Below are 72,089 nucleotides of genomic sequence, written 5' to 3'. Positions count from 1 at the left end.
TTGGAATTCAAATTAAAAGCGAGAAGAGGCTTCAAGTTATGCAAGGTTAAAGTAATTTCCCTGATGACAGAAGGTAAGTTCATGAGATATGAAGGTATAAAGAAAAAAATAGTATTTTAGAAAAACTTAAAATGCGAAGGCAGGTAGAATCAAATTTTTGTTAGGAGCAACATGTTATGTTCTTCTGATTCCCCAGAATTTGAATATATGAACTGTAGAAGATCCATCATGTAGGGGGCCGGTTTAGCTCGTGCTGGTTTGCAGCGCCCTCCGTCCGTGAAACAAGGGTTCGAATCCAGGCTGCTCCCTATTCCCTTCTCTGCTGCTGTGCCGGTCCCAAGCCCGGTTGGATGGAGAGGGTTGCATCAGGAAGGGCATCCGGCGTAAAAACATTGCCAAGTTAACCATGCGACTCATCCTCGAGGGAGGGTTGACCCCTGATGGGAGAAGCTGAAATGGAAAGAATAAGAAGATCTATCATGTGTATTGTGATTAGGGACAGCTTCTCTTCAATGCATTCTGTCAGGATATAGTAGGGAGGATTTACATGGAATGATGAGCAGTAACCCTTGAAGGCTAACACAAAAGTACATGCTGCAAAGAGGAAAAAGACACAAAGAAAGATGTTTGTTTGGGAATTAAAGTGCACACTGACAGCTGGTTGAAAATTACTGGTCAGTTGGACGAAACTACATACTGGCACAAGAGTAGACCCAAGAGCCTAATTTATAACTTTTCAGAATATGGCCTGCACAAACTTAAAGACCCACTCCATAGAAAATTGTGAATCAGGAGGAGATGAAAAAAAAACGCTTTGTAAAAAGATAGCAGATCACAGCTGATTGCCTCTTGTATTGGACAGATTTTATTGTTACAATTGGGGTTTATGGATCTTCAGCCAGACTGAGTGTTTATTTGTATAAACTCCTTTTGTATTTGAGGCTAAGCTTTATTTATGAAAATTATATTTGTATGCATTTCTTGTTGGACCAGACAGAAAAGAGAAATAAAAGAGGGAAGAAAGAAACAATTCAATTCAATTCAATTTTATTTGTATAGCCCAAAATCACAACAACAGTCGTCTCGATGGGCTTCGAAGTAAAACATGAAATCAAAAGGATCACAAATACAAAGAGTTCAATAGAAAAATACTAAAATGAACTAACAAACTGACTAAGCTATACTGGCATCCCTGCCCTTAGACCCCCCTTCGCGGTAAGGAAAAACTCCCAAAAAAAACGGATTCCGGAAAAAACGAAGAAACCTCAGGGGTGCCCACATGAAGGAGGGATCCTCCCCCAGGACGGACAGGCGATTTACCAGAAATCTTAGAGAAGAATTAAGTTATCTAAATCTACAACTACATATATAAAAGTCCAGCAGACGAGCTTCATCCAGCCGTGGTTGTGGGGACAGTCAAATGCGCGAGTCGAGCCGGAGACAGGAACCACAGCCAGGTGTAGGAGCAGGAGCAGAGGCGAGGTACTCGGTCAGGTACAGAGCAGAGACGAGCCAGAGATGAGCCAGAGGCAGAACAGAAGTGGGATGTGAGAGATGGGAGATAAGGGATTAAAGTGGGGGGTAGTCGATATTACAAAATTAAAACATAAAGGTGTCGTAAGTAAAGTAGATTACACAGCAACAAAAAAAATAAAAATAGAGTCTGCTCACAACTTTTTACCGGTTAGAAGTGTAATCATGAAGTAATCATTATTGATTTTTCTCCCAAGATTTCTGCACATAGACAGGTACACACAATATTCACATTACCGGGTGTAGTTTTCCTTGGCTGAGCTGGCATCTGGTTCAAAACTGTACGGCTGGATAGCTTCAATATTTTTCTGAACTATTCCACCCACAACTCAGAGGCCAATTTGAATGAACTACAGCTGCTCTGCTAGATTTTGGCTTAAAATGTCCAAATCATATTTAATAGACAACTGGGATCACTTTTGCAATAGAACAAAAGATAATTGGAGTGGGACTATGTGATCTGAGTCACAACAAAGTGTAAATCTTAGAGCACACAATTGTTTGGAAGAATTCTAATAAAGCCCTATGCAAGAAAAAAAAAATACACATACTTTGCTGCAGAAGTAGAGGATTTTGGATAGAGAGCTTTAAGTCCATCCACTGGAAGGGAGTTTATGGCAGTTTGTTGAAAATGGCATCATAACTGAGAACACAAATTTCTGGAATCTTTGCTGTTCTCTCAATTACATTGGTATTGGTATTCCCAACATTTTGACCATGTAAACTGATAATTGCTCTGGTGTTCTTGTCTTTACAAATGTTTTCAGTGGAGGTACAATAAAAGAAAACTTTTTTTTTTCTCTTTCTGGTTCTCTTGACCTGTCTGTGAAAACTGGAGAGATGAATAATGAGCGGTTCCTAATCTATTTTCTTTGATCTTGTCCCAGTTTCCTCTCTCTCAGCTATCTTCCATTCTGTCATGCATGTAGAAATCAATGCACACTGTTTGGAACAGCCAGAATGCAACGCTTCAGTACAGGTATCTCTTTAACAAGACACTTTATTTTGGATTTTAAGCTTACTATACTTTCCATACACAACCATCCCCTTCTTTTTTTTCTTTTTACATTTCACTAACATGAATTAAAAGCTTTTTTTTAATTTTTCAGTTTGATCTTCATCTTTGCATTGACTACGCATGTACCTATTTGTTTAAAACATTTTCGAAAACTCTCTCACATTTTGACTTGGATTGATACCATGTAGTAGATCTAATTGCAACACAACAATTCTCTAAACCAGATTTTGTAGATGCTTTATCTTTTCTTACAAGGTTTTTGTTCCTGAACCAAAAACAACACATACATATTCTCAAAATCATCTTTGTTTTTTTTATTTATTTATTTTTTTTTAACTTGTCCTGTCCAACAGCTGGGCAGACAGATGAAAGCTGAGGGCCTCTTGTGTTGGACATATTTTACTTTAACAAGAGGGGTTATTAATCTTCAGACAAACCAAAGGTATGTCTGAATAAACCCCTTTTGTAATTGAGGCCAAACTTTATTAATTTCAATCATGTCTGAAAATCTTTGGTGTTGGACCGGACGGAAAAAGAAAGAAGGGAAGAAGAGAGAGGGAGGTTAGACAGAGGGGGGGTAGGGGGTAATAATAGGAGGGGAAGGGGGATAAGACCATGAAGCAGCATAAAGCAACAAGTTTACTGGTTGTTAATCATTATGGTAAGGTTCAAATGTAGTAAAAAAACAAAAAAAATAAAAAAAGGGGCGGAGCCTGTCCACACACACACTCAAATGTATTAAACACACCTGCTAGCTGCAAAAATGTCCACCTGTCGACATGTACACAAAACAGATAGTGTTCACACGCATACTTATGCCTTAAAACCAACTAGTGTGAAATATTTCAGTCATTCACTCATGCAAACTGTTAGTGCAAAGGTGAGCTAACACCAGTGCTCAGGTGAGGTTTTATGTTCTTCTAAAATGGATGTTGGAACGTGAAAAGAAGGAGGGAGAGTGCCCAGCCATCCCCACCCCAAGACCCCCACCGCAGCAGCAGCGGCAGCCGGAATCCCCCCAACGCCACACGGGAACCGGCAGGGAACAACCGCCGCCCGGGCGACCAAGCCCGCCACCCAGGCCAGGGCCAGCAGGGCCGCCGCAAGGCCCCCAGAGCCAGAGGCCAGGGAGGCACGGAGGGAAAGAGAGCGCCGCCCCAGCCCAACCAGGAGAGTAGCCCCCCCGCCGCGCCGGGAGAACCCAACGCAGGGCCCCACTGGAGAAGGACGCCCACAGCCCCAAACGAGCACCCCACCACCACCCAGGAGTTCCGGGCATCCCCCCGCCCCAACCCCAGATACGAGCCAGGACCCCCCAAGGGAGACCCGCTCCGCACTCCAGGCAGCCATCCGCCCGGCCCACGGTTGGTCCAGGGAGGAGCGAGGCAGGGGCCCGCCGCCCCCGCCCAGGAGGGGGGAACCCCGGGGAAAAAAGAGGGCCCACAAGGGGTGTTGTAAATATGGCCCGACCAGGCTCGGCCACAGTTGGAAATTTGGCGGGGCCCAGCACTCAGGAGCGAGGACCAGAACCCACCCCCCAGGGACCAGACACCCCCGGCTCAGATGTAATGTGAACCCCCCCACCGCGCGGAGAGAGCACCGCCGGGCCCAGGAAGCCGGCACCCCGGGGACACGGCCGCCGTTGCAAAGGGGCCCGTACCCCCCACCAGGGAAGAGGCAGGGGACAGACGGACCCAGGTCATCTTTGTATTCAAGTGTATTTTCACTTCATTGCTGGGGGGTTTTCACAACAGTGTTTTTTTAAAAATTATATAATCTTTAGTTTTGTATTAAAAAAAAGATTTACACATTTCATCTTTTTACTGCACAACCTTAAGATTAATCCTTTTATTCCTCTTCCTAGTATAAACCAGGATTTTTGTTGTTTCCAATTGAACATTTAAATCCCCACTCATATGACCATTCTTCAACCACAACTGCTTCTATTATGTTCTTATACATATGTTGAATATTTATACCCCTTTCCCATAGGGCTCCATTATCAGCAAATAGAGCAAAACCAAACTCATTTTTCACCTTCTTGAAAACATCATAATAGAAAAAAGGATTTAGGCTAATGCCATTGCCCCGTGGAGCGCTGATATCTACTGCATATTCACTCAAAAGCACGCTCCCTACTTCCTCTTTAATATATCTTTTGAACAAAAATAATCCCTTCTTTTAAACCATATCATAACCTCCTCACATCAAAACAGACAATTGCCCGTTCTTTTTTGATTAGTCATTTACTACAGGGTCCATTGTCCTGTGAGGATTGTGCCATTTTCTTTGCTTTGATTTAGGTCATATTCAGTTTTCAGGATTTCTTTTTTTCCCTTGCAACCTTACCAAGTTAAGAATGCTAATTATAGACAGCTGTTTTCAGTTTTGTTAATTATCCACAGTGTTTATGAGTATCTGGTATGGAGTTCCTTGTCTGCCCCTATGTTTCTTTGTTTAATTTTTTTTTAAATTTGTTCTTCTTTCTCTTTCTCCTGTGGTCATTCTTTCTACTATTTTGCCCATATGTGATGTGAGAGCTGTAACTCAAACTTGTAGTACAACTTCTTTTCCAGGTTAGAGTTTTGGGACTATCACAGTGTCACCCTTTCTCCTATATCTTATGCATTTACAGTGAATTTATTTTCCTAAATATTTAAATGTTAATAGACTTTATCTGGCTTTAACTGGGGATGTTACACTAGATTTTTCAAGGGCTTGCTTCATTTCAGGGTAAATAGGAAGCATCAGTAATGACAGCTTTGGACTGTGACTGTGCAATTTCGCTTTTATGTATTTTTCTCATCTTCTTCTCCTTAGTTCTAACAAATTTTATGAACCATAGATTCCAATATTTATGTCTACCTTCAAGCATCACAGAAACATCCCCCTCTTTTACTCCACCCACACCCAGCTATGTAAACACCAGTTACTCATTTAGATATACAAACAATCGCAAAGCTAGCAACTAGTTTATTTTAACAATTACCGTAATTTCCAGATTATAAACCGCTACTTTTGTCACATGCTTTCAACCCTGCAGCTTATTCAATGGTGCGGCTAATTTATGCAGTTTTCTAACAGCCGCTTGGGGCGCTCGAGCAGAAAAGGTAAGCGCGAGACAGGGAGAATACGGTATGTGTGTGACACAGGTTTCATGTGAGTTATCACTCAAATGGCTGCACTGGAGGGCTGTCCTTGTCGCACAACTTCAAACAGTCTCAGAGAGGAGGAAGCAAAGTGAGGAACTGAATGCGCTGTCTCATTTCCGACACCAAGCCTATTTATTTTTTACACACCCACAAGCAGCCAAACAGCATGGACGTCACTTCTGCTCTAAGGCCCCTCACTCATGGTGCAACAAAAAGAAACACTTATGCTCAGCCCTATTTTGGCCGCATCCCACAAACTCTTGCTGCCATTAGATCCAACGTGCACATGACAACCACTACAATATGACACAGCTTTCAAGTTAAAAGCAATCGTTAAAAGCAGTGTGAAAAAATCCACCATCACCAACGGGTTTGGAAAAGCCGGTCTGCTGCATGACGGAGAGGACAGCGCAAGCTCAGGAGTGAATTTGCCTCAGGATGAGAGTGACAAACTGACAGCGACAATGAAGGAGAGACAAAGAGAGTGTGTGGTGAAGAATATCTGACGCTATTCCAATCCGACACTGAGGAGGAAGACTTCCATGGTTTCAGTGCACAGGAGGAAGATGAAGAAAGCCCTCAGTGACTTTTACGTTCATGTTTTTTAAACCAGCCCTGTTAGCACTGTATTACTGTGTGTCACTATTGTGGAAGAAAGCTCCCGGCGCACGCAGAGGCGTGTGTGCGCGCTTATAAATTACTCCCGGACACCACTGTGAACTCTGATCTAGGCACTGTTTGGAAGGAAAAGCTCAGTTATATCATTAAAACTTTGAAAACTCTTTTCTTTCTTTTTTAAATATATCATGTGTTGAACCTTTCCTGCAATTACTTTTTTTTTTCTGACCGATTTCGGAAAATCTGCCAAAGGCGGATCTTCCTTCGGTTGTTCACTTCCCCGTTCTGACCCTCAGAGCCTCCAGAGTGGGTTAATAAAGATTCATCTTCTTCTGGGGGGAACCTTCTTTTATCTCACTTGTCTTTCACTGTGTATAACAAAGATAAACACACCCCCAACACACTTTCGCTGCTCTCCCTCTTGCGCTGCACGCGCGCTCACCCCTCCTTCCGCTCCCTCCTCCTCCTCCTTCTTAGACACACGCATGGTTTCAGCACATACACATCCTCATTCTACAACACATGTTTCAATGTGGGCACGTGCGGCTCATATACAGGTGCGGCTTATGTCTGTACAAACAGTTTATCCTTTAAAAATGTAATGGGTGCGGCTTGTGATCAGGTGCGCTCTATAGCCCGGAAAATTACGGTATCATAATGTTTTATTAGGCTGGACTGTTATATAGTGGCTAGCACTCTTGAATCCCATGCTCAGATCTTTCTGTGAAAAGTTTGCACGTTGTCCATGCAAGGGTTCTCACTGGGCACTCCTGTGTCCCTGTCTTAAAGCTAATTTGCTCATTTTATAGTATTTTTCTTGGTGGGGGCCGGTTTAGCTTGTGCTGGTTTGCGGCGCCTTCCGTCTGTGAAACCAGGGTACAAATCCAGGCTGCTCCCTATTCCTTTCTCTGCTGCTGTGCCGGTCCCAAGCCCGGTTGGATTGAGAGGGTTGGGTCAGGAAGGGCATCCAGCGTAAAAACATTGCCAAGTTTATACCATGTGATTCATCCTTGTGGGAGGGTTGTTTCGCTGTGGCGACCCCTGATGGGAGAAGCCGAAAGTGACAAATAATATTTTTCTTGGTGTTCAGAACTAGTGCTACATAAGTGAAGATTGATAAATTAACAAAGCTTCAGGTCACCTAAGGGCGGAAGAGGTGCTTAGAAAATAAAAAAAGATTAAATTTAAAGAAAACATGCAATTTTTTTCCGAAAGCAGTGTCAAAGTGTAAAGGAGAGCACATAAATGTGCTTCAAAGCTTTTTTCTTATTCTTTCTGAGAGTCACTGCAGGTCTGCATCTTCGTCTTCTCAGAAACAGAAGTAAACATGAAGCCTATTTCAACACTCACTTTCTTTTGCGCCGCAAACCCTCATGGCTCCACCCATTCTTATATATATATTCTTTTTCAGCTCCTCCCCTAAATGAAGAAATTCCTTCTCTAGTACTAGACTACGGTGGCCCAGAAGGGTCACAACACATTAACTTTACACACAACACATTAACTTAACACACAACACATTAACTTTACACACAACACATTGACTTTACACACAACACATTAATTTAACACACAACACATTAACTCACAACACAACACAATAACTCACAACACAACACAATAACTCACAACACAACACAATAACTCACAACACAACACATTAACTCACAACACAATACATTAACTCACAATACAACATAATAACTCACAACACATTAACTCACAACACAACACATTAACTCACAACACAATAGCTCACAACACAACACATTTACTCACAACACAACACAATAACTTACAACACAACACATTAACTCACAACACAACACAATAACTTACAACACAACACATTAACTCACAACACATTAACTCACAACGGAAGTAAAGCAGCAATTGAAGTGCTTTTATTCTGAATTGTCCACTGGGCTGAGCGGCTAACTGCCTAACAGTAAGTAACGTCACAGTGATCTGTGGAGGGAGCATGATTTTTCTACGAGGGAAGCTAGCAGCAGTGTTGCCAGATTGGGCGGTTTTAGTACTAAATTTGCGGGTAAAAATGGCTTTGGCCGGGTTTTCATAATTTGGGCAGTTTTAGGATCGGTTCGGCGTTTTTTCCCCCCTCATAAATATATAATAGCGGACTACGTTAGGCCGTGTGACTGTGAACTTCTATGTACTGAAGCTCAGTAAACGCACCAGGCAGAGACGCTTAAGGGCTCTGTCATCTAACCTGTTGTTAGGGGGGTGAAACGCGTCGCCTCTTAGAAATTGTGTTCTTTAAACCCTGACACTGCGGCTGTGTGTAGGAGGAGCCACCAGCTAAAGTTATGGTCTGATCGCGACATGGATCGGTGTTTGTGTTTATCAATCCTTTTATTATTAGTCTGAACTATCTTTTATTTTGAAAAATCATCGGATCGGGTGCTAAATCAGTCCAGTAGGGGGAAAAACTCACGGAAAGCTGTGTATTCTTCTTTCTCCTGATCTAATAAAAGGAGGACAGTATTGAATATTTCTTCAGCGGACCGGCCTTCTTTTATTCATTGTGTGTGTGTGCGTGCGCTTGCGTGTGTTGGCGACCGCACGTGCATGTGTGAGGGGAGGGAGCGGAAGAAAGGAGAGGAACGTGCGTGCAGCGACAGAGAGAGGTGGGAGGGAGGAGTGTGCGTACATATTGTGTGTGTAAGGAGAATCGTAATAAAGAGAAAGTTTCTGGCAACACTGCTGCTAGCTTCTCTTGTAGAAAAATCATGCTCCCTCCACAGCTTACTGTGACATTACCTTCTGTTGAGTAGTTAGCCGCTCAGCCCAGTGGACATTTCAGAATAAAAGCACTTCAATTGCTGCTTTACTTCCGTTGTGAGTTAAAGTGTTGTGAGGTAAGTTAATGTGTTGTGTTGTGACCCTTCTGGGCCATGAGTTAATGTGTTGTGTTGTGAGTTAATGTGTTGTGAGTTAATGTGTTGTGAGTTATTGTGTTGTGTTGTGAATTAATGTGTTGTGAGTTAATGTGTTGTGTTGTGAGTTAATGTGTTGTGTTGTGAGTTAATGTGTTGTGAGTTATTGTGTTGTGTTGTGAGTTAATGTGTTGTGTTGTGAGTTAATGTGTTGTGAGTTATTGTGTTGTGTTGTGAGTTAATGTGTTGTGTTATGATTTAATGTGTTGTGTGTTAAGTTAATGTTTTGTGTTTGCAAAGTTAATGTGTTGCGTGTAAAGTTAATGTGTTGTGTGTAAAGTTAATGTGTTGTGTTGTGACCCTTCTGGGCCACCGTACTAGACAACCTCGATACAGAACTTCATATCACCAATGAAAATGAAAGAAAAGGCAGACATGCTAAAAGAGTGGTAGGGATAGACTAAACTCTTCTCAGCGGGTTTCGCCTTTTTGGTAATGCAAGCCTTTCCAAAATGTAATGAGGAAATACTAAAGAAAAGAGGCAAAAGGCAGACTAACATTAATTACCAAGAAACAACACAGTTAAAAAATTTTACTAAGTTGACAACCAGCCATACATCCCTTCTTTTTGCTGACACCACACTGAAATGACCAAGCCTGAGCACCAATACCAACAATAAAATTACAGCTAACTAGGTTAGGAAACTAAACAGCTGGCAGGCCCCAATTCTGCCTGTTAGCAGGAAGCAACACAGTTTAACAAACAATTCCTTCAAATACTACAAATAGCCAGACATCTTCCTTTCTCCTACAACTCATTAAAACCAAACCAAAAGTAAAAGTGCCAAGCCAAGTGAAGTATTTATGTCACTGGAAAAAATGTCCCTCTCACAACAAGTTCTGAAATCGCCCTCATCATTACAGGCACACTAGCTTTGTACAGTACACATAAGGGGATGCATTTGACTGTGAAATTTACCAGAAGGTGTCTCATTGCTTTGCTGCTGGCTCTGGCACTCCTTTGTGGATTCATTATACTTTGAAAAACAGAAAAGCAACAAACCCCTGCCAGCAGATGAACTCATTCTGATTCTTCAGAAATTACAGTACTTTAAAAGAGGCTTCAAGGGGAGAAGGGTTCAACCTGCTTTTGCATCACTCTTTGTCCACATTTGGTTCATGTGCATGCATACATCTAATTGAACATAGTCATGACTTAGTGTGATTAGTGCTTAATCTGATATCTGGCTAATACTGATACTTCAAATGCTATACATATTTTAACGTATATTTTCAATTCAGGCCTTGAATTTATTTGCCTTTCCTGTGAAAACTGTTTCAGAAAATCTGTATGTTCTCACCATGACTGATGAAACTGATGTCAATGCAATAAAAATGACTAGGAACTAATGCAAAGCTTTTCAATTAAAAAGTCAAATTTTAAAATATAAACTGTTCGGTCTCTTGACAGGAGCTCGGAGAAGAGCCACTGCTCTTTCACATTGAGTGAGCCCAGTTGATGTGGCACTTCCACCAGGGGACAACCCTAGGGAAGGGCCAAGACAAGCTGGAGGGATCATGCCTTCCAAACCAAATGACCTGGGAGCAATGTGAGCTACCCCTGCAGAACTGGAGAAAATTTTGGGCCTCTCTGCTTGGACTGATGTCCCCCCAACCAGGCTCCAAATAAGCAGGAGAAGATAGATTGGTAGATGAATGGATAGATGAAAGACATTTGATCCAATTCCGCTTCAGAAACGAACTTTTCATGTCGCTATTATAATTTGGCTAATTGCTGGATTTTATTTTCCCATAAAAACAAATATAATATAGTGTTGGGAAATATCAGAGAAAGCAACATTTTTTTCTCCTACTTACTCTTAAATTGTGGCAAAAAAATCCTCACCTGACAAACCAATCAAACATTTTCCTGTCTTTTTATATTATAAAATTAAGGAGGGAAGTTTTTTTTATGTAGCACCAGTTGTTAACTTTGGGAAAAATCTTAAAACTAGACTGCAGCTGTTTTTGTGTTACCTCTGAAAGCTTATTTGAGGATGGAGAGCAGCAAATTAAAAAAAGTATGAAATAATTAATTGCAGCACTGCTGTAACTTTTTAAGCAGGCGGCCCAAACTTTTCTTTCTGTTAGCAATGGAAAAAGTAGTTCTTGTTTATGTCTTTGCAAGCTAAGAATGACTAAAATATGTGCCAACGACTTTCATTTACAGCTTTACTTGTGCTTTTGCAGAAATCTTCCTCTGAAAAGTGGACATAGTTTAATTGCAGTTGCGAAACTACAATAGCACTCTATTTTTCTTTTGCACCAATTTTTTCGCCGCTACCAGAAATAATGCATAATAAATGCATTATGGTGAAATAAAGGGGGTCATTCAGACCAATCTTTAAATTTGGTTTGAATTTCGAAAATCAGAAAAACCTACACTTTTTCTTTTGTTTTTTTGCTTGCAGAGACTGGGTGTCATTTTTGACAGTAAACCTTCCTACTCTACACATTAATAGCAAACTTGAAATTGTTCAAATCCTGGCAGCACGCATAACAACAACAAGCCCATCCACTTATGTCATTTGGGCCTTCAGCCACTGGCTCTCAATCACATATTAAATTCAGACCAAGAGCTTTTTACTAACAAGGCCACTGATAAAGTTGCCCCACTGCTCCTTGCTGAATTTCTCCACATCTCTGAAGTTTAAAAGGCCTATATCATGCAAAATCAACTTTTTGAGCTTTTTAGTGTATAATAATGTTAATTTCTCATAAAAACATCAACCCCAAAGCAATCTTTTAATCCATTCACACATTTTTTGAGTATTCCTCTAAAATCATGCTCTCTGAGCATCTGCCCCTTCCCAATCCACAGAAACAATTAACTTCTCACAAATTTCACGTATGATAGTGAGGAACAGCCCCTCCCACAAAGAGTCTGCGCTGCCATTACCGCCCTCTGGCTAACACACACACTTTTTCCACTAAGCTAGCACAATATGCACATCCATCTTTGTAAAAGTTTGGATGTTGTTTGTTTTCGTTGGCGAAATGCAGTCATGCCTCCGAGGCCGGCTCTACGTTGGGCGGCACCCACAAGGAGCGAAAGCCACTGCCTCAGAGATCAAGTCATCTTACTTCCAGGTAGGAAAATTAGATGCGAAAATAAACAATATTTAATAAAAGATTTGGCCTTTAGTGTGGCAAAGGTAATACATTATCATATAAATGGATATAATTTACTCTAAAAGACTTAAGAAAAACATGGTATACTGTAAGTCCATGCTGTGAGGCCTTAAATGCACATGGCAGCGGAGCTGTCCTTTTTAAAGAGCTGCTCTGTTCAATTTAAGGTAAAAGTCTAAATTATTTGGAGTTCAATAATAGATATAGGCATTTGCAGCTAAAAAGTCTTAGAAAAGTTTCAGTTTTACCTACATCAGAAGTGGTCATATGGAAGATATATTTGGACCTAAACAGAATGACTCACTAGGCCTGTGATGGAGTAAGACCACATTAAGACTTTGTTCAGCTTTTAGGTAATTGAAACTGACATGGGAAATGAAGTTTAAAATGTTCTGGTCTCCTGAGACCCCAACCCTTGTGTCCTTCCTTTTAATTAGGCAGGCTTTCTGTTATTCTTTTCAATTCCTTTCTAAAGTAGTTTGCTGTTCAAACATCCTTTGTACAGAGGAGCTCTCAGCTCCTCAAAGCTTAAGTATGTCTATAATTAATCTTTGTAAGGAGGAAGGAACAAGAGAGATTTAAAAAAATGGACCAAAGTTTAGTCAAAGGTGTGTTAGAAAATATAATTAATTTCAGCAAAAGCCGAGAAAAAATAGTGTCACTGTTTTGCTAGCTACAGTAACTTTTGGGATGCACATGGTAAATATTCCTCTGGTATGTAGTGGTCTAAAACATGAAACATAGAAACCTTGGTAATAATGACAATTTAGAGTGACTAAGTAAGCTTTGAAAAATGTTTTTGGGCTGCGGGAGGAAACTGGAGTGCCCAGACAAAACACAGGGAGAACATCCAAATTCTACACTTAAAGGTCCCAGCTGGAACTTGCAACATCTTGCTGTGAGGTGAAGTGCTAACCACAGTGCCACATCATGAAATCAGAAAGCAAAATTTGATAGACTGAACTCATAACACTACATAGTTGAAAAGGAATATGTTAGGAATTGGTCTTGGTCTAACCCAAAATAACAGGTAAAATGTTGATTCATCTCAGGAAGAAGCTGAGCTAAAATTCCTGAACCACCATGGCTTGACGTAATTGCCAAAACAGGAAGAGGACACAAGATCCAGAACCTGATATAGAATTGGACATTTTCAAATGTTGGTGATCTTTAAAAAAATAAGAAAATCTTTATATTATGAGCCTCAAAATGAAAAGGCAGCAGGTGATAAGTGTTCCAGGTCAATGTCAACAGTTGCATGCTTGTAGTGCTCAGCAGATAGCACCATCTTTCAAGTTCTGAGAAGCCAGCTCAGTTGCAATAACAAGACTCGGGCAATAAACAGCTACGCAATGCCAGTTATCGGATACCCTGCAGGAATAATAAGATGGCCAAAGGAAGAGATACAGACAACTGATGTTAAGACATGAAAGCTAAGCGATGGTAACCTCAAGAAGAAGGAACATCAGAAACTGGAGGATTACCAGGGGCTCAGAAGAACTAGAGAAGGCATGGAAGGTGAAGGTGACAGAGGTGTCCGTGCATGGTAATTGGAGCACTCGGGGCAGTAACCCCCAAGCTGGAGAAGTGGCTACAACAGATACCTGGAAAGACCTCAGACCTCTCAGTCCAGAAAAGCACAGTGCTATGAACAGCTAAGATACTGCGCAGGACTCTGAAGCGCTCAGGCTTCTGGCGTCTGATAAGAGGACCCAAGCTTAGGTGAAAAACCACCAGTGGAGGGTGGCAGAGGCTTTTTTATGTGTATGTGTGTATGATCCTTTACATTTCTTTAATTAATAAATAAAATGATCACAAATATCCTCAATCAATTTATATATAGGCTTTATATTTTACTTTGTTCACCTTCTTTTTTGTTTTGTTTTTTTGTTTTGATTGCTTAAATTAAAAATATGACAGAAAGCAGTAGAGGACTCCAAACCCTTGCTTTTGGCAGCACTGATAACAGAACTGTTGGGCAGTCATGTTTTATTCAATACCATTTTATTTATTTATAGACATAGATCAAATATTCAAGATTTTTTTTTTGTAGAAATTCACAAACAGATCTAGATTTTCCAAAGCATAAATTAAGGACAAAGGCAAAACAACACTAGCAAGATTTCATCACCAGCAGTCAGGCTCCTTAAAAGGGTAAACTATTGGAAACAGTGTAGTTGGACCTGAATTCAGACAGCAGTAACTAAAACTATTATGTTTTATGATATCTAGAAAAAAAAGGCCAGTTTTCATGCTCAAGAGAAAAAATGAGCACGGTCAGTTATATTACATGCAACAGAATAGCAACAAGTGCCGGTGTGTGCCTCGGGTGCCACAGTTACTCCCAAAAGACGCCTCACAAATATCTTGTCCAAAGATATTCTATAGAGAAAAGTAAATGGCATTACTCTTAACTGAAAGGGTAAATGTTTCCTCAGCACAAATATGATGATATCCCTAAATCTGCTGAGAGTAATTAATTATGTCATTTCAAATAAAAGCCTCATTAACAACATTCCCAAAGACACTGCCTGAAAAGCATACCAAAATATGTTTGTTTATATTAAAATTCCTTAACAAGCTTTGTTAACGCAGTAACAACATTATAACAAAATTTTTAGGGTGTTAGGAAGACAATAATTAGTAAAATAAGTCTAATAAAAATAAAATAAAAAATAAAAGCGCACATTAAAAAAAAAAAACTGCAACTCAAAATGACGATTTCAGAAAAAACAAATATGATTGTGCTTTGTATTATATATATATATATATATATATATATATATATATATATATATATATATATATATATATATATATATACATAGATATATATATAGAGATATATATATAAATATATATATATATATAAATATAAATATATATATATATATATATATATATATATATATATATATATATATATATATATATATCAACTTATGCATTTTTTATTCACGGTTTTACGGTTCTGATGCGCAATACATTAGGCGCTGAATTGACACCATATATTACTAACTGAAAAAGAGTTTTGATGAGTCGTTTTTATTTAAATAAACTGAAATCTTTCATAAACGATATCGTTATTAAATTCATGTATAAAGTAGCACCCAAAAGTAACAGGTGAGAGAGAAAAAAAGTATATCAGTCGATATAAAGCAGCCTGATGGGATTCACTTGGGTTGGGATGCTCTTGTTCTTAAGCAGATGGCATGCTCGTGAATGGTCTAGTTCTTCTCATAATGTCAGGTCCTGAAACTTCTGGGTGTGGCTAAACTGCATGCAGGTGGAGCTTAAAGCACAAGTGATGTTTCATTGTTGCTTTTTCAGCATTTGTTTTTTGGCTTCCAGGTTTTTCTTTTGTTTTTGTAAATTCTATAAAATTGTGTAACATAAAGCTCAATGCAAATTATTCTTCAAATTGACTTTCCAGAATGGAAAGCTTTTGGATATTCCTAGAGAATGTTGAGAAATTGCTCTCAAATTCCAGTGGCTGCTTCTTCTTTTTTAAATTGGAGGCTTGCTGTGTGGAGGCAGATGTTTCACCACACTCTCTGGGGGTTAAGTGACAATTATAGTATCCCCTCTCTGCAGACACTGGTGGCTCTGAAGTAAGTCCAGTTGTGCGAAATTGCTCCTTGTACACTGCATTGTTATTAGGTATAAAAAACTTTAATCCACATATAAATAATCCATATAATATACTATTCAATCTGTAACTTCTAGGTTGGGCATATGGCAAAAGAAAAAAAAAAATATTTGGAGGCTTTAAGTCAAACATGTGTATGTTGGACTCCAGCGTACTGTCCTTTGTCACTGGTTATGATCACAATTTTCATGGACAGAATTTCTTTTTTTTCTTTTTTTTAAACTTGTCCTGTCCAACAGCTGGGCAAACAGATGAGGGCTGAAGGCCTCTTGTGTTGGATGTATTTTACTTTAACAACAGAGGTTAAAAGTCTTCTGACAAACCAGAGGTATGTCTGAATAAACCCCTTTTGTAATCAAGGCCAAACTTTATTCATTTTAACCATATTTGAAAATCTTTTGTGTTGGACCTGACGGAAAAGGAAAGGAGGGAGGAAGAAAGAGGGATATTAGAGAGTGGGGGATAGGAGGGTGTTTATAGAAGGGGGGGGGGGGTAAAACCATGGAGCAGCATAAAGCAACAAGTTGCTGGATGGTTAGACTCAATACAGCGAGGTACAGATGAAATACACGTCTATAAGGGCGGGGCCTGTCCAAACAGACTCAGATGTTATAACTTAACAAATATTCCCATGTCAACATGTACACAATACAAATAATATTTACAAAAGCATACTTATGCCTTCAAACCAACTAGTGTGAGATATCTTTGTCAACAAAACGTTTGGGGAAAAGCTGCATGTGATGTATGTTTATTTGTTCATGTTTTTCTTGAGAACCACAGGCTTTTTAGCGTCAAGACGACGCTTGCCTACCGCTGCTTTGAGGATAAAGGGGGGTCTAAGGGCAGCGATGACACTCTTTCTGCTGTTTTTATCTGAACCATAGCTCTGGTCTGGGCGTACGGTGCAGGGATCATTTTTTCAGTATTTCCGAGAGGGGATGTCAAAGCATGGCTCTAATGCATTCAATAAAAACCGAAATCCCTCGTTCTCCACCTCGCTGAAGGGACGGATCGCCTTTTACATTTAAACCGCAATCCCGTTTGTTATTGCCTCTTCTCTCGCAGAAGACGTTGGTAGCTTCGCCTGGAAAAAGGTATCCGCGCTGGGCTGTGTCGGCTTCAGGCCAGCAACAGCCACGGCTTTTTCACACAACTCCGGGTGATGCAGCTTCAATGCTGCCGGCGCCCCTTTTAACTTGCTGCTCTCGCTACTCTCCTTGTTTTTCCCCCCTGCCATTTTTGTTTGAATAAGTATTCTTCTTAGTCCGTCCGCGAAAGCCAATCTCGCAACGAACGCCTCCTATCTAGCCTCCGAAAAATCGTCTTACCAATGGATGATTAATATAACGTTTAACAGGGTCTTCAAACGTAAATAAAAGGCCGATACTTGATGAAGACGCATCGAGAATCAATCACGGAACTAAATATTGCGATATATCACCATATCGATATTTTGGCACACCCCTAGTCCAGAGTGTACCCTGCCTTAGCCCAACAGTGGCTGGGTTGGGTTTCGGCAGCCTATGACCCTGGACACCTATGAGCCTATTACAAAATTATAAAAAGTTTCTCTTTTTTTGCCTTCAACAGCTTTTTGAATCTAGGAATTAGGAATCTGACGCTCAATGCTCACACCTCTCTGAAGATGAGTATGAAGAAAAACTCCACAACTGGTGTTCAGTTCATTTTTTTTTTTTGGCTTAATCTTTTAAACAAGCTACATATAGTACAGACCAAAAGTTTCCAAATTTCCACACCTTGGTGTGTCCAAACTTTTGGTCTAGACTGTACTTTTCATGCAACATCCTGCCAATAGCATATCGGCAATATCAACCAGGTATCCCCAGGAGCTAGAGCTTGGGGGACTCAGGCTTTCCATTGGGTTGCAAGCATTGACTGTAAACACTCTATATACGGTCTATGGTGGCGGGTCTGGCTAAGCTGTGCGGCGGCGACAGAGTGCACGCAGCCCAGGCCCCTGGTCCGGAGACAGGGCTGGAGTAGCCTGTGCTTCAGGACAACACTGTTGCCGAGTGGGGCAGCAAGTGCAGTGGTAGGATGACTGGGTCAGACAGGGTGTCTCTGTCTCGTTTCCGATTGAGGAGGAACACAGGCCTGCTTGGACTTCAATAAACCCCCCTGCGATTGGGGCCTGGGGCGCAGCAGGGCCGACAGAGGAAGGCAGGCAGAATGTGCGCTCAGTGAAATTAAACATGCGAGTGCAGTGACGAATGTCAGGATGCTCGATTGGCTGTCTGCTTGTCAATCAAGTGTCGAACTTCATGGTGAGGAGGATTAAGCGCTGACTGCATGTTTTTAAAGTAAATATTTATCTTTTTGTTTATAAAACCCATAAGAACCCATGGTGACATAGTGTCAAAGAACATAATGAGATATGGATTTTGTGGTCCACTTGGTTTCTGCTAAAATATACAAGATTTTATTTTCAAGAAAAAATGGGGCTGGGTTCTTATGAAGTAATTTTGATGACCCGCGATCTACCATCACATCCTTCGTGATTGTAACCACCCCTGATTTAGAGCAACTGATTAACATATGACGGATGTCTTGATAGTGAGAAGAAGCTGGAATAATCGGAGAACCCCTATTCATGCAAGGGGAGAAACAACACAGAAAGGTTCCAGACGGAATTTGAACCAGGGACTCTCGTGAAAAGAGTCCTCACTACATCACCCTGCGGCCCCTCTGCTTAATATAATATTCCAATCATTACGTTTAAAATAACATTTTTCCCAGCAAAATTCTAATTCCAAATTCTTTCTTTCTTTATCTTTGCATTAATAGAAGCTTATCAAGGGAATTGTTGTTTCCGTGTTATTGACATGTTAATGGGTGCAGTCTGTATCTCCTTTACTTTGGTGGTACATGCAAAACTGTAATGTGCAATAACCAGTATGCCCACACATATGTCTGGCTCAAGTCAATATCAAATCTGGGAAATTCTGATAGAGCTGGAAGTAAAAGTGCCAAGGACTTGAAACAAAATAGATAGATGTGTTTGTGTTCTTTTAGTTTTTGGCTTCACAAAGAATGTAAAAAGGAAGACCACATAGAAAGGCAGTTTGGGCAAACACTGAATCATTTTCACATACTCTGGCCAGTGTTCAAATGTGCATTACAACACATGAAACTTTATCTGAGGCACAAAATCCCATATGGTACCAATTTATGGAATTTCAGCTCAGCTTTTCTGTGGCTTTGTAGTAGTCTGCATGGCTATGAGTGTCATTTTATAGTCTCTCACACTTGTATTTTAGTATGCACTGTGTGCTAGTGCAAGAAGTAACTGTGGCTTTTGAAAAAAACACATCACAAACCTTTTCATTAAGGAGCAGAGCAGTGATAGTTAGTCTGCTGGTGCCATATGCAGGATTTTCATTTATACATTTTTGTGCAAGCTCATGTTTACTTTAGTCATCTTAAATGTACATGTTCTTATGCACTTACTTGCACGCCACTTTTTTTACTTGATTATTGAAATCCTGATGAACCGATCACAAAGTTGTTGGTGAAATCAATCAGATTTAGGATACATTATTTATGGGGGCGGCCCCCGATTGAACGATCGCAGGCTAGGTTCCTGCCTTGTGTGTTAAAATGTCCTTGGGCAAAAGACTGTACCCCACATTGCTCCTGGTGGTTACTGGTTAGCCACCCCACCATCTGTGTGTGAATGTGTGTTTTCATGGGTAAAGGGGACTGTGGCTCTAAAGCCCATTGAAGTTCGTAAAGTGCCATACAAGTGTACCGCATTTTTACCATTTCTCACAAAGGGGAATGAAGGATTACACAGATATAGTATTTTTAAATTGCCTGACTTTCGTTTTCTGACAGTTAATGACTTAGTTTTACATTAAACAGAAACATAGAAGTTAATACTAACTTACACATGTAGTTGCTTTTTACAGAACCTCTTATTGTAATTTGGGGAACTTTTAAGACATTTTTATCCAAAAGAAATAAAACTACTCACCCCTCTACTATTATCTTTTTTCTTTTCTGTCCATTTACGCAAAATGCTTCAAAAGCATAATCTGTTACTCAGTTACTTCAAAACGTAACTTTGACATCAGGGTGTGTGTTCATTACTCTTCCTGAGAAAATCATCCTTTTATCCTCCTACCATTTTGGTTTAAAAGGCATTTTCAAAAAGGATTTAGTCACTGGACACACCAGCAGGGCAATGAATTTTTTTTTCTTTACCTTTCATTTATAGTAATTTTGCATACCAAAAATGCCCAGCTCTACATTATTTTACACCACACAGGTCTTGCTTCAGTCTCTTAGTTGATTTTAAATGAGAGTGAAATGTAATTAATTAGACTTCGGCTTCAGGGTCCAAACGTATTTGGTTGGTGCTTTTTGATGAAAATTGCACTTTGAGGGATTATATTTAAAACTTTGTCTGAAAAATTTTGGCTCTGCAAAAGATTGTAAAGTGATGGGTATTTTTAGCATTTTTCTTTTTATAACAAAGTCACACAAACACATACACCCACTCACATGTATTCTCAACTTCAGAAAAATCTATAGACTTTTCAGTAAAAATTTAAAACCAATTATGTTCAGCACTACTGATTTTTTTGCCAGAAGGTGAAGTCTGTGAAATCCCTGCTCTCCCATTTGTGATGAGGTCAACATTACCTTTAGGCAGGTGAACATGGCCTGGGTTGTGAACCTGCTTAACCTAGTCTTGGGTGCATTTTAAACTTTGATTTTGATTTGTCAAAAATTCAATATTGACATTCTGCTTTTGTATTTTTTTTCATCAAAATGATGTAGGAAAAGACAATTGTCAACAAGACACAAAACACAATTGTGCATAGTTTTAAATGGAAAAAGGGCAAAAAATGTCAGAATGCCAAAGTCATCTGTCAACAGGATAATAATAGTTTAATCCATAACCAGTTTAAAAGTTTTTTTTATAAGAAATTATTCACTGTTCACTCGATATCCTGCTGTCCGAAAGTGAAAGGCTGTCTTGGCTCTATTTAAGAAATCCTGTCACCGTGAAACAAAGTTTCCTTTTCTAACCACAGCATGACTATTGTCTACCTTTTTTAAAACACTCATATCTTTGACACGGAATGCAGCAAACACTCAAAAAAAGTCAGCCACTGACAATTCTGAAGTTTGCAGATGAAAAGTTGTGTGAGATTATTGTATTTTCCTGTGAAACACAGTAGTTGAATTTCATAAATGCACCACATCTTCCCATCACCAGCACATGTCAGAGACAGATCTTTTTCTGGCTGCAGAATCCACAAAAATAAATATAGTTTGCATGTGAAAAAAGTCTAGGGGGAGACTGTACTTTTTACCTTTAAGTCAAAGCTTATGATAAAGCCAATCAATTTGATCGTGTAAAGACAGGTGCTCTTTTATATGATTTAATCCGTTGTTTTTCCCTTTACAATGTAACTTTTACATGTAGAGTACACAGATATCAAAGATTATAATTTGTGATTTTACATTACACAGGTTTAGAGGGAAGAAAAAGACTTATAATCTCTGACTTCATTAAGTGGATTCTTCATGGTGGCTGTTCAAGTAAAGAGCAAAGTTTAGTGGTCAATCAAAAAAACAACCTCTAGAAACGCACAAATTTGATGGCTAAAGCTACAATCCAAAAGCAGGTTAAAGCAACCACTTCCAAATAAAAGTCTATATAAACGCTCATAACCCGCCTTTCAGACTTTCGTGTTCAAAACTCACATTTACGTGTAGCTACACAAGTTTTTTACAACTTTTTTTGGCAGTGGCGTGTGAATTTGGTTTATCTTCACCTGGCCAGGTGGGTGGGTGGTCTCCCTCGCTTGGGTAGCTTGGGTCTTTCTGCCGGGGGTGCTCTGGGATCTGGGGGGTATCCGGCCCCCTCTCTCCTGGTCTGGCCGATCAGGCTTGGGAGGATCTGGTCCCTCTAATGAACATATGGTACACTTTGGTAGCGTGCTTGCATCTCCACCCCCACTTGCACCTGCACACAGTCGCACTCCTCCCTGTCTGAAATATCCCTCCCCTTCTAACCCACAGTGTATTGATGGACGCATTAGATATCTGCCAGTATGACCCATGGTCAGTTACAAAAGCTCATCTTAGTGTCAGAATTTCATTCTTGGATGTAACATTTTTCTTTCTCGCGGATCTAGCATAAATGTTGTGAGAAATAAAATCATAACTTACTCAAATTAACAGCTTGGCACTCGTATCCCCTTACTTTCTCCCCCTCTCTTTCTTCTTCTACCCCCCCCCCCCCCCCCCCCACACACACATTTTTCCCCTCTCTACCCTCTGTAAAAAAAGAACATATAAATATAAAATGTACAATTTAATAAATAAATGAAATTGAAAAAAGGGGGTTCATACAAATATAGATTTTTCTTTTGTTGGGCATTAAAAAAAACGTTTGTTCTGTTTTGTACACAACTCTGGATGCAACAAGCTTTGACTAGTTTATTGCTGTAACATAATAGAAACGGGCAGCCTTGCTCCAAAGTCACAAATTCATTTTGACTAAAGCCTACTTTGATTTCCACAGTGTGATACTGTACATTTTTTTATAGTTTTGTTAATCTTTATAAATTAAACTGAATAACTTTGAAGTAAGCAAAAATCCTAAGACCATGAGATATGGTTAAAAATGTATGCTCCTATTTTGAAGCACCCATTACAGCAAATCATCTGTTTATATTTATCTTTATCTTTTAAGATTTTACACTATGGTAAGGGCATTAAAATCCTTGTTGATAGCGTATTTTGGTCTTAAAGAATAACAATTACGGTTTGATGGCCCCAGCTTTCGACCTGTTTACAACCTTCTAAAAATATCATCTTCTTGATCAGCTTTACATTTAGGTGGAACGTGGACAGCTTCACACAACACACATATCGTGACTCCTCAGTTCTTTGGAATTAAGAACATTTAGAAGCCTTGGATTTCGCTTTTTTATCATTTCAGAGAATTTAACCAGTTGGATGCCTCCACATCATTTCATTCATTCATACAGGAAATTCAATGGTTAATAAAAGGTTATTAAAGTTGAGTTTTAATGTTGAGACATTAGAACTTGTTAAATCTCTAAACTTTGACCTGAGTAGCACTAATGCCATGGATTGAGTGCCTTAAATGTTTGTCCCTCTTTTTCTTCACTAATGCCAGCAGAGAGACATCCCCAATCAAAATTAAAACACTTTCTTTACCAACTTATAAAGTTTAAAATTTTAAAAAGAGATCTCCTGAGCTTTTTTATGTTAACTTGTTTTTACTTGGCTTTAAATATAGTTACCCTAAAAATTTATTAAATAGAAATTGAGAATGAAATCAGATATTGAGTGTGTGCAGTTTTGCTTTAGAATTACACAGTAAAACACACAATGTGTATCAAAGGAAAATGTACTGATTCTTTTTTATTCATTGGAGATTTGAATTATGGTTGTTATTCCAACTTTAATAAGTGGGCCAATGTCATAAGAACGGGTAGACGACTGGATCCAAATGCAGCAAGTTTATTAGCTCGGCTAAAAGTCCACAAAGCTAAATCAGTGTCAGGCAGGGTTCAATGACAGGCATTAGATCATCCCAGGGGAGACAGGGGTTGTCAAGATCCAGGCGAGAGGGGCAGACAAACAGAGTCAGAAAACAGAAGATCAGGTCCAAATATAATGCTCTGTAAGGAAGACATCGTGGCACAAACAATACTTTGCACTGAGCTTCATTCAGTGAAGAGCTCACGTATGCGGTGGTTGATTGAATAAATGAGAGTCAGGTGTGCGGCATCCAGGAAGTGTGCGCTGGGAGTTGCTGGGAAATGTAGTGTGGCTAGAACTCTGGAGACGGCTCCCGCCAGTGACTCGTGGGGGAGACAGAGCTCTTACTTCTGACAGCCAGGCAGTCCTGTAAAAAAATATCCACCATCTTTTATCAAAAGACCCAGTCTGATAAAAATTGTGTTTATGGTGTTTTAACATGTTCTTGTAGCATTTTTTCTCATGGAGGACATATATAAAGAAAACTAAGCTCAAAAGTTCATTTCTGATTATTTTACTATTCAAATTGTTGAGAATCAGGAGCAACCGAAAAATACAATTTGAAAAAGAACACATTTGTGACTTAGAAAATACCCTGGGCAGGCCAGAAGCTCCCTGCTCGGCTCCATTCTGATGTAAGCTTGTGGGATAGAGTGTAAAAAAAGAGCTCTCAGCAATGGGGCGGATGAGGGGGGAGGGTTGCTGTGCCTACAGTCCTACCCGGCGGCAAATGTCTGAAGAACTACTGCCAGTCTCCAGAAACTGAAATGACACAGGTGTCCAGAAAATGACACAGGTATGTGTATTTTGGCTAAAAACGGCATAATCACAATTAACTATATAATTAAAAGACTTTCAGGAAGCTTGAACAATAGTCTTTTATTTTTCTGATCACTTCTTCCTCTGATTTGAATCTTCTTTCTCTTTCGGCTTTTCCCATCAGGGGTCGCCACAGCGAATCATCCTTTTCCACCTCACTCTATCATGAACATCTTCTACCCTAACGTTAGCCAACTTCATGTCCTCTGTTAAGACATCCATATGTCTCCTCTTTGGCCGTCCTCTTGCCCTCCGGCCAGGCAGCTCCATCTCCAACATCCTTCTACCAATATATCCACTATCCCTCCTCTGAACATGTCCAAACCATCTCAGTCTGGCTTCTCTGACTTTGTCGCTAACACAGGCAACATGAGCCGTCCCTCTGATGTACTCGTTCCTTATCCTGTCTAACCTGGTCACTCCTAAGGAGAACCTCAACATCTTCATCTCTGCTACCTCCATCTCAGCCTCTTGTCTCTGTCTCACTGCTACCGTCTCTAACCCATAGAGCAGAGCTGGTCTCACCACTGTCTTGTACACCTTTCCTTTGAGTCTTGCTGGCACTTTTCTGTCACACAACACTCCTGACACTTTCCTCCAACCGCTCCAACCTGCCTGCACTCGCCTCTTCACCTCTTTTCCACAATCCCCATCACACTGAACTGTTGACCCCAAGTACTTAAACTCCTGCACCTTCTTCACCTCAGTCCCCTGTAACCTAACGCTTCTACCTTGATCCCTCTCGTTCAGACACATGTATTCTGTCTTACTACGACTGACCTTCATACCTCTTCTTTCCAGAGCAAACCTCCACCTCTCTAGCTGTTCCTCCACCTGCTCTCTACTCTCACTGCAAATTACGATGTCATCCGCAAACATCATTGTCCAGGGAGATTCCTGTCTGACCTCGTCTGTCAGCCTGTCCATCAGCATAGCAAACAAAAAAGGACTCAAAGCTGATCCTTGGTGTAGTCCCACCTCCACCTTGAACTCCTCTGTCTGACCTACAGCACATCTCACCACCGTCATACTTCTCTCATACATGTCCTGAACTACTCTGACATACTTCTCTGCCACTCCAGACGACCTCATACAGTACCACAGCTCCTCCCTCGGCACCCTGTCATACGCCTTCTCTAAATCTACGAACACACAATGCAGCTCCTTCTGACCTTCTCTGTACTTTTCCATCAACATTCTCAAAGCAAAAATGGCATCAGTGGTGCTCTTACGGGGCATGAAACCATACTGCTGCTCACAAATCTCCACCTTCTTCCTAAGCCTGGCTTCCACTACTCTTTCCCACAGCTTCATTGTGTGGCTCATCAACTTTATTCCTCTATAGTTGCTGCAGTTCTGCATGTCACCCTTGTTCTTAAAGATCGGGACCAGAACGCTTCTCCTCCATTCCTCAGGCATCTTCTCACTCTCTAAAATCCTATTGAACAACCTTGTTAGAAATTCCACTGCTGTCTCTCCTAGGCACTTCCATACCTCCACAGGTACGTCATCAGGACCAACGGCCTTTCCGCTCTTCATCCTTTTCAGAGCCTTCCTAACCTCATCCTTTCTAATCTCTGCTACTTCCTGCTCCACAACAACCACATCTTCCTCCCTTCTTTCCCTGTCATTTTCCTCGTTCATCAGCTCCTCAAAATACTCCTTCCATCTTTTCTGTACACTCTCCTGGGTTGTTAGCACCTTTCCATCTCTGTCCTTAATCACCCTTATCTGTTGCACGTCCTTCCCATCTCTGTCTCTCTGTCTGGCTAGCCTGTACAAGTCCTTCTCTCCTTCCTTTGTGTCTAACCTGTCATATAGCTCATCGTAAGCTTTCTGTTTGGCCTTTGCCACCTCTCTCTTCACTCTACGCTGCGCTTCCTTGTACTCCTGTCTACCTTCCTCAGTCCTTTCTACATCCCACTTCCTTTTAGCCAACCTCTTCCTCTGGACGCATTCCTGTACTTCCTCATTCCACCACCAAGTCTCTTTACCGTCTTTCCTCTTTCCAGATGACACACCTAGCACCTTCCTACCTGTTTCCCTGATAATCTCTGCTGTAGTTTTCCAGTCCTCTGGAAGCTCATCCTGACCACCCAGGACCTGCCTCAACTTCTGCCTAAATTCCTCACAAGTTTCTTCATTCTGTAGCTTCCACCACTTGGTCTTCTTTTCTGTTTTCCCTCTCTTCTTCTTCCTGACCTCCAGAGTCATTTTACACACCACCATGCGGTGCTGTCTGGCTACACTCTCTCCTACCACCACTTTGCAGTCATTAACCTCTCTCAAATGACCTCGTCTACATAGGATGTAGTCCACCTGAGTACTCCTACCTCCACTTCTGTATGTCACTCTATGTTCCTCTCTCTTCTGGAAGTAAGTGTTGACTACAGCCATTTCCATCCTCTTCGCAAAGTCCACCACCATCTGTCCCTCCAGATTCCTTTCCTTCACACCAAACCTGCCCATCACCTCCTCATCACCTCTGTTGCCCTCACCAACATGCCCATTAAAGTCTGCTCCAATAACAACTCTCTCTCCTCTGGGAAAACTCTCTATGACCTCATCCAACTCACTCCAGAATCTCTCCTTCACTTCTAACTCACAGCCAACCTGTGGCGCATACCCACTGACTACATTCACCATCACCCCTTCAATTTCTAACTTTAGGCTCATCATCCTGTCTGAGACTCTTTTCACCTCTAGAACACTGTTCACAAACTCCCCCTTCAGAATCACTCCTACCCCGTTTCTCTTCCTATCAACACCATGATAGAACAGTTTGTATCCTCCTCCAATACTACGTGCCTTGCTGCCCTTCCACCTTGTCTCCTGCACACACAGTACATCTACCTTCCTTCTCTCCATCATGTCTGCCAGCTCTCTGCCTTTCCCTGTCATTGTGCCAATGTTAAGAGTCCCTATTCTCAAACCTATGTTCCTGCCTTTCCCCTTCTCTCTCTGGCCACGGACCCTTCTGCCTCCCCTCTTTCTTCCACCAACAGTAGTCAAATTTCCACCGACACCCTGTAGGTTAACAGCATCGGTGGCGGTCGTTGTTAACCCGGGCCTCGACCGATCCGGTATGTCTAAAGTGTTGTGGATGATTCGCATGGTTATTTTGGCAATTTTTACGCCGGATGCCCTTCCTGACGCAACCCTCTCTATTTATCCGGGCTTGGGACCGGCACAGAAGTAAATCCTCTGATTTGAATATCAGAATAATTTTTTTTCTAATGCTAAAGCGGCAACACCAAATGTGTGTGTCTATAAGAGGTCTGCAAGCCAACATTGCAGAGTACCTCTCCAGAGAAGGGTCATCAATCCAGTGACAGGTGACAGCCAAATACTCTACCTTTGTTGTCTGCCTAACCAGCAGTCTGTGGCAAAAAGCAGAAAGTGCTCGGCTTCTCAGTGATTGCACTCTTGATGATCATTGCAGCTTCCTGTGTTTTTGAGCGGGAGGTTTTTTTTTGTCATTACTTCACTCAGCAGTCACAATGTTTTCATCATCATTTTTAAAGATGGTGTTTCAACAATAGAAAAAATGTTTTGACATTGGAAACAAAGGTAGCTCGTGCTGGTTTGCGGCGCCTTCCGTCCGTGAAACCAGGGTTCGACTCCGGGCTGCTCCCTGTTCCCTTCTCTACCTCTGTGCCGGTCCCAAGCCCGGTTTGGGAAGGTTGCGTCAGGAAGGGCATCCGGCGTAAAACATTGCCAAATTTACCATGCGACTTGTTCGCTGTGGCGACCCCTGATGGGAGAAGCCGAAAGAGGAAGAAGAAACAAAGGTTAGCACAAGTTTTTTTTTAACCCAGTGGAGCTTTAGTCCACTTCCACGCAAAGTTATTCAAATTTGAGCTAGGGCGCCCCTACTTTTGTGTCAACTTGAGGCTATACAACGAGATATGTATTGTGCACTCTCTGTGTAGAAGCGCACAAGCAGTGGGTGACGGGGTGAACAGGTATAGAGGAAAAACAGGTAGAGGGGCTTTGTCTCACCACTTGTGATTCCAGACCCCACTACCAAAAAATAATTAAATAATAAAATAAATAATACATTTTGTCCTTCTGTTTGTATGTATGCAGGCTTTGACTTATTGGGGGCTGGGCTTGACAAGGGGTTGGGGTGGGCATCCAGTTTCTTCGCCCGGGGCGTCAAACTAGCCCGGAGACAATAATAAAAGTGTCTTCTCATTTTGTTCTTTTTTTTGCCTCCTCTGACTAATGCGGAACAGCAACTCTGTCACAGAGAGACAGAATTACAGCAGAAGACGGTCGTCATTCAGATGCAGCTCCCGCAACAGGGGTGAAGCTCACCGCACTGGGAGAGTCCGAATGATCTCATGAACCCAGACATGGAGATGTGATTACTAATGCATTTGTAGAGCTCTTTAAAATAAATAAGCCCAATCTCTCAACATCAGTCGTGTCTTCCATGCATTGTAAATGAGATGTACACGAACAACGCTCCCTGTAAGTGATAAGGCTAAAAACATTTGGTAGTAGCTCCTCCCACATGAGTGTGGAGCATCAAGCTTATGAATGCATTTTTTGGCAGGCGTCGGACAGTAAATTCACCGCGCATACAAATACAGGTGGCCGATGCAAAATTGAGTTTGGTGTGAACACACCATAATCGATGTTTGTAATGGGTCTAAGGGACACTTGCGGCCTGTGCTTGTTGGTGTGGACTCATTTTAGGGTAGGGTGGGGTGGGGGGACCAGGACTTCACACCTTCCCTCCTTCATCCAGCATCATCATGGTACGTTCTCATAAACACGCACTCACCTGAACTTACCTACCTGCTCACTTCAGCTCAGACATGGGCGTCTCTATATACCGTATTTTCCGGACTATAAGTCGCCCTTTTTTTCATAGTTTGGCATGGGGTGCGACTTATACTCTGCAGCGATTTATATTAGAGCTAAATTGAAATAAATACATTGTTAACCCTCCTGTTATGTTCATTTGTGAGGAAGAGAGATGATGTTCCTGGGTCAATTTGATGTATGAGGTATGTTAAGTGTTAAGAGTATGTTAAGTGACTCAGAGAATCAGCAAACTTTTTTTTACATTAAGATCTTGAAGGCTAACAACATAATATTCTATTTTCCAATGATTTCATAGATTCAGAAATGCAATAAAAATGACAACTGTTTCTACAAATACAGGATGAAAACAGAGTATTAGTTGGCCAATGATGCTTCATGAAAGGAATAAATAAATAAGTATGAGAAAGAATTACTATGAAATTATGAGATAAACATTCTGCTATGATTGTGTCATATGAGGTTGTGGAACTTATTAGTTCTTGGTCTCAGTTTTTGTCAAATAAATTTCCCATCAAAATGCGACTTATAGTCCAGTGCGACTTATCTGTGTTTTTTCTACTTTATAATGCATTTTTGGGCTGGTGCGACTTATACTCCGCAGCGACTTATAGTCCGGAAAATACGGTACACAGATTTTTACATACATTATCTCTGTCGAGTGTGGTTGACTTGAATCTCCAGGGAAACCCAGATGTACTGCACTGTAACTAGGTTTACTACACAATCTATTTTTTAACAGAAAACCATGCTTTTCAGGAAAAACAAATGGAAGGCCTTCAGACATATTTTAATTGAAGAAAATAGGTATTTTTTTTACTCTTTTCAACAAAACAAGTCTCAGCAGAAACTGACCGAGTTGTGCAGCAATCATTACCCTGGGTGGCTGAAGTAACAGCTTCTAATGTGTGTGTGTGTATCCTTTGGCCATTTCTTTTTTGCTAGCCCACCATGACACTGATTGCAGCAGAAGCCCCTCTGCTGTGCTCGCCTCTAACTAGCTCAAACCTGAACTACAAAAGCATACCGGTGTGAAACAACTACTAATCACATCCACACAGGGGTTATGAGTGGAAGTAATGTTTTCCTTGATGTCAGAATGACAAACTTCTGCAACAGTGACCTTGACTTCTTTGGTTTAAAGCTTAATGAGATTGAAAATAATTCCCTTACAATGCACCAAAGACTAAAGCAGAGTTTTATATGACACCATTTGTTCTCCCCTTTCAAAGCAATATTTTGTTCCTTACACCACATCATCAAGAGATTGGAGATTGGTTTCCTTTACTCTTTTGATTTATAATCACATCTATTGTAATTGTCTGCAAACCTGCAGCAAAAGGTGTTTTTTATTTTATTTGAATCTGTATTTTTGTTTACGCTGTCAAAGTAGTTTAACCAAAGACTTTCTTTTACTAAACAATGTCACATGACCTATTGACCTTGCTCATCTCTTCTCTCAGACCAGTTGAACATAAAACTGAGAACATTTCTTTTTTTTCTCTAGCAGTTATCTTCTTGCAATATGAGGACAATACAAAGGCATCTGGCTCCACCTGTTTGTCTAAAGTTCAGTTGTCTATGAGGACTCTGCACAGAGACATAGAAATTAGCCCTACAATGGGAATGGAATGAACAAAGGCAGACACGATTGCCAGATGGGGTTATAGGAAAATCAATCATTGTCAATAATGTGTTGTCTGCTTGATCATATTTCAGTTGGATGTTTTTTGTAACTTTTTTAGACAGCAACATTTTCTTTTCTTTTCTGAATGCTTTAAAGACCTGTTCCCAATATTAAGGACATTGACCAAATCTGTATTGTCATTATTTGCACATTGATATAGACTGATTTGTTTATTTTATTCTTTAAGCATTTTTTTCTATTAGTCTAGATTAAAAAAATAAATAAAAAATGCTCTTAAAACCCCATATAACCTAATTAGGGTCTGACAAAGAGAAAACATTCCTGGTTCTACTAAATTATTTCTCACTGTTCAGGATTTATCCTTTTAGTCCAAGAATGATCCCACAAGAGACTTTTTTGGATGCATTATTTCAGCTTTAACTGCTTTGGTAGTTTTGTGGTTATAGAATTACTGTTGAAAGCAGCTAGTGGTAGAGTTTACTGTAAACAAATTCGTTTTCTGTGCATGAGGTTGCTTCCAGTTGCTCTTCGTTATATGCCTCAGCACTTCAAAATATATAAGTAAATTAGAAGTTGAAGATTCTAATTCCCTGCTGCTTTATGCTCCTCTTCGAGCTTCCTCCACAGTGAGGCTTTCTTCTGCCAGCTCAGCTTACTGGACCTTGACAGCATTTTATTAGATGGGAGCTCCTCAGGGTTATCTAGGCGAAAAAAGCTTCTTTATTTCTTCCTTCTTCTCCCACCTTGGGCACATAACTTGCCTGTGGCCTTTAAGAAGTCTGCTAAAATATCTATTAATGAAATACAAAATATGGCTTAACCCTCACCGGAGGGAGAATTGGGCCTGCCGAAAACCACAAGAATTAAAGTATACTTCTCTGCAAATGATGTTGGAAATGTCACAGTTTTCAACTCTTATATCTGTGAGGCAGCTCGGTGGAAAAGTGTTTGTGCCAATTTTTTTTTTTTTTTTGTAATAATTATTTTAAAGGTTTCAAATGCATGAAGATACACTCCAGCACAAGAAAAGTAACTGTAAAGTTAAAAGTAGTAAAGTATAAAAAAAAAGTAAACAAGTCAAACTTTATTCAACTCATTCACAGATGAAGGACAGTATGTATCATAAGTCAGACTAAACATTGAACATGTTTTTGTTTGCCATGTACCACAGAAAATAAATTGGATGTCAGTAAGCACAACCAGAATTAAGGTGCACCAGATAATGAAACTGATTTTATTTTTGAGCAAATTCAAGGATATAGGTGCACTTTATGGTTCAGAAAATACAGCAAACATCACCTAATGAGGATTGATTTGCTTTGTTAGATTTACAAAGTTCTGGCTAGGATGCACCACAAACGGCAAAATAAAGTTTATTTTTTTCATATTACTATCTACAACATGTGAACCTCTGTCAAAAGTTTTAAAGCATTTACATTTTTTGAAAAAAGGCAATTTTCTCTCTGTGCTTATGTTTTAGTCGAATAAACAAGAATACAAATCAGTGTCTTATTCTTCTTTGTGGTTGTGAGAAATTGACCCAAATGGTCCTTTAAGTGTTGGAGTTTGCAGACCTCTGGTCTAGCAGTTTTATTGGAACAGTTCACTGTTACAAATGCATCTGTTTAGCTCTTCCAAAAAGTATGAAGTCAACTGAGGCAGTTTCTAAGGAACACAAACTCATTTCTGTGTTTAAGTCATTTACAATGAAACATCATTTTGGCACAAGATAATTCTGCAAGTTTTTAATCACCTTGACCCTTTGGATTTAAATTGTAATCCAACTTTCTGAGTAAAGGATCACAGAGATACTGGTGTGCATCAGAGCACATTAATATGAATGAACAGAGGCACACGTTTAACTTTAAGTACCGTAAATTCCGGACTACAAAGCGCACCCGATTACAAGCCGCACCCACCCATTTTCACGTGTTTAATTAGTTTTATGCATACACAAGCCGCGTCAGAGTACAAGCCGCGCAAATGTTAGGCGATATTGTCATCCTGACCGATCACGGACAGCATCCCAGAGTGAGTGCAATTCATTAGCACATTGTGGGTGGTGCCAGCTTTGCCTCTGGCTCATGTATTTGAGTGTGTCGACATCTGCCAAACAGCATGGACCTATATTCTGTTCACAAGTTCCTCAGTTATGGTGTTTTTATTTCATTTTTTTTTTACTTATTGACAATCTAGGTATCATACATAAAATTACAAACAGTAACCATATAATCAACATTACATCCCTCAGTTATGATGAGGAAATTTACATCCGCGATTCCACATTTCCCATGAGTCTTAGGGGCTAAAGGCGGGGCCAATGCCCGGCTCGCCATTCTGTTGTACATGTTTAAGAATGAGCAAGTATCAGCAGTGCATGGAGGGGTGAACGGGTACAGCTCTCCTTCCGCTTGTGTCGCGGCAGCGTTATGGGAGTAACAGGGCTGGTTAAAAAACACACCGGTAAAATACAGCAGCGGCGACTGAAAAGCGCGCGCCTCAGCGCGATACGCGATACGCGCGCCTCAGTGCGGCGCGTGCGTCAGAATTCAGAAGCCTCTGCACTCCGCAGACGCCTCCACGCTCCGCTCCCGCCCCGCGCGCTCCTTGTCTCCCCTTCCTATCTACTCCGACACCTCTGGCCAGGGCAGCTTCAGGGAGGAGCACTTCGTCCCCGTTGCGCTGGTGGATGGAGCAAATCGTTTCTGTGCAAAGCAATCGGACTTAATACTGTACGTTTTGTGTATGAGGGGCGGGTGCGTTGTCACGTGTGGGAGCCTTCAGACTGCCATCGGCCCCGCAGCTCAATCAGTAGGAGAAGATGTCTCCAGCTCACACGGAGGCTGTTAGTTTTTCAAAGCAAAATTCCGCTTTTACGGTTTCCTTAGAAACCGTAAATGGAGTGTAAATTCACTCCATGCGCTGTTCTCTCCGTCACGCAGCAAACCGGCTTTTCCAAACCCGTTGGTGACGGTGGACTTTTTTACGCTGCTTTTAACGATTGCTTTTAACTTGAAAGCTTCATCATATTGTAGCGGCGATCTGGTGCACGTTGGGTCTAATGGCACCAAAGGATTCTGGGATGCGGCCAGGCATGCGTGTTTCATTTTGTTGAACCATGACTGAAGTGTCTAAGACCTGAAGTCAACTCCATGCTGTTTGGCTGCTTAGAGGTGTGTTGAATATAAATGTTTTGTGCTTGGTGTTAGATAAAGAATTCAAACTTTTCACTGAGTTCGAAAGTACGTACATGGCTGCCGCTAATTAAATCCATAAATTAGCCGCGTCACTGAATAAGCCGCAGGGCTGTAAGCGCAGGAAAAAAGTAGCGGCTTGTAGTCCGGAAATTACGGTAATATATAGGGTACAATCAGGGTCAATGGGGGCAAAAAAAGTATATAAGATATAAAGCACAAAATGTTGGCTTAAAGATTTGTGACTTTTATTTCATAGTGATACAGAATTAAATCCAAATGTGAGCAGGCCAATGTGGTTATTAAGCCAATAAAAACCATGTAGTGAAAGAGCAAAAGCCCTTCCCTCTTTCTGATCCTTTTGAGCAATCACAGCAACTATCCTGTGAGGAAAGTGACTAATTTTTTCAGACATGAATGTTGATTTTTATCGAAAAATTGTATGAGATCATAAAAAGTTGTATACTATTTGTTTGTATTTCTAACAACACAGTTTTTCTTACGAATGGATTTATGCAATCTATTAAATCAATGCCATTAAATTGAAAACTGCTGAAAAATATGTACTGCAGTGCTGTGAGGGAGGGAGATCATTCTGGCCTCTCTAAAATAAACATGTTTTAGTGCAGAAAGTGTGTATAAGACAAAAAGAACACACTACTTGGAGAGCTTGTAAATAAAAAGCCACTGCTCCACCTCCAACACAACTTTATAGATGTTGATTGCAATGCAAAGTGTAAATTTTACAGATTCAACATTATGGCGATTTCAAGCAAATAAAAAAGAAATTGAGTGATTAGGATATATTTTAAAAAAATAACCAAAGGGGTGGGTAATTCCAAGCCTTAAGGGCTGGTATGTCTTAATTTTTTTCAGATTTCCTTGCCCGACTCACTCTGATTAGTTGGATCGAGTGTGTCCAGCCAATCAGAAAAAGCCAAAGCTGAGTACATTGGAAAATTAGTAGAATTCAGCCCTCGGTGCAAACCCCAGTCCAAGCAGACATGTTTGTGAGGTGCTTAGGTAGCAGAACGGAGTATTACAAGCCTAACAACACATGTAGACTTTCGTTTTGGATGCTCTTGGCTAAATCACTGAAGGACTGAGTGGACCAGAACTTTCTGAGGAATAGAAGGAAAACAAACCTGTGATTGGAGCAAAAATTGGGTTTGCTGAGTGTGTGTGGGTTGCAGCATAACTGTTACTAGCCTGAAACACTGAGCGTAACAAAACAAGCCAAAACTTTTTATAAAATGGTCTCCCAAATAAAATAGTCTATGATAATGTATATAATATCTTGATATATAAACTATTAAGAAAAGAAATATTAAAAAGTAAAAAGAATAACTCAAAAACTCCAATAAACTTTGAAATTTTATCATTGCCTATCATCTTCTTGTGAACTTTTAAAAGTAATAAAAAATACTCTCCTGTTAAAGAGATTGGTATTGTAAAATGGGACCGGTGGCACCATGAAAACAATTCCAAGTTTAAACATTTTTTTTTGTGGTATGTCATCAAAAACTAGAAACAATAAAACAGGTGCAACAACAATATACATGAAAATTGAACCTTTTCCTAGCGAATACTCCACAGTCTTTAGGTAAATTAATCCACATGATATGTAGGGTTTACAGCACTGCAGTATAGGGATGGGTACCGAGCCCCGGGGCAACATTTTTCAAGACCGCAATATCGTTAAGATCTAACCTCAACGGTTCTGCTATCGGTACTGGAGAAGCCGTTTTTTTTATGCGTGTCCCACAAGATATAAACGTTATCTGCCATATTTAACTCACCAAGTCATTCAATTAATTAATGATGACATTAATTTTGCTATTCTCACTGAACAGGAGAGGTCTGCCTGGCTATTTGTGTGCACGGGGGGCGGGGCTGTTGTTCAGACAGCAAGCGGCGCGCGCACACAAGACAAGGAAGCGCACACAGAAACGCTACCAAAGATATACGATGGTGGAAAGAGCTAAACGGTCCAAAATGCTGCGGCTATTCATTCGGCATTTCCCATCAGGGGTCGCCACAGCGAACAAATCGCATGGTAAACTTGGCAATGTTTTACGCCGGATGCCCTTCCTGACGCAACCTTCTCAAAGCACCCGGGCTTGGGACCGGCACAGAAGTAGAGAAGGGAACAGGGAGCAGCCCAGATTCGAACCAGCTCCCTGCGCTGCAGCTCTCTGTGCTTTTGTAAAAATAAATATCAAGTTATAAGATTGTTGTGATGCCTTTAACACAGTCAGGTAAAGCGAGCAGGCAGTAGGAAGAGAGCAGCGGAAGCACGCGGAGGGGGCATGTCTGCACCTGTGAACGCCGACCAGAGTCTGTTATGGGATGGAAAGTTTTTATGGAAAGACAGTCAGTGGCGATCTCGTAGGGGACACGTGAGCGACCAAAAAAGAAAAAAAACAACCTTTTATCCCTTATAAACTTTGACCAGCCATTTCCATGTAAAATGAATTAATTTTGCGTCAGGGCGCCCCCACTATCCTGTCACCTTGCTGCTACGATGACCGTAGGTTGTGCTGTTTGTGTAGAACACGCTAGAGGGGTGGCACGCGGGGGAAAACAATGAACAAACTAACAGCTGCCTCCTAATGAAAAATAGTTGTCATAAATAAAATTAATATAATTTATTGGGTTTACTGGATTTAAAGAAAAAAAAAATAAAGAAACTAGTCTGGGTGACTAGGGTAACTGGGTGTTTGACAGACAGAAAAGTCTAGTCAAGGTTATGGAAAATGACAAAAGATCAAAGGAAACATCACGCTCATAAAGAATACAAATAATAAAATTAAATAATTAAATAAATATCCTGAAAGCATTTTGAATCAATACAAGTACTAAATGAACAATCCTGATATATCGGAAAAAACATTTTTTCTAACACATCTAGTGTTGTGGCTCCCTGTGCCTTCTTCTCAGTGGGAAACTGATCCAAATGGCTTTTTGAGAGGTACAGGTTAGTGACCTCTGGTCTAGCACATCCATGTACATTCCAGGTTTATATTGTAACATTATCATGTATAAAGTTAAATGTTTTGTTAAAAAAAACAATGTTGTTGCATAATGAGGAAATAAAACACTTTATGTTCTTAATTTGTTATTTATTTATTTTACATCCTCAAAAGGAATCGATAAGAGTATCGTTAAAATACCAGATCGATAAGCAGTATCAATAAGAGTAGTAGTACCGTTAAAACCTTAGCAATACCCATCCCTACTGTAGTATGTATTTTCCTTTAAGCATTAAGGTGTGTGTGTATATATATATATATATATATATATATATATATATATATATATATATACCATCGTCCACAGACCAAATGTTTTGGACACACCTTCTCATTCAAAGAGTTTCGTTTATTTTTATGACTATGAAAATTGTAGATTCACACTGAAGGCATCAAAACTATTAATTAACACATGTGGAATTATATACATAACAAAAAAGTGTGAAACAGCTGACAATATGTCATATTGTAGGTTCTTCAAAGTAGCCAACTTTTGCTTTGATTACGACTTTGCACACTCTTGACATTCTCTTGATGAGCTTCAAGTGGTAGTCACCTGAAATGTATTTTACTTCACGTGTTCCCTGTCAAGAGTCACCTCTGCTACGGAGGATAAGTTCATCCGAGTCACCAGCCTCAGAAATCACAGGTTAACAGCAGCTCATATTAGAGACCAGGTCAATGGTAGACAGACTTCTGGCAGCAGACACATCTCTACAACAGCTGTTAAAAGGAGTGTGAATCAGGCCTTCATGGTGGAATATCTGCTAGGTAACCACTGCTAAAGAAAGGCAACAAGCAGAAGAGACTTGTTTGGGCTAAATAACACAATGAATGGACATTAGATCAGTGGAAACCTGTGCTTTGGTCTGATTCCAAATTTGAGATTTTTGGTTCCAACCACCGTGTCTTCGTGCGACGCAGAAAAGGTGAATGGTTGGACTCTACATGCCTGGTTCCCACCGTGAAGCTCCATGAACACTAGATCTGTCGTCTATTTGTATTTTCCAGATTAAAAATAAATGAATAAATTGGGTTTACAAATGATTTTTTTCCCCCCACTGTGGGGTCATAAGGAAAGGGTCCATTCACGCAATGCTGTTACTGTGACTTCGCCCACCTATATAAATACTGCCACTTTTCTGCGCCAGCCTTCAGGAACGGGCAATTTAAATTAATGCTTTCTATAGGGAAAAAAAACAAAGTTTTTAAAATGACAACGTAATGATGACTGTGTTTTGAAAACTGTGGCCGGTGAGATGACAGGTCAGCAATATGAGCTGGTGTCTGTGGATGGAACTTGAACATCTGCATGAGTGGGAATAGCGCTAAACTGATCTGCGAGCTGTTGCACGTTTATTACTGCACAGCTGGTTTTATTTTTAATATTAATTACAGCTTATCGCCAATATTTACTGGGGTAAAAAATGAATAAATAACGCTGTCCATTTGCAGAAAATAAAAAAATTAGCATACTAACCTAACTAACATAAACGGGGTTTCACTTTGCACGAAACATGTCAAAATCATTTCAGTTGAAACTCATTAAAAAAAACAACAACAAAAAAATCATACATATGATTGTATCATTGCCAATCTAAAACTAACATCTCTTAAATATTTACTGTATGAAACCTGATAGTTCACCCTGAAAGATATTGAGACTGATCAGATCCTTTGAGCCTGCAGGCGTGTCCTGCTGTCTCTATATTGTATCTGTGAGCAACTATTGCTTTTCCTTCAACCCACTGAATCACTCTGCAGTGTTAAATGAGAAGCAGACAAGGTGTTTTAAGGAACAAAGCCCAGTACCATGGCAGCATAAAGCTGAACAGGTCCAAGGGAATGAACCCTGCTCGGGCAGGCCCAGAAGGAGGGAGGTCTTATAAATAGCTCCTGCTTTTGGCCAAGTACTCAATTAGCTGATCTGACAAAGTACTTTGTCTCCTCTCGACTGCTGTTTTTTTTCGGGAAGCAATGTTTTTCCTAAACTTACAGGTGGAAGAAATGAAAGGGGGACTGATGGTTAACTTACAGCTGAAGGTCAGAGAATCTAGTTTCAAACTTTATTTTTCATCATCAGTTATGATATTCAATTAAATGTAATAGCATTAGACTTTGGTGAGAGTAATTGTGTTTTTTACTGTCCGTGCCTTTAATGTTCTGGCTATGATGATATTTTACTCAACAACTTAATGACTGGGATATAGAGCTGTAGGGAGTCATCCTTGTAAAATAGTTCACATTTTAAAATTAATCCCTAAAGCAAAGTTCAGTTTTTTCATTCTTGGATTATGGCCAAAGCTATTTCAGAACTGGTGCTCATTATTTTTCGGGGATGAGGTAGGTAAACCACAGTCCGTGAGCCACTGCAGTATTAAATATTTATACATTTGAATTACGAAATCTAGCTTCCTGTCTGATTTATACGATTTGGGTGAATGTGGCTGATCCCAACACTCAGAGGAGGTATTATCTATGGGCAATGGGGGCGGTCTCCCAGAGCGCAATCTCGTAGAGCGTGCACAAGTACTCAAAAAAAAAAAAAAAAAACACAATGTTGTTTTGTTTAATCTTTTTAATTTCTAGATACAAAATAGCCAATTTCCACCTACTGTTATTGAACTATGTGCCTTTCTATCATGTCAGCCTGCTGCTCTGATGATAATATTTTGTGTTCTCTGTGTGTGAGAAAACACAGGACTAGCAAGTGCAGAAGAGGTGAACAAGTAGTTGTTCTGACCCTTCCATTGACCAGTTGCGAAGGCAGAGAAGTTTTTCTAAGCTTACGTTTAGAAAAGCTTTTTAACTGCTTATCCATTGTGAACACCATGGGCTAAATACACATTAAAGAATACGTGTTAAGCGAGTTCTTTAACGGGTGCCTGGTGTGAAAGTAACTATATGATGATGTAATTCATGATTAGGCTCCAAGAAAATGGCAGGTTTTAGATTAGGCACATTTGCATGTGTTTAAAAACCACATAAAAGTAGATATTTTATGATAATATGATTGATTTCAATCGCTAAGATTAAATGAAATAATTATTTTTCCTATAGTTATTTAATAATTCAATTTAGATTTTTTTTATATTTTAAATCAAATAATAACACATAATAGCATTATAAAACTAGTATTATATTTTTTATTAATACATGTTTTTTTAACCTTTTTGTTTTAAATATTTTGTTTATTTTTGTATTTATTTATATAGGTGATTAAGTAACATAAATAATGTATTCTGTTATTGTCTTTGTATGTATGCAGTTTTTTAGTTGTTGGGAGCTTGAGACGGAGGTCCAGTGTTTTGCCCAGGATGTGAAAGAAATGTAGTGAAACAACAGCCTCTTTTCCTCAGAGGTGGTCAGAAACTTGTTAGATTGACTCTTATACTTGTATTCCTTAAAAATGACTCATGAATAGAGAACATATATTGCTTGTGTCATCTGTTGTTTTATATTTTTGTTTTTAATGTATTAATCTTTTTAAATAAGCATTTGCTGTAGTATCTGACCAATTTAAACTTCTGCATTAGTAATATCTCTTATGTAAACGTCTCACTTTTGGATACTCAATCCACCAATGTTCAATAAGATAAAATGTCCTGAATGTTTTATTTGAATGGCATATTTTGTTAAAGTTGAAGTTGTATTGGATGTCACCTGGGTGTGTGAAATTTGTTTTCTGCATTTGTCCCTTAAACAGAAACAGTTGGAGAACATCCGAGCTCTCCAGGAAGCTGGTTTCACCTGTGTGCCAGTTAGTAGCTTCAGACTGTTTGGTTCAGACTCTGCTTCTATTAGCTGCCTGCTTTCTGCAGATCTCCAAATTCGGCTTTGTCAAGCAGGTCTGAGAAGTATATAGGTCCTACAAATTATTTTTAAACTAGCAACAGCACGTTCAAGTTTGATCCATATTCAACTGGTTGCCAAGGAAAGTACTTGAGTGACGTGTTTAGTTATCCTCGTTTAGTTAAACTCTGGGAACATCTTTTTTCAAGAGGCAGAAGTGTGTTTATTTGATACACGTTTGTGCTTGAGGCTAATACTTACTGTCCTTTTCTCTTACTTGAAGTTTTAAAATGATCAACCAATCTAATCAAAAATGATTAGATTATCATGTTAACAATAGATTTTCTTTTTTAATATCAGAACTCAAATAGTCAGTTTTGATGTGCATGTTAACAGGCTCGCTGATTGGCCAGGAAAAAAAATGTTTGTTTTCTAACCGCATTGGGAGATTTGTTTTCTCGTTTAATTAAAATCTGCCAATACGTTAAGAATGTTTCACTTATATCCAAGGCTGTCACGGTTCGTGCTACCTCCCCCTCCCTGCTCCTTCATTGGAACCAGCTGGCCTTCATCATCTCATCACCTGGCAGCCCTTCTTAAGGAGATCCATCCCAGCATACTGCGCCAGTCCGTTATACTCTCTCCGGTGCTTACGTCTGGCCTCTAGTCAAGTTCCCTTGCTCTAGTAAATCCAAGCCTTGTACTTACTCTTTGTCTCGTGCCTTCAGGTCATCTCTCCACTGGTCACGCTGGTTCCTTGCCTTGTTCCTGTCTCGCCGTCCTCGACGTCTCCACTCACGCCAAGCTGTTCTCGCCGTCCTCGGCGCTCCTCTTCGTCCACGACTCTCATCCTCTCGCTGATTAAACCTCCTGACTATATCTCGTCTCTTGAGTGTTCTCTGGGTTCCAGCATCTGGGTCTCCCTAGTATTCCGATCATGACAAAGGCGTCTGTTTTTGAAGCGTAAAACGAAAAATTGAATGCCCAATATCTGAGGAACTGGTGGCGTAGGATGCCAAAATGCAGGAGACTTGCTTGGCGGTGGAAAACTCAAACACTTAATGAAGAACCTTGAACTAGACAAAACTCAAACCAAAAAAGAGACAGCAGAACAGATGACCTGACAAGGATGAACTGAAAACCAGGCACAATTAGGCTGAGGGCAATTAACTCGAACGAGGACAGCTGTAGATCATGATTAACCTGAAACTGCTGTGACTGACAAAGGGAAACTAGGAACATGACCAAAACATAACCAATCTAAACCACAGAAAACCACAGAACACCTACACAAAAATAGAAACACAGCTTAACATTTTGATCCAAAGGTATACAACATTTGACTTTAACTAGTTTTCCTGAATATGCTAGAAATCTAAAAGATATCTTCACATGAAGACTAACAATGACGACTGTTCATTCTGTTTTTTTTTTTCAGAGGTTATCTGACTCAAAGAGCTTCCCTGCCTATTCCCAACCAGAACCCGTCTTAAACTTTACTTTGTCTTTGCAGCAGCTTAATTTACCAGACTTAAAGATAAACCGTCATACACGCATTACAATGTGAAGGGAGATGAATAGCTGTTGACAGCTGACAGCGGTTGCACGTTAAAAATCTTTTTTATGTTTGTCACATTATTTTCTTTAGCAGGTTAAAAATATTTTTAGTTTGATAGATTTTCCAAACCCAGTTAGTGTGCTGCATGGCCTGTATAAGACTGTCTAGTACAGGGGTGCTCTCACTTTTTTGGCATGTGAGCTACTTTTGAGTCAACAATGTCTTGAAGATCTACCTGTGTGCGTGTATGTGTGTATATATTATATATATAATGTAGGAGCCATAATGAAGGCGGCACAGGTGAAGCGCTGCGTCGTCTGCCAGGTTGTGGGTGTGTCACTGGGGGCGTGTGTGGCACGAAGTTTGAAAGGTGCTCACTTACTCGCGGTGATGCATGTGAATGGATGAGGAAGTGGGGTGAGCCGCGGTGATCACTTAATTTGTTGACCGCGTTACTTGATCGCGTCATTTGACTGGTTTTGGAAGTCTGTCACTGCTGGAATATTTAATTTATCAATCGTTTGGACTGTATTGTTTGGAAACCTGCAGAAGAAAATAAATACTTCGCAGCCAGGCAGACGTTTGGGACTTTTCATTGGAACGCGCGTCGGACAAAGAAGCCGCAGCTTAGCCCATGGCGGCCCTCAACGCTGTTTAGCCGCAACAGTAAAGTCAACAAATTGTGACTCTCAGAGACTTTGATCGGTGGAATTATTACCCTGGAGTTTATGGAGATCATTGGATCGCTTTTGGAATTGGAAACTACTGGATGTGCGACGTGATTGGAGCGCAGCAGCCCACTACGTTCATTCATCAATGGTTTGGTACGGCGTTCATTCATAAAATCGTTGGACCTGAGGTATGGAAGCACACACAGCAGATGCATGTGCCTGAAGACGGATAGTAATGACAACTCATCTTCACGTTTAAACAACAAAATGGAGCCAAACGATTCTATATCACAATCTGATGTTAAAGATAAAGATGAAAAAAGACAGCCAAAACTCACTGTTAAAGCTTTGGAAAACAAGATTGAAAAGTTACAGAAGGACCGCCAAAGAAAGATTAATGAAATTAAAACTGTAATCAGAAACCTCAAAGAATTCATGCAAACTCAAGAAAATGTTAAGATTGTTCAATCTCACTCTGATAACTTAAAGACATTAATGGAAGATGTTCAGCAGCTTCATGAATCTGTCATTCCACTTCTTCCTTTAGATGAACAAGAACTGCAAAATAACTGGTTTTCAAGCATTTATAGATTTAATTCTGCATTTATAGCTGAAGTTGGAAGTTGGCTTTCAAATATTTATGACCAGTCATGTGACCAAAAGGCTTCCACCACAGAAGAAACCTCTCATCCACAACAGTCTGAGTTATTTGTTGAATCCTCAGTCAAAAATGCAGCAGAGTCATGCATTTCTCATGGCTCAAAGAACAGCAATGATGCAATTGATGATGTGAAGCCAAATGACAGTGTTTCCAACATTGGTAGTAGAAGATCAAACAAAAGCCACTCAAGTAGGAGTAGATCATCTCTATCCTCAACATCTTCAGCACGCATTAAAACTGAAGCAGACATTGCTGCATTAATGGCAAGGCAGAAAATGTTAAAACAAAAGCATGCTTTAGAAGAGCAAGAGGAACAGCTCAGGAAAAGGAAAGAAGAACTGAGTTTGGAGACTGAAATTGCAGCATCAGTGGCTAAAGTAAAGGTGTACCAGCAGAGCTCAGCTTGTTCTCAAGCAACAGCTGCTTCACGTAACGGATCTGATGGAATGAACTCTTATTTTGAAAGAGAACAAAAGAAAACGCAAACCTTAAATCCTTATTCTAAATCATTTGAGCCTACAGTTATTGGACAATAGTCTCACAATAGTGTTACAGCTTGTCAGCCTCAATCACAGCCAGTCGTCAATACTAAAGTAAAACGAGTGGATACTCAGACTCAAATTACAGGTGTAGATCAGATGACCTCAGTGACTCAACAAAATGAAGTTTATAATATGAATCAGTCTCACCCTCAACCAACACATGAAACGCACCCATCATCAGCTGGTGAAAGTAACCAATTAATATCAGTGTTGGAAAGACAAAATGAAATCACGTCTTTGTTGGTTCACCAACAGTCTGTATTTTCACTCCCAAGAAGAGAGATTCCAGTATTTGATGGTGATCCTCTTCATTACAAGTCTTTCATTAGCGGATTTGAAGACAGCATTGAAGCTAAAACAAACAGTGCAAAGGATTGTTTGTATTATTTAGAACAGTACACTAGAGGTCAACCTCGAGAGGTAGTAAGAAGTTGTATCCAAATGCCCAGTGATTCTGGATATGTTAAAGCAAAGTTACTGCTTCAAGAACATTTTGGTTGCTTAATCAAAATCATTTCTGCATCTATGGATAAAGTTTTTTCATGGCCTGCTATAAAATCTGAAGATGTAAAAGCTTTACAAGGATACAGTTTTCTACTCAGAGAATGCTGTAATGTTATGGAAGACACCGAATTCATGCACGAGTTGGATGTTCCTGGCAATATGCAAGCTATTATCAGGAAATTACCATATAAGTTGAAAGATAAATGGAGACACGTTGTTTGTGACATACAGGAAAGGTTTCACAGAAGAGTCAACCTTCTTGATATTGTTCAGTTTATTGAGAAGCAGGTGAAGATTGAAAGTGACCCACTGTTTGGTGACATTCAAGACTTATCTACTCCAAGGACGGTTGTTAGAGCTTCCAAGCCACAGCCATGTTCAAAGTTCAAAGGAAGCAGTTTTGCTACCACAGTTGGTGCTACAAAATGGAAGGTAGAACCTAGAATGGAGAGAGAGAAAGACTTACCTGTTGTTAAAAGCTGTATTTTCTGTGGATCAGGACATTGTTTGGATTTGTGCCCTCTATTGGAAAGGAGAACGCATGTTGAGAAAATGACCTTTTTAAAAGAAAAGGGTCTGTGTTTCGGTTGTCTGTGCATTGGGCACATGAGTAAAGACTGCAAGAGAAGACTGGAATGTAAAGTGTGTGGTTTGAAGCATCCCACAATGCTGCACATCTTTCCTAAAGAAAAGGAAACTGGTCCAATTCAGAGGAAGGAGAACGCTGAGAGTGCATGTGCGATGGCTTCACTTTCTGTCCAATCTAGTGGTTTAACTGGGGCCGGCGCACATGATTGTACTCTGCCGATTGTACCAGTTCGAGTTAAATCCAAAAAGAGCCAACAAATGATAATAACATACGCCTTCTTAGACCCTGGTAGCTCTGCATCGTTTTGCACTGATGAACTTATGAGGAAACTAAAGCTAAGTGGGAGAAGAACCAACATCCTTTTAAGAACAATGGGTCAGGAGAAGATGGTTGGGAGTCACATCATTTCAGACTTGGAGATAGCTGGATTGGATGAAGATATGTTTTGTGAATTACCCGAATTGTACACACAGAATTGCATGCCTGTATATCGTGATAATATTCCCCATCAAGACGATCTGCTAAAATGGCCACATCTGGCAGAATTAAGAATCACAGAAATCAATTCTGGAATTGATTTGCTTATCGGTGCAAATGTTCCTAAAGCACTGGAACCATGGCATGTCATACGCAGCGAAGATGGTGGTCCATACGCAGTTAAAAGTAAATGGACCTCTAAGAGTTGAAGTTGGTGGAGAAACAAGAAATAAACAGTTAAGTGTCACTGTTAACAGAATATCTGTGTCTAGACTTGATGATCTGTGGCAACAGCAGATGAAAATGGATTTCCCTGAATGTTCTCAAGATGAGGAGCTTGGATGGTCAAGGGAAGATCATCGTTTCATGGAGATGGTTTCAAAATCCATCAAGCTGAAAGACAACCACTATGTCATTGGACTACCTCTGAAACAGATTGATATGAAGATGCCAAACAATAGGGCGGTAGCAGAACAGCGTATTTTGATGTTACAAAGGAGATTTACTAAAGACCAACAATACCATTCTGACTACACAGGTTACATGAATGACATAATCTCTAAGGGCTACGCAGAAAGAGTTCCTGTTGAAGAGCTTAATCGTGGTGATGGAAAGGTTTGGTATTTACCACATCATGGAGTTTACCACCCTCAGAAGAAGAAGATTAGAGTTGTGTTTGACTGTGGTGCTACATTCCGAGGAGTTTCTCTGAATGCTCAGGTTTTACAGGGCCCTAATCTCACCAATTCATTGGTTGGTGTCATCACTCGATTCAGAAAAGAGCCCGTTGTCCTTATGGCAGACATAGAAGCTATGTTTCATCAAGTTAGAGTACCTCATTCTGATTCTGATCTGTTGAGATTTCTCTGGTGGACAAATGGAGACCATACACAAGAGCTGGTGGAGTACAGAATGGTTGTACACCTATTTGGCGCAACATCTTCTCCAAACTGTTCCAGTTTTGCGCTGAGAAAATGCACAGAAGATAATCAGCATTTGTTCACCTCAAATGTGACCAACACTGTGCTTCATAACTTTTACGTGGATGACTGTTTGGTGTCTGTGAGTTGTGAAGAGAAAGCTGTTATGTTATATCATGGTTTACGTGCTCTGTGCAAAAAGGGAGGCTTTCAGCTTCTGAAGTGGATAAGCAATCGCCGTAATGTCATAAATGCTATACCACAGCATGAAAGATCCAAAGAGGTGAAGAACATAGACCTGAACAGAGACGATTTACCAGTAGAGCGTGCATTGGGTGTGCTGTGGAGTGTTGACTCTATCTATGATCCCCTGGGTTTTCTTGCGCCATTTGTGCTGACCGCAAAGCAACTCCTTCAGATCATGAGCAGAAGACGAGTTGGTTGGGACGATCCTTTGCCACAGGATATCGTGAGGGAGTGGAAAAAATGGTTGGATGGACTTCATCAACTTCAAAGTTTTGAAGTCACCCGGTGCCTTAAACCTCCAAATTTTGACAATACTATGAGCGCTCAGCTTTACCACTTCAGTGATGCAAGCGAGGAAGGTTTTGGAACAGTGACCTATTTATTGCAGCATGACTGTAAATGGCAAGTGTTGGAGCTGCATTCAGATAATGGAACCAATTTTGTTGGGGCTGAACAGGAGTTAAGAGAAGGAGTAAGAAGATGGAATCATTCTCGAATCAGCAACACCCTACTTCAGAAGGGAATCAAGTGGATTTTTAATCCCCCCACTAGATCACATCATGGTGGAGTGTGGGAGCGTCTGATCAAATCAGTGCGAAAGGTTATGAACTCCTCTTACTAAGAGCGCGCTCCAGGCCGTCTGTCTGCGCGCGCACACACGCAGACTTTTAACCGAACAGGATTTGTGAAAATATATTTAATAATTAAGTTGCAAATTACACAAAAGAGGAATGCATGAAAAGATGAGGCTGGAGGAGGGATATGAATCTCTTTAATAATATCAATAAAAATACGTGTTTTTTTCCTGCGGGACGGGAGACTATACAAAATCAATGCATCTCTATTACTGTGCGGGACTAAATTCAATGAGTTTTGCGGGTGCGGGCGGGAGTGGACATACATATTGCGGGTGCGGGCGGGAGTGTAACGCAAACGTTGCGGGAGCGGGCGGGATTGGTCAGAAATTCAGCGGGCGCGGGCGGGAGCGGGATGAAGAAAATAGTCCCGCGCAGGGCTCTAGTACCTACCTCAGCTTCAAGAGCGGCAAAAATGGCAGAGCATCCGAAGAAATCTTGTTCCTGGGGATATCGTCATCATCTTGGATGATTCTGTACCTTGCAATTCATGGCTGACTGGTCGAGTTGTGGAGACAGTTCCTGACCGAAGAGGACTTGTGCGACAAGTTCGCATTAAGACTAAGACTAGTTTTCTAAATAGACCTATTACCAAAGTGTGCCTTCTACAGGAAGCAGAGGAGCCATGAAGATCTGAAGAAGACTTTCTATTTAACATTGACTCTTACTGTTGGACTGGTTTGAATGATCACTTGGGCTGGGTAAAGCTCACATGGTGGGTTGGTGTTTTGTTACCTTGATAGTTTTGTCTCCTACACATTGAGTAGGTAATTATTATGTGTAATAATTAGGGGCCGGAATGTAGGAGCCATATTGAAGGCGGCACAGGTGAAGCCCTGCGTCGTCTGCCAGGTTGTGGGTGTGTCACTGGGGGCGTGTGTGGCACGAAGTTTGAAAGGTGATCACTTACTCGCGGTAATGCATGTGAATGGATGAGAATGGGGTGAGCCGCGGTGATCACATAATTTGTTGACCGCGTTACTTGATCGCGTTATTTGAGTGGTTTTGGAAGTCTGTCACTGCTGGAATATTTAATTTATCAATCGTTTGGACAGTATTGTTTGGAAACCTGCAGAAGAAAATAAATACTTCGCAGCCAGGCAGACGTTTGGGACTTTTCATTGGAACGCGCGTCGGACAAAGAAGCCGCAGCTTAGCCCACGGCGGCCCTCAACACTGTTTAGCCGCAACATATAATATTTAAATACTATCAGTAAGTAGTATTTTACTATTTACTAACATTAACTATTAGTAAATGTTTGTTTATGAGTTACATGTTTATTTGTACATTGTTGTTTATGTACTGATGATTAACACTACACAGTAAGATTGCACAAAGATACTTTTGTATTAACAGATGAGACGTTTTATTACAAAGACAGAATGCAGCGACTATCGTATATCATGCTCTGTTGTAAACCAAGCAATGCTGTTTTTTTTTTATTGTTTAGTGGAGGACTCAATCACTTTTGATTTGTATTCTAAAGGCTTAGGTTTTCTTTTGTCCTTGATTAATTTAACATCACCTCATCACCCGTTTCCTCTCCATTAAAGTTTTTACACTGTTTTACAATCTGTAAGTGTGTTTAATAGTTTATAGTCAATATCCATGTAGACTGTTTCTAGTCAGAGGGTGTCTTCATTCTAAAGACGGTATACGTTGTTAAGGGATGATGCATTCTTTTTTGTGGGCTAAAATCTTGAGCAACCCAACAGGAAATCTATTTACCAACGAGGGGTCGGGAACCTTTTTGGCTGAGAGAGCCATGAACACAACATATTTTTTTTTCGTGAGAGCCATACAATATGTCTAAAACTAAAAATACAAGTGAATGTATGCATTTTATGTAATTTAAACACTTTCAAAGTACAATAATTCTGTGGATTCTTTTTAATAACATCGTTAATGTAGCGAACTGATTTGGACTGGGTGGCTGTTGGGTCGCGTTCAATTATATCAGCAAAACTGTCATGACGTCAACAACGTGCCAGACCCAGACGCTGAAACCCAGAAGTAAACTCAGACCAGGGAATCTTGGAACAGATTTATTTCGAATGTCCAAGAATGAATTAACGTATAGTTGCAAGATAATGGTAAGTAGATTCAGAAGGGTCGCCGGTAGCGTCAGTGCTGGAGTTCATGATGATGGTGCCGTGGAGGATAAAGACCGTGGAGGAGGACTTGAGGAAACCACTGTGATCGAGACCGGAGCATGACGAGGATGACACCGTGGCCTGAGCAGGATGGAGCGAAGAGCTCTGGACATGGAGGAACCAGCGATACCCGTGGAATGGAACCTGAAGGCGAGCGACAAGGCGTGGTAAGTACAAAACCAAACTAAGTCACTTAGCTTAACTTGGAGGCCAGACATAAGCACCGGAGAGTGTAACGAACTGGCGATGAATGCTGGGGTTGGATCTCCTTAAGAAGGCAGGCAGGTGATGAGGCGAGTATAGGCAGGCGGTTCCAATCAGCAGAGCAGAGGAAAGAGAGGAGGGGGAAGGTAAACTGCCAGAGGCACTATGACAAAAACATTGGTCTTGTGCGGCGGCGGAGAAAATAGAGGAGAGCCCTTGTTGCAGCCTGGGTGAATTTAGCGATGATCTCTGCAACATCGGTTCAAAGGGAGGTTTGGATGAAGCAACGGACTCAAGACTGGTGGGATCGCATTGTTGGAACCTGGGGTCAAGGACTGTGGGTCAGCAACTTTCATATTCGACAAGAAACCTTTGAAATATTGTGTGTGCGGTTGTCACCAATGCTCTCTTAGGAGGATCCGACATTTCGCCAGGCAATCTCAGTGCAGAAGCGCGTTGGTGTTGGACTATGGTGGCTCGCAACAGGAGCTGGTTATCGAACACTGGCACATCTGTTTGGCATAAGTGAGGCATCAGCATGCCTAATAGTCCGGGAGTTTTGCCATGCCGTACGAAATGAGATGATGCGCGAGTACATCAAGCTGCCAGAAGGTGAGGAGTTCCAAACCATACTTCTATGATTTAAAAATCGATGGGGTTTCCCCTCAGTGTGCCGGGGCTATAAACGTGAGTCATATCCCAGTCATCGCTCCAGTTGAGAACCATTAGGATTACTTTAATCACAAGGGATGGCATTCTGTGATCTTGCAAGCAATTGTGGACCACAAATACTGGTAAGGACATACATAATGATTTGTCTCCCTTGTTGTTGCTATGCCTTTTGCCATGTTATTGCGTTATTACGTGTTGTTTTCCATTTGTATCTGTCACTATCTTTACTCAGATATCATGTTTTTCTCTTTATTAATGTACAATTAATACTTCCACCCCAATAGTTCCACAAACATCAACATTGGATGGCTAGAAAGTGTTCACGACTCTAGGGTTCTTCGTAATTCTGTTCTTCGTAATTCTTTTATCTACGAGAAGGCAGAAAGAGGAGTCCTCTTTCTAAACGTGAGTAATTTTTCCACCTGTTCACCTGGATATATATTACTGCCATGCAGCTCCATTCACTGCCAGAACATCTAGTCTACGACTCAACTACCAGCCAGCTCTCACGCTCTGTGTTTCCAGTCTGCAGCTCGTCATCAAATCTGGATTTCTGCTCCATAACGCTCACAAGTCTGCAGTGACATGCCCGCCGTTTATTCCTCCCGCTTATACGGACTACGAATTCATGCTATACGTATTATGCTTCTACTGACTTACCTTGCTTTGATCACCTATTCCTCATCGCCAAGTTCTGCCTCAAGATTCAGCCGTAAGACTTTTCCTCTGCTGCAATCTCTGTTACGGACTTCCTCATTCTGGAGTCTGCGTCCCGCCCCTCCATGAACTCTGGACTCTGCTCCGTCTGTTTTCTCCTCTCACTCCTGGCCTCCAACAAGTCTGTCTCCACGCCCCCCTGATAATTGTGTCTGATGAAGATTCTGAATAGCATCCTGCCTGCTCTGGTCCCCTTTAAATAAACTATGAAGATCTCATACTCCTGGGTCTGTCATACTTTGTTGGTCATCAAGACCTGGTCCTGACAGGCATGGCCTGGGTGAGGTGGTGGCTGGTATGATGGTCTTCCTGCAAGAAACTGTTTAAACAGTGTCTGGGCTGCTTTCAATTTAAGCTGTGGCTCAGTATCATCTGCCTGAGACAGGGCTTCTTTGATGGTCTTTGAAAAAACATCCATTTTGGATTCAAGCTTATTTTTTCGCTTTCTACGTGTGGTAGGTGCACCTGTAAAAAGACAAATGTTTTAGATACTGAGGTATTTGTTTGTTGACTGCTTTATCAATTATCACATTGTTAGTGTTGACCAATAACATTATAGCTTTATTGCTGTAATATTTATTTTTGTACAAAAAAATAAGTACTTAACACTGTAAATGAAAATGAAATGACCTATTTGTAAAAAACAAAAATTAAAATTACGGTTCTACAAATGATTGTTAATTCTACCTGGTGTACAACGGTCCGGTTGATTTGAGCAAGGTATTGGTGTTGAGGCTCTTGTAGGTCCTTCTGTGGTGCTCATACTGGTTGAGGCTCTCTCATTGAATGAAGCACTGGTCTCACTTGAGGTGGTCTGTAGCGTGTCAGGGGGCTCATCTGTTTGAAGAATGTTGACATGTAAAATTCCAAAAAGTGGCTGATATGAACTACAGATATCAGATATTACTCTTAATAAGTATGACTAACTGTGATCACGTTTGTCTAGAGTCTATGATAACAAAAACAAATGTAATATAAACAACTGAAGTAATAGCCTATTGCATATTTTATAATATTGAAGCATTCATCTAATTATAAAGTTATGTTAGCTATCATACTTTGTAATGAATGATGGTAGCTGTAATATTGTAATTGCTAACATATTTTTCAAATCTGTCAATTATTGAAACAACTTTAAAATGCTAGACAATTATAAAATATAAAATAACATTTAAAGAAAGCAAATAAAATAACGTTAATTAGCCCTTACCTGTAACGTTATTGTTCTAACACTCCGACTCTTCACAGTCCACTGATGAAGCGACATCACCTTCTCTGAGGCTATCCAGTAATCCGGGTGGTCTGCAGCTTGGCCTGTCACACAAAATGCCTTCCATTTGATCGAAGAATGGGATTGTTGCACGGCTATTTCTACTCTTATTGTTGTGGTCTTTAACCGCTTTGTATTTGCTTTTTAAGCTTTATATCTTATGTTGGGACTGTAGCCACGAGCTCTTAAAACCGTGCCTCCCCATATCTTATGAAATGTCTTCAAACACAGATCTATTCCGATAACAACCATGCATTTTTGCCTGCACTGTCTCTTCACCCCAAAGACATAAGAGGCATGAAACCTCCTTGCTCTACTGTGTGTAGCCTTCGACCTCCATAGCCCATGTAATAAGTCATGTGATCTCAGTTGATGGCGTCACTGACGTACGATTCGTATTTACTGGGGAATATCCAATTTGTCTACTTACATGGCACACGCAAATGCACGTATCCGATTTGTAACCCTTTTTTTCCACATATGAATGAGGCCTGAATCCGATCTGAGAAAATCAGAATCCATGCGTTTTTTTCCTGCTTACACGTTCACCGGTCACAAATCAGAATTGGGTCACTTGAACCATGCAGTGTAAATAGGGCCTAAGTGTCATGGTGCCTCTGTCAGTTCTCCTCCCCCTCCCCTCTCTGCTCTGCTCCTGATTCTACCAGCTGTGACTACCCCCCTCATCAAGCCTCAGCTCTTCATAAGGAGACCCAGCTCCAGCATTCATCGCCAGTTTGTTGCCCCTGATGGTGCGTAGTCTGGTCTTTAGACTCATGTCTGGTTCCTATGTTTTGGTTCCTCACTAACTTTGTCCTTCTGCCTCAGGACTTCAAACCACGAGTGTCACCTGAGTCAGAAGTTCCCATGAGCAGCCGCTACGTTCCTGAAACTCCTGACAAAACTAAATCCACGTCAAGATCTCCAGCCACGCCACGCGTCCCGTAAACGCCGGAACTCCAGTCACGCCATGAATCCTGAACTCGTCAAGATCTCCACCCACTCCAAAAATCCAAACAACGCTAGAGCCTTCAGCCACGCCACAACTCCTTACCACGACGGATCAAAATAAATCCCACTCAATTACCTGTGTCTTCCTTCCGGGTTCCAGCATCTGGGTCTGCCTTGTCCACTTGTCATGACAATAAGTTGTACAGCGTTGCTTACAGCCTACAGTAACCAGAATAAAGAACCTTAAAAAAGATGAGGTCTCTGTGCCTCAGTGTGGGAAAGGGATGCTACATTATGCTGTTGCTAATAAATGATGAGTATTTTTTACCATTAATGCGACTTCTAGTGCTGCATGATTTTGCTGATGGTCTGTTAGTCTGGTTGATATGTGGTGATTTTAAGCTTCATGCAGGCATTGAAACTGTCATCCGTAAAACGTGATCGTAGGTTGGTCTTAATGTTTTTAATGTTAAATGCATACGTGGAGCCAAACATTGTCAGTACAACAGTACTCACACGCTGCAGTGTGTGGATGTGACTGTCAGCGTGTTCTACGGTTTAACAATCAGTGCACCGTTTCACCTTGCTGCCTGCGCCCACTACCTCTCCCCTTTTACTTCTCAAAGACAGGAGAACGCAGCTGTGGGGATGGCAATTCGTAGGTTTCAGGCTGGTACAAACTCTGTGATATAACAGATAATAGTAAATCAATAGTGGAGCAGATTTTCTTTCTACCGGCACCGCTACTACTGCGCACCCCCCCTGGCATCGCATCACGCCAGAGAAGGACTGGTCTAATTACATTTTTTTTATATAATTAAAGATTTGTCTGCGAGTCAGATGTAGCCATCAAAAGAGCCAGATATGGTTCATGAGCCATGGGTTCCGGACCCCTCCTTTAGACACTCTGGGTCTGCCTTAATGCAAATAAACCTCTGTGGTTGTGCAGAGACGACCAGATTGTTTGAGTATATTCAGCAAAAATGTTGCAGAATGTAACAATGTTCTATTTTACCCATTGCATACAGCCTATACACATCCACGCCACAGCTTTCCCATCTAATGGAGAAGAAGCCTGACCTACCCCAGAAAAACTTGACACCAGCCAACTAGACACAGGACTAAAGGGACCACTAGAGTCTTTACTAAAGAGCAAGAGGGTACAGAATGCACAAGCCCCAGAGATCAAGCCCTTTACAAGCCCTGGGAAGATTGGGCCCCCTATAGCCCAAGAGTCCTAAGCAACTGGCTCCAGCTGGCTCCCCTCTCTAATAGTCCAACACAGGTCAACCAGGCTCCGGTCGCCAAGGTGTCAGTGGCAGCATAGTAGCTTAAACCAGCCTTACAGGGACATAAACACTCCGAGCTTAGATATAACGCAATTGTTGGTTGCTGTCATGGATACCAGGCACTCTCCTCAGCCTATAAAGAGAGGTTCAGCTGACTCAAGGAGCCAATGCCCGATGTACAGAACCCACGCACCAGCTGCTGTCTCCTCCTACAAGCGATGGGGTGGGGGACAGATAATTTCAATAAGGAGATATTTTAAGTGTGATTGAAAGTTTTAACAGTGAAGCATGAATAGTGGGTAGTCTTTAGCCATTGGGTTCAGGGCAGGAGACATCTTGCATGTTTGTGATGACCTTGGACCAAGTGAAGAGACCAAATCCTCATGATGGTTAAGGCCAGACCGCGTCGAATCAAAGAGCCAGGAGGAGAAAGGGGCGAATGTGGGGTGGTGAAATGTCTGGAATGCGGATAAATAGATGGCTATGGCTATGAGGAAAGACCAATTAAATTATGTGTGAGTGCTTTATCGGCTACTTTTGGAGCCCCGACACTTTAGGCTGTCAGAATTTAACTGAGAACATATACACACTATACTTACTATTTGGGACGCCTAGGCAGCCCTTAAGGGCTTGTGTGTAAATTACATAACCTTAAATCAACCTGACTGATATATGTTTATTCACTAAGCAAAAGCAGACCATACATCTAATTATATGCGTGCAAAATTACAAAATTAAAAGCTCAAAAATAAAATCAAAGTGAGGATGAGAGGTGTGTACAGCCCCCTAGTGGTCCTAAAATGTTAAAAGAAAAACTTGTAGGTTCTTGGCTTAACCCTTGTGTAATCCTTGGCACTTTAACATTGAGAGTTGGGTCATCTAGACCCCACAAAACAGTGAGCTGAACCTTTTTTCTTCAATGATTTGTGATCTTCATTGGTGTCCATGGATTACATGAAATCCTCTTCACCTTTATCCACATTTGTCAGGGTAGGGATAACATGTCAATGTAAGGGTGGGGTCATTTTTAGCACAAGGGTTAAAAGAAGGCAAAGACAAAAGCAGGAAAAAACACACTCTGAATGTGGAAGAATTCTTCCAGAATTTCCCAGATTGACCATCCATAAGAGAAGACTTTGGATCACGTTTGTTAAATTATTGTAGAACTCAGTTGGACACAGACTCAGAAGTGATAAGTCAAACAGTTTAATTTAATGCTCAATTATGAAAGATGAGGGCAGACAGTAGCACCAGTGGAAAACTCCACACAGACAAACCATCTAGCAACTGATGACAGAGGAGACAAGAGGTTCAGCCAAAGAGAAATCAATCTTACTTAAGATAGGACAAATGCGTGGATCAACACAAATATGGCTGGCACTTAACAATAGAAGGTAATGTAAAAATTTTGTCAGAATGATTGTAAGTAGTATAGTAACTTAATAACCTGTCTTATTCCCTGGTTCTCCAAGAGGCGGTAAAAGTGAGTGGCTTTGAACGAACGCCAGAAGCGACCAAAAATCTGCAGTCCGAAAGTGAATATGTAGTGTTGTTTGAAATTTTATTTGATTCAATTTCAAATGGTTTATTTCAAGCAATCAAATAAGAATAACACACAAAAAACATTACAATCATCAGTTATAGATTCATAAAATGACTTATTAAACTTAGGATAATTAGACATAAAATTAAACAATGCTTGAAAGGGAGTGGAAGAAGGAGAATTTATATAATCCCACCCCTGTTCTACCGTAACCATTTTATTACATGATTTATCATTATCCGGTTCCTAGGTTTTATCAGACAGAATTAAGAATGATTAGGTATCAATAAAGCACATGACAAAGATGAACTACTTAATTGTTATGTATTAAAAAATAGACATGAAAATTATGTATATGATTAAAATATTATACTATTTCAGTAAAATTGACATAAAACTGTTTCAAAAATCTTCATAGCATGAATTGATCAAGTTAAAAATAGTTAAAAATATGTGCAAATTATGTTTCATTAGGAAAAATCCTGAATCCATTTTTGGAGCAAGTCAAGTAATGTAATTAGAAATCAATCATTTAACCATCTTGAATAATTGATTAAGCATTTTTATTTTTTTATTCTATTAAGGTAATGCTGTGAAATAAAAAGGGTCCATATTCCGTCGAATGTCCAAGGTTGGTATTCCTTCTGCTGATTAACAGCCGTTCTTCTGGATTTAACAGAGTACACAATTTCTCTTCACTGTTACTGTATATCTGCAGACATTAGATTAAGGTCCATATCCTTCTGCAGCTGTTATCAGCGGTGCTGAAAGTTGAAGTCAAGTTGTCTGCAGGTCAGAACTCTGCGGAAAATCAGGGTCACTTCAGACTTTTGGAGAAAGCGATAAATCCAGGCGTCAAATTATATTTGACTCTTTGAATTATTACTGTATTTATTGGTTCAGACACTCACACTTCTCAAAATCCTTCATGGTGTTAACAACCAGAACCGTGGACTGAGTGGTTTGACGTAAATCCTTCAGGCTTTAACCCAAGTGTTCTCAATCTGCTTACGCTTCTTGAGAATTCTGGCACGTTTGGCGTGAGAAATGATTTCACTTGGTGTTCCAGAGACACTGCATCGCTCCCAGTTTCAGAAGGACCACTAGCAATTCTAGTTCTATTAGCATTAGCAATGCTAACTCCAGCTGCATTTAGCTTTGCCCGAGGTTTGATTGGTACTCCAGTGAGAACGACATTATTCATCCTTGCTTGTTGTTCCACATTGTCCAGTCTTTTCTCCAGAATGTTGACCCGGTTATCTCGTTGCTCGTTTTGAGCTCAGAGTCTTCTGAACTCTTCAACAAGCTAGATGAGAGGAGTTAGCTTAGCGGTCACTTGCTCCTTGAAGGGATACAACGCAGCTTGGATATCATCAAGAACCTTTTTAAGGTCTTCGTAGTCGCCTGTTGCATGGTTTTTCTTACGGGCCATGGTCAGCTCTTTTTTTCTTGAAAATCAACTTTTAATTCCATCACACCTAACGCAGGGATGCAGTGGCCGGAGTGCAAAACCCAAATTGTTTTTTTTTTTAACTATGTAGTTTTTATTGTATAATTAATAAAAACAAAATATCTCTTTCTGTTGACAACTTGCCAATGTTCACTTTAAAATCACATGTTTGGTTCCCCCCTGCCTACCCATGTCTCAAAGTGTCATGGGCAAGACACTGAACCCCACATTGCTCTTGATGGTTATATGTTGCCACCAGTGTCAGACATTGTAGCTGCCACCTGTTATTTGACAGACATGTCTGTCCATCATGAAATGTACAGTGAGACAAATATGTATTTGAAAACCCTGTGATTTTACAAGTTCTTCCACTTAGAATTCATGGAGGGATCTGACATTTTTATCTCAGGTGCATGTCCACTGTGAGAGACATAATCAAATAAATAAATACATAACTGGAAATCGCATTGCATTATTTTTAAAATAATTTTACATTTTAAATATTTTTAATGATGGAATTGCAGCAGAATGCTACTCCTGCAAATAAGTACATGTATTTGAACACCTGTCTATCAGCTAGCTTAGTTCAGCTGCATAGACACTTGTACACTCCATTAGGGTTGGGCGATATCCCTTAAATTGGCCGTTGACGATGTTTGATGTCAACGATGACATCGTCGGGGGGGGTATTTTTACATTTTTCGTTCTTATATAACTGCTATTCGTTTTTTTTGCTTTTTTCATTTTATTTCCCAACTAATGACTAATCCGCGATGATCCAGTATAAACTGAGGGAAGTGACTGTGACAAACTAGAAAAGAAGTAGTCCGCTCCCGCACTTCACTAGTGAAGTGGACCGGCGGAGCGCGGACTTACAGCTTTGTGTTTGAGGGGAAGGGGGGGGGGTGCTTTGTTACATGAGCGCTATGTGTGGGAGATTTAAGACTGCGATCCGTCCCGCAGCTCTAGGGGTACAAGCAACCGAACTCAGAACCGGGTCTAAAAGTGTGTGTCTGAGCACAGCTCGGATCGTCAGCACACACAGCGGTTTGAGCTTCAAAGCAGAAATGTCGCTCAGTCCTTAGAAAACATTCAAACAATCACGCGGATTTGTGTTTCCAGTCGTGTCCCGACTAAATAAAGGCTGATGTTATTCTTACATGTTTACGTGCAGCCAGCAAGCAGCACCACCCAAAGCTAATGTTGTTAGCCCGTGTTAGCATACTGCTAATCCTGGCTTCGTTCAGAAAAAGCACTGACCACACGGATTAAAATTCAAATGATGAGCGAACAGGTGTTTCATAATAACCGTAACATTATTAAAAGCACGTTTAGAAGATCATCTCGTATTTTACCGAGCTGACATGTCAATGTATATAGCCGCTCGGCGCTGTTTAACATTGTTTTGTATTGAATTGTTACATTCAATAAAGTTTGAAAAAAAAAAAGCCGCTCGGCGGAGTTTATATCCTTCCGGTTTTCAAACCCTACTGCGAATGTGCGAATGATTTATTCCGACGGAAAGTGTGACCTTAGTGAACGTTTTTATATTCTGAAAACATTTTTCTAGGCCCATGTACACGGTTGGATTCTAATCCGACCATTGATCCCATCAAGATATTTTGCACATGTAACCGCGGCTTATGGTGTCGACGCGCAACGTGGCGGGGGCGTGGCATCACGATGGTGGTCTCTCCATCGGGATGTCAGTCACCCATCACGATGGACGATGATATCGTCCAGCGGCACAACCTACACTCCATACAATCAGACTCCAACTACTAACATGGTCAAGACAAAAGAGCCATCCAAAGACACCAGAGACAGAATTATAGACCTCCACAAGGCTGGAAATGGCTATGGGGCAATTGCCAAACAGCTTGGTGAAAAATGATCCACTGTTGGAGCAATTATCAGAAAATGGATGAAGCTAAACATGAAGGTCAATCTCCCTTCGGCTGGGACTCCATGCAAGATCTCACCTCGTGGGGTCTCAGTGATCCTAAGAAAGGTGAGGACTCAGCTCAGAACCACACAAGAGGACCTGGTCAATGACCTGCAAGGAGCTGAGTCACAGTTTCCAAGGTTACTGTTGGTAATACACTAAGACGTAATGGTAAGATGGTTTGAAATCCTACATGGCACGGAAGGTTCCCCTTCTTAAACCAGCACATGTCCAGGGCTGTCTAAAGTTTTCCAATGACCATTTGGATGATCCAGAGGAGTGTCATGTGGTCATATGAGATCAAAATAGAACGTATTGGTCTTAATTCCACTCACCGGCTTTGGAGGAAGAAAAATGATGAGCACCATCCCAAGAACAACATCCCTCATGTCAAGCGTGGGGGTGGTAGCATCATGTTATGGGGTGTTTTTTTTGCACATGGGACAGAATGACTGAACTTTACTAAGGAGTGGATGACCTATGTATTGTGAGTTTTTGGGGAACCCCCTCCTTTTCTCAGTTAGAAAAATAAAGATTGCTAGTTCCCTCATGTAGGGCCTCTTGGTGAGGGTGTTTAGGTGATCGGATTCCACTGTTTGTGGACAGAGGAGTCTGTTTTGGCCCATTCCACCAAATTTAACTGCACCCTTTTAGTACAAAAACACACAAACTAAGAGAAGGGTGGTCACGTCAGGCCTCGTCTCCCGCCTTGACCCGGGTGGGATGGGTCGAGATCCTGGGCCCTGATGTGGTGGCCCCCTTACCATGCGGTGAGGGAGTCAATAACATCTGAGCTGGGTGGACCGTGTCCCCTGGGTTGTGGGCGGGATTCCCATCATCTGGGCATCGGGCTACCCAAAAATTTACCATTGTTGCTTATAGTAACTGGAGCCCTGTCTTCTGGTTTGCCGTCCCCCGGCCCTGCTGGGCACCGGCGTAAGTCTGGTAGTAGGTGCTCGGGTCTGGACCTGGGACGCCTTGGGGTGTACCGGTTCCCTACCTGGGTAAGCTCCTGCCTTGTGCTCTATTTATTCCTTTCAGGACCTCCTCCTCTGTCCCCATGGTGGGGATCTAGTACGCGTGGGGGTTTTGCTCCTGGGCATCTGTCTGTTGGGAGGCCCTGACATACTTTACTACAGGAGGTTAGATTCTTTCCACCCTTACTTGCTATAACATTCAAACAACAAAGATGACTAAAAAACAAATCTGATTCATTGGTTAAAAAGAGGCTGTTATGCCACCAGACTTACATGAATATTTGTTTAGCTTAACAGAGACATTTTTCTGTGGGAAGAATTGAAGTTAGGAAAAAAGAATATAGACTTGTATAGACTTGTTCTCAAATGCCCCACTTTCCATTTGCTGAGTGTGATCGGTAATTATCCTCTGTCATTATTATGACCTGGAGTGCTGAGCCTGAGGCACTTCCTGGGGCTCTTCAGATAACACTCTGACATGAAGGGGCTGCAGAGAACACCAATACTTAACCACTAACTACACAACATACAACAGCTCTTATCTGCAGTCTCCAGCCAGCTGGGAGAGGCGCGCTAAAACATATTGAGAACTGCACCCCGCTGTGCTTAAGGTCTGCAAAATTAATCTCAAATATAAAGACATATTCACACACAGTCATACTCAAAGCTTGTGGTCAAGTGGTCGCACTAGTTTTGCTTAAACTTTTTCACATTAACCCACCATGCAAGGAAACTCATTAGACAGGGACACTAATTGCTACACATGGATACTCACCCACACCCATACACACTGTATGTGTGGTTTATTTGTAACTGGAGTATTTGATTGAAGCTTCATTTATTAAGAAGCAATGCATGTTCAGATCCTTGTCTGCTTTGACGTTTTTTTTGTTGTTTTTTTTTAGTTTGGTTATATTGGTATGTCACCAATTTATAGTTAAATAATTTATAAATATTTTTTTAAATAAATAAAAAATTAAATTCACCTTTTTTTACTTCCGGTGTCGGGTTATACAGCAGGACGCGTGGCGTGCCTCTCTGCGAATACAACTATCTTCAAATTACTTAAAAAGTTGATTTTTCTCCAAAAAAGAGAGCTGACCATGCCCCCGAAGAAACCCCAGGAATATGAAGATCTCAAAAAGTCTCTTGACATTATTCAAGAAACGCTGAAAAGTTTTATGGATCAAGTGTCGGCTAAGCTAACACCACTCTGGGATATGATGGAAGAGTTCCGAAGATTTCGGGCTCAAAACGAGCAGCGAGAAAACCGGGTCGAGATTCTGGAGAAAAGACTGGACGATGTGGAACAGCAAGTAAGGATGAATAATGTCATTCTCACTGGAGTACCAATCAAGCCTCGAGCGAAGCTGAATGCAGCTGGAGCTAGCACTGCTAATGCTAGCGCTAGCGTAGCTAGCAGTTCTAATACGGAGATTGGTGCAGCGACGCTGGAACAGCAAATACATTCATTTCTCACATCTAAAGGGATTTCCCTGGATCTAAATACCATCGAGACCTGCCACCTGCTCCCCAGGAGAAAGGAGACGGATAAACCAGCGATCCTCATCAGGTTTGTGAATCTCAAACACAAGCTAGCTCTGATGAATCAACGCAAAAATCTCAGAGGATCTGCTGTTTATCTGAACGACCATCTGACCAGAAGGAATGCTGAAATCTCAAAACATGCACGGCTTCTCAGGAAGCGTAAGCAGATTGAGAACACTTGGGTTAAAGGCTGCAGGATTTACGTCAAACCACTCGGTCCAGAGGACCGGGCCAAGGTTCTGGTCGTGAACACCATGAAGGACTTTGAGAAGTGCTTGATTACGGTTGTCTGAAACAACGTGGAGTAATAAATCAAAGAGCCAAATAATTTCAAGAAATATGACACCTGGAATCATCACTTTCTCTGTATGTCTGACGTAACCTGAATAACAGCAGGGTTCTGACCTGCAGACAACTTGACCTCAACTTTCACCGCAGCTGATATCAGCTGAAGAAGGATATGGACCTGAATCTAATGTCTGCAGACATAACAAGGAAGAAAACTATTAACTGTTTAAACCAAGAAAATCGGCTGTTATCAGTAAAAGAAGAAATGCCAACCTTGGACAATTCGACAGTTTATGGACCCTTTTTATTTTTCCCCTACAGCATTACTTTATTATATAAAAAATAAAATAAAAATACAAAAAAATATATAAAAAGAGTAAAACAAATGATTAATCACTTTTGAAAATTGTTAAATTGATTGACTTTTGATGATATTACTTCACTAGCTCCTAAAATTGATAAATTGATACAAAAATCTTTCCTAATGTAGCATAACTTTGCACATGTTTTTAACCTTTGATACTTGATGAAATTTTGCTATGAAAATTCCTGAAACAGTGTTGTGTCTATTTTACTGATATAGTATTATGTTTTAAAGCATATGAATGACTTTTAAAAGCAACACAATTTGCATATATTTCAAATGCTGCATTTGCCATGTTGATTTCTAAAATAGTTATTTTTGACGTAGTACTTAAGTAATTCATCTTTGGCATCTGCTTTATTGATACCTTATGATTGTTAATTCTGTCTGATAAAACATAGGAACCGGATATTGATAAATCATGTAATAAAATGGTTATAGTATAACGGGGTGGGATTATATAAGTTCGCTTCCTTCCACTCCCTTTCAAGCAATATTTATTAATTATGTCTAATTATCCTAAGTTTGATTAGTTACTGTATGAATGTATAACTGATGATTATATTGTTTTTGTGTATTATTTCTATTTTGATTGCTTGAAATAAACCATTTCAAATCAAAATCAAAAATAAATCTGTGTCTTTTTTAAAAGTTTCTTCAAACTGTTTTGTGATACAATTCTTTGAAAAACAATAACTATGGTGGGATGAGTTAAAATCCAGCTACTTGGGATTGCTAAAGCTCTGACATTTACTGTCAAAACAGGAATTCTGTCACTGATCACTGAGGTAAACACATGGATATCTACTTTCCTGGTGCATCTATGACACTTGGTGAATAAAAGTTCTAAAATGTAACCATGTCTTGTTACGGGGGAGGAATGAGGGAAGGCGCCCAGGCGCAGGGAAGAGGAGGCAGGAGGTTCAGAGCAAACAGGAGCTTAAAAAAGTTAAACAAAAACTACTAACTAAAACCACTGCTGAGCAGGCTAGAAAACTCGAACTTGAGACACTCAAAAAGGGGGGACGTCAAACTATGGAGCAGCACAGGAGGAAGGGAAAGACAGGACTTAAATACATTCAGAACAGACGACATACAGATGAAAACAATGAGGGCAGATGGGGACCAAAAGTAAAACTCGAAACAACAACGTAACAGGAAATCTTTTAAAAATAAAACAGGAAACTGAACTCAAACATGACAGAAAGAAAAGAAAACTAGAACACAAAGGCAAAGAAACTAACCCTTTCACACTGGAACTTTAGCTACAGTGGTGAATTTTTTCATCTATAGTAACCTTGTAAGCATTTATGCAATTAACGTAATTCCACTGCATTCTAAAGCTGAGAAAAGCAGCAACACTTTACAGCAGTACAGTGCTTATGCAATCAAAGTAAATCTGCTAATTCTGTCTTGGTGAAGAACAGTTTTTTTCTGCTGTCATGCAACACTTTACATTAATAAAGTTAGTAAGACACATCGGCTTGGGGCATAATTGTGCAAACCCAAAATGCAAGTCCAATTATCACCCGATTCGTGGTCCAACAGTTACGGTACATCAAAGAGTGTGTAGTATTTAAGTGTCATCTGGGACATCTTTGGTGTTTTAAATTGATTATATGGACTGTTTTTTGCCATTTGTTTTAGTAGAATGTGTATGTGTTGTTTTTTTCAATATAATTCCTATTTTTACTATTATTTTCATTTTTTTTTATATGATGTTAAACACTTTTTAGGTGTTCTGTAGCAGGAAAAGTGCTCTATAAAAAAAGTTAAATTATAATTCTAAGAAGTTACTAAAGTGCTATATAAGTTTGTGCCATTTTTATCCTTCTAAATGAATGTTCTTTATACACTCGTCTGTCAGGAAAATATCTGGTTGCAGTTTCATGAGCACTAACTTTTAGAATTTTCTGAATTAAGCAACCACTGTGTAGTAAAATCAGCTTTAAATCGAGTTTTGTTTTATAAAAGATTATTTTGGTGCTGTGTAACACCTCAGCTCAACTACCCTCAACAACTCTTGAAGTTAAGTCGTTGCAACTGGACTTTAAATAGTCATCCTTAAATCTTTTGTTTAATATTTAAATTCAACATCTTTTACATTCTATTTCTCTGTTAATTCTTAGGTCATTTATCTGAATGTTCCAGCTCAGGCTTTTCCCCTCCTATCTGTTGTTAAATGTGCTGTATAATTAAAGTGACTTCTTTCATCGTTGTTTTCACTGTAATTGTAGTAGTCCAACTGAGACTTGGAGATAGGGACTGAGTATGGGGGTAGCACAGGAACAACCTCTGTGTTCCTGCCAGCAGCTGGACTCTTTGGGACAAGGTCTTTTGGCAGCCTTGGCAAGGTTTACAGCTGAAATCTCAGCAAAATGTTTGCTTCTGTTTTGGATCTACACCATCACCATTATTTAGGCAAAATGCTTGCCAGCACTAACTGTCTAATTAAGCATTCAGCTGCGACCTGACTGACTTTGAGGTCATTTCCACTCTGGCTTGCAATTCAGGGATTTCATTTTGCAGCAAGTACATCAGCAGCATAGTTATGAAGCTATTGGGGTTTTGAGGTGTGTGTGGGTGTGTGGGTGGGGGGGGGGGGGGGTGAAAGCCATTAAATCATTAGAATTAAAATATTAACATGAGCACTAGGCTTTACACCCAAATTTAATCAATGTCTCCAGAACTGTTCTGGCCCATTCACTGTTTTACTTTTGTGTAAAAAAAAAAAAAAAAAAGTTATTGGAGAAATGTAACAATGGTTATTTTGTATTGTGCAATGCCTCCTTCTGCTTTTAATTAAAATAAACAGACTTATACATTGGAATTGGTTTATTTCAAGCAATCCAAGCCAAAAAAAAAAAATACTGAAGAAGACAGACAAAAGAAATATGTCTACAGTATACATATAACAAACTTAGGGAAAAAACAACTAAAAGAAGACAAGGAAATACACACAAATATTAGGGATGCTGTAATTCACAGTTTTAAATTGAACCTTTTGTTACACCATTGAAAGCACCGTGGGTATAATTAATCATGGCATCCCTACTGCATATGTTTGCACATGTTTATGCTGAAAGTGTCAAACACGTGTTGTGCTAAATTTAAGAAGAATGTATTATTTATTGTTTTATTGCCTTATTCCAACCTTGGTATAGGCATAAATTAGCCGCATCATTGAATAAGTCGCAGGGTCAAAAGCGTGTGACAAAAGTAGCGGCTTATAGTCCAGAATGTACAGTAAATGAAAAAAAAAAAGCAATTTTCTGAATTTGTTGTTTTATAGTGCAATAATCATATGTTGAACCAAAAAAGAACTGTGACCCAAAAATCGAGGTTATATAGGCCCTTAAAAAATAAGGTATTAGAGCAAGATTGGTTATTCTGAAAAATATAATGACTATATGAAGGAATATAATAGTTGTTTATTTCTCTATAGAAGTCTATTGTATTTTGATTTTTTGGAACCAGCATGTTCTTTCTATTTGGATTGTGAGAGGGGAGGGGGTCACCAAGTCCACTTTTCTTATACAGTAAATGGGTTTAATTCTGAAATCAGATCTTAACAGGGCTTTGTCAAAGTGGAGCCTTTTAACAATTATCTACTCCTTCACATTCACAGAAGCAACCCCACAAAAGCGTGAGTAAAAGTCTGTCAAGGATAAATTCTGGTAACAGAACCGGATAGATGAGATAGATAGATAGTCTCTTCATTCTAAAATACCTACCGTTGTGACCATGCACAGTGTTGCCCTGAATCAAAAAACAAATATCTGGTTCGGAGGGTGAGGGATGAACGATTTTACAATTGATATTAGGGACCCCAAAGCGACCCCTGAAAAATAGGTGACTTTTTTTTTTATTTCTAAAAATTATACAGTCATACTGTAGAGTATTAAGGTGAAACAATGTTTAATTCCTGCTTGTCTTTATACACAGAAGGATATATGTTCATTATGAAATGTATAATTCTGATCAATTAAAACGCAAAACCAAACAGAATCATGTCTTAATTATGTACTTTGTAATTTGCTGCATTGAAGAAGCTACAGGGATTTAAAAAAGGAAAGAAGGACCTGCATGAGGCTACTCTACCAGATTTGTAAGTAATTTGGATTTTGTGAATTGCTTAATCGATCCAGTCTGCTTCACTGTTTTCGTTTTGAAGCTCAGGAGCATTTTCTTGTCATTGATGTGCTCTCACTATTCAGTATTTTGTTTGCCCAGCAGAAAGCAGCATGCTGAGCCAAAAAGGGAAGTACCTTAGAGACATTCTTTTCTCACCACAAAGTCCAGAATACTCTATTTACCCTTTTTACTGATGTAGCCTCCCACCTGTTGGAGAGTCCCCTTTCACCCAAACAGCTTGCTTTGGGGTTCATGATAAAATATGAGGAAGCTCAACAAAGTAAAGGTCAGGATTTTTATTTAAAGAGGAAAACTAGGGAAATGTCTCCTGAGTTGTATGATTAATTGATGACCTGTGTGCCTGTTTTTTTTAACTATCCCTTAAGTTTACAGGTTGAGTTAAATATGACCAAATTCCGTAAAACGTTAAAACTTCTGGTTTTTCACTAAGTCTGTCAAAGTCTATAAAAAAACAAAACCTCTAGAAATTGACCATTTGTTTGTGCCTGTAAAATTACAGAAAAATGCTACGTTTCACAAAAACAACTATTTGAAATGTCAAAAACGAAAGACAACTGCAACAGCAATTACATGCAGAATGAAATGTAACATTGGAAGAAAGAGCAAAAAGCAAATGTCAGAAACATGACTGCAGTTTGATTGTTGCAAATGAAAAAAAAAAAAAAAAAACTTTTCCAGTTTTTGGTAGAAGACATATTTTCCATTTTTTTTTTTCTGTAAAACCTAATAGGCATAGCAGTTGTGTTTTTGTTTTTATCCTATGATTCTTTAACATTCATTGGTGGAGTGTTAAGCAGGCAAAATAATACTTGGTAAAGTGGCAGCAAACATCTTTCCTGGTGTGTATAAAAGAAGATAAGCTTCATGAGGTGTATTGAGTACCCTGTCCTACCTGTCCACAAACCTCCTACACTCTCCAGAACAAAGGGGACTGATCTACACGTAGGGATTCACAAGAATGTTGTGAATTAATAAGTGATCTTCAGAAGCTTATATTGAAATCCTGGAAGTTGGCTCTGGGGCCTGGTTGGACAGCTGGTCAGGTCTCCACCAGGCGTCTTCACTCAGCTCACTCATCCCAAGATTCACATGCAGAAGAAAAAGGAAAAAGGGGGGAAAAAATGATCTGCATGTAACAAAATAACTATGCATTTGGAGATGGAGAAAATCTTACGAAGCTTTGGAGACCGGAGTTTGCCAAATCCCAAGCTGGTCTAACTTTGGCTCAAGCCTTGCAGTCTTGCAGCATGTTTGCACATACAGATCATTGATTCACCCAAACCCCATAAAACAAAGATCTCCATAGAAACTTTAGGTATTAAACTATCGCTAAAGGAGCTCACAGGTGGAAGCCGGGGAGGAGGGTGGGGTGATGAACACAGAGCTTGCGGAAATGAAGAGGGATTGGACCGCACACCTGGAACTTAAGTAGGATGCTAAACAAGTGAGTTACTTAGACTGAACCGCCTGCGGAGAGGAGTAACCAGGTAAACGCACTGCTCGAATTGCCTGCCTGAAATTCTCCCAGGGTCGTTCATTATTAGTAAAACTTGCAACACACTTAAAGATTATAACCAGGGCTTAAAAAGGGAAAAAAGTAAATATTAAAGAGCAAAAAGAAATCAAAGCACGTAAAATAAAAGCATTAATAAAATCAGTATAAAAATCACGTAACAATAAAATCAGTATAAAAAGCCTTATGTTTATGAAATTAAAATCCTTCGCCATCCCACATTAGTCAGATGCAGGAAAAAAATAACACAAATAATAATGTCTCAATTCAAATAGGAAAAAAAAAAATCAATAAAGTTCAGGAGAAAAATTAGATTTTCCTCCATTTCCTACAGTATTTTTATTTTATTTTATTTCATCTTCAACATTCCAAGGCTGCTATAATTTCATTGCATCACCATGTAAAATGACAATAAAAGGATTCTGATTCTGATGTTTGTTTTGGATGGGGCGTCTTCTGTGTTGCTGCCAGTAACACATACTGATATACACACCTTACAGTGCCCTCTAGTAGTTGTTAGCAGGAAACAGCCTCCAAGGGCAACCGATTGTTAGCAGAAAAACAACAAATATATGAGTCAATATTTATTTTTATGAAATCACATATAAGTTGCTTCTGAATATAAGTTTCACATCTGGCCAAATTATGCAAAAAGGCATGGCTAATACTAAAAAATATGCTAAAATAAATATAGCTTCTTTAAAGTAAGGTTTACTAAATGTAAAAAATAATTAGGATAGTTCTAAATAGACAAACAGTTAAGTTCTTCTTTATTCAGATATTTTGTGGTTAAAATAATGTTTTGCATTTTTTGGGGAATTTGAAAAATCCCATTAGCCTAGTATTTCATTTGAAATGAATCAAAAAGCTGCCAGAAATAGCAGCCTAAATTTTTAACTTTTTACTTAGTCCTTGTTTCAATACCCACCTATCTTTTTCAGGTTCTCAGAGATCTGCTGGAGCGGATCCCATCTGTCACTCTGGGGCACACCCAGGTCACCAGTCCTTCAACGGACCACTCAAAGATCCACGACCATGCGCTATTATTTGATCCGTGGGGCAGTTTAGACATTGCAGTTGTGCCCTGGCTTACAGGGTGCATAAATGAGATGTTTATGTGTGTGTTGGAAATGGACACCATTTTCTGTGCTAGTTCTAATCAATTTTTGTTCTAACCAAACGTGTTAAAAAAACAAAAAAATGTTTTTCATTGGAGTGGATCTTTAACATGACAATATTGAAAATTGAGTAGTAAAAAGCAGTGAAAGTTCAAATTAATTTGTTGCACTAAAAAAAGCCCCCAAGTTTTATTTGTCCCAAAGCAAAGACACTAATCTCATACTTGAAGATGGCTCATTTTTACAAAAAACGGAAAAATAATAACAAGTGTTTATGTATGAGCAGCAGCTGTCACAGGTTCTGAAACAAAAGCTTCCAACAATTTAGTAAAAACCCCACCTCTTTTCTTTTGATAGACTCCTGCCTTCGTCCATTGTCAATTGGATAAAACAGGAATGAAAATAGAACAAATGTTTACTGGAATTCAGATTTAATTGACTTTTGAATAAATAATGCAGGAGGTGTGTTTGTTTTCTCAGCTTTTATTTGAGAGGAATATTGTCCTCGAGTGGCCGTTGTATACAGAGGTCAACAGGGTGTTGTAAATATTTGTTATCATAACCTCCAATAAAAATGCTCTGCTGAGAGCCATTCCATGTGATGAAAGGCCTCTGTGGAAAACATGGATCTGTTTCACATTTGGTCACACCATGGTCCTGAATTTTAATCACCTTCTCTTTCCAAGCCATTAAAACTAGAAAGTGACGTTTATTAGACAGACGAGGGAAATAAACAAGCTCTAATTGGTTTGCACTGAGAGTCTTGCTGATCCTTTGGCCTTTTGTTGGAGTATAAACTCACCGTGGAGCAAAGCACACAACCCAGGAGGAGACTGACCTCTGAAGAGTCACCTCTGTTTTGAAACAACGTGCAGAAAAGTCATGGCTACGGAGAAAAAGGAGACACTCATATGGAGATGATACTGACACCTAAAAGAAGTGATGGATGTGATATTAGGCTCTTTATGCAACATATGAAAATGAGCTCTAGGCTGGTGTCAGGGTCCTTTAATTGTCCTACCGACCTTGCAGCCAGTGGCCTTGCTATTACATCAAAATAAGATTTTTGAAGCTGTAAATCTTCAGGATGAAGAACATCATTCACCAATGGGGAACTCTCTTGAGATTTAACCTAATGAATCCAGCTCCTTTAGTATCTCAGAATCCTTTCATCAGCTGTCTTTCATCCTCCTTGTAAGTAAAAAAGACAGATCTAAGCAGTAAAAAAAGAGGGGGGAAACTTCACTAAAAGGGGAAAAGGCTGTTTCAGTGTAGTAACATATTAAAATCTTGATTTTATTAGTAAAACAGGTAACTGATTGAAAATATAAAAACTGTTCTAAGACAGCTGATTAAACTGCACTTAATCTGAGTTCATTTTGTTGATAAAAAACTGTCCATGTCCTGTTTTTACTGTTTTTTTTTCACTCCAAATGTTCATATCCGAGTATTTAGGGCTGTTGGGTCTCCTGGATCATAGCTTGACTATTGCTGGAAGGATAACTGGCAGTTCTGGTTGTGAAGTCCTGTTTTTCAATGGCCTCAGGAGTGGGTTTGAAACCCTGCAAACCCCTCGGCAACTAAAACCAACCTTGCAACATTTCTTATATTAATGATAAAAAAAGAAACTGGTAGATTGTGTTGAATGAAAGTGTCTCAATGACAGATTTTAAGATGTGAATTTAGCACAGATTCAGATGTAGGAAAATATCACACTCCTTATGAGATTAAATTAGAAGAACAAATCAAGCTATCATGGAGGTTTAAGAACTGTGGACTATAACTTAAAAAAGTGAGAACTTAAAATAAGATACATAATTTTTATTATTATTAATTACTTTTGTTATTGTTGTTGAATAAGTTCTAATGTAATTCTTTTTTCTTTTATCTTCACTTTTGTCATTCACATATTTGAAATGAATTTTAATAAAGGTGAGAAAAAAGGTAAATACTAATAAAAATCTGCCAAATTGCCCCTACTAAGAAATTTATATAAATTATATCAAATTTAAAAATATAACATTTAATATTCAACCTTACTAAATAATTATGAAGCTGCCTGGGAGAGGAGGAGGGTCCACTATCAGTATGAGACCTTGGTGGTTTGGCGGGTTGAGGAGTCCTCTGAGGTAATTGGTGGTTGGGGCTAGGTCCCGTCAAGGCCTGACCAAAGTTCTTACAGGGGGGGCGCTTGGGGCCT

General features: G+C 40.1%; 1 long non-coding RNA gene across 1 annotated transcript; it reads right to left on the bottom strand.

Annotated features, from left to right (window-relative positions):
- Positions 1 to 49,594: 49,594 nt before the first annotated feature.
- On the bottom strand, positions 49,595 to 51,400 carry LOC111948349. The gene is made up of 3 exons (XR_002874322.1): positions 50,489 to 51,400; positions 50,110 to 50,411; positions 49,595 to 50,029 (listed from the first exon to the last, which is right to left on the bottom strand). It is a non-coding gene; the product is annotated as an uncharacterized LOC111948349 (long non-coding RNA).
- Positions 51,401 to 72,089: the final 20,689 nt, after the last annotated feature.

The sequence above is a fragment of the Oryzias latipes genome, chromosome 12 (assembly GCF_002234675.1).
Source record: "Oryzias latipes chromosome 12, ASM223467v1".
In the NCBI taxonomy this organism is placed as follows: domain Eukaryota; kingdom Metazoa; phylum Chordata; class Actinopteri; order Beloniformes; family Adrianichthyidae; genus Oryzias; species Oryzias latipes.
The sequence above is the reverse complement of the archived record's forward strand: the minus strand, read 5'-3'. Positions and strand labels throughout refer to the sequence as shown.